Source organism: Mytilus edulis, chromosome 12, assembly GCF_963676685.1.
Source record: "Mytilus edulis chromosome 12, xbMytEdul2.2, whole genome shotgun sequence".
Lineage (NCBI taxonomy): Eukaryota > Metazoa > Mollusca > Bivalvia > Mytilida > Mytilidae > Mytilus > Mytilus edulis.
In genome coordinates, this window is record NC_092355.1 from 20,807,181 (window position 1) to 20,869,173 (window position 61,993).

Here is a 61,993-nt window from a genome sequence, read left to right on the forward strand (position 1 = left end):
AGAACATGCTTGGTTTAGACAGGTTTTCGGTTTATGCAGGATACGGTTAAGTCAGGTTTCACTGATCCTTGAGTTATGCTTACTGTTTTTTTATATGAACATGGTATTTTGGCGTTTCATTGATATTATACGTTATTAGAGTTATTTTTACTTAATTTACTGATTTGCTTATTCATTTTACCAACCTAAGCTAACGGTCGTCGGCTTTAATACTTGAAACTCCTAAAAAACATCTATTACTATAATACTAGAAGACAAATTTAAACACATTTTTATGAATAGCTTTTTTTGAAAGATATAATAATCAAATAGTCATAAAACATTTGCTATACTATCAACATTTTTATTTAGAGGCCAACTTAGGTCCACCGCCGGGAGCGGGAATTTCTCGCTGCGTTGAAGACCTATCAGTGGACCTCGGGTTTTGTCTTATTTTTGTCCTAGTAAATTGACTAATTTTACCTCAAACACACTTTTAATATCATTAGCTGTAATGGAAATAAGCTTTTTAGAAAAAGCGTTACAACCTAAACACCTTTATGTTGAATAATTATTTTGTAAGCTAAAATACCTGTTGTTTGGACCATTTCAGTTCCGTAGACCTCCACTTCACATAATACCAAATAATCATGTTTCTTATATACTGTCAAATATTTCCCTGATATGTGGTCAGAACAGTTAACATACAATTCAGTTGGTGCCTGTCCAATTTGCTTATAGCAAAGATTATACTGACTACTCCAATCAGATGTATTATGTATGCGTATTTCAAAGTCGCTGTGCAGTTCAACTGTAATATATACTTTTATCATATATTTAGTACAAAATACAGCTATTTTGTATATCTAATAAAGGTGCGTTTTTCCAGTCTGTATCCCCTTCCCTGTATCACATACCCCGTATCGCATAGCTAAACCCGTATCGCATACCCCGTATCGCATGGTGAAACCCGTATCGCATACCTTTTTTTTTTTTTTTTTTTTTTTTTACATAAAGTCAGTTTTTTTCGTTTTTTTTTGCTTAAGAAAAAATTTCCTCAAAATAGGTCAATTTTTAGAATGACGTCATTAATTGGTATGTAACGTCACGAACGTCAAGTTTTCATATTGTATGTGACGTTACGAACATCAAGTTTTCACAACATATTTTTTGGAACACTAAATGCAACTATAAAAATTACAAAACACTCAAATAAATACCATTATAAAACAAAAATATTTTTAAAACAACAGATTATAAGGTAACCCAGGTGCTTCCTATAAATAATTGAGCAGTTATTTTTTTAAAGGCTTTGAAACAAGACAAAAGCAGAACTGAAGGTAACCCAGTGCAGCTATGGATTAGAAAACATCTCATATAATATTATACTCTTCTGTTGAAATATATGATAAAGCGTATAATACATGGCAAAATCCGTATCACATGCCGTATCACCCTCGACCAATATCATCCCTCGGGCCTAAAGGCCCTTGGGCTGATATTGATGTCTCGGGATGATACGACATATGATACGGATTTTGCCATGTATTATTCTCTATTTACATGATTCACTATTTCCTTTTAATGTTGAAGAAAATTGTGGTATAGGAATATGTATGCTTAACATTACATATCAGTTGTTATCATAATTGTTTAACATTAAGATTGATTCCTATACTTTAGAAGCTTCGATGAATCAATTGATTCTGCTTTTTGATGAGATTGATATCAAATACCATCCCTTCTGGTCCACTTGTCGCGGTGTTAAAAAAATGAAAATACATTCCTTACTTGACCTCTTGCAACAGTTTTGGAGATTGACAATATATTTTCTTCCTTCCGAACTATTTCGTTTTTTCAACCAATTTGTTATTCAATTGGCAATGTTTAATGATAGACAATGATGTATAACCCTTCCAACGAACTTGTTATCGATATAGCCTATAGTGCTACATTGTTTATTATTACCTTGCACTTTACAGTTCATCGGTGTCAATGCAAATTTTCAAAGTAAACAAGCAAACAGACAGAGAATGTTCATGTTATGATATTGTCTCTGATTTTAAATAAGGTGTACTGTATGGTCATTGAATAATAGTTCTATAGTGTGTATCCATACTTTAAATTATTGTACAAGTTATAAGTGAATTTAAGTTACAATTTGTACAAAATCAAGTACAATTTGTTTATATAAATTACAATTTGTACAAAATGATAACTTGTACACAACATTATATAATAACTTTGGGTAAGAATAACGGAATATTATAAAACAAAACTCACGACAGCAATCTGTTGTTCCATAGATGTAAACACTTTCTATAGTATACATATTCCCAAAATCTATCGTCCACCATTTTTCAGGATCTGTATAACTAGTAAACGCACAATCATCATTACTCGAAAATTGATTTCTTTTCCCATCATTAGCATTGCTTGCTCCAAAAGATTTAAAATTATTCCACATTGTTGACACTTGTGTTACATTTTTATTCAATGCAATATTCGTATAACCATTTCCTAAAATTAAAATCAATGGCAAATTAAGCATCAATATAAACAACAATATATAGAATGATTACCAATGAGACAACTATCCACCATATGTCAACTGATGTAGAAATTGCCTTGCTTGGTGAGCTAATAATGATAATCATTGTTCTAAAACTAAGGATCCAACTTGCAACTTACTACATTTAGAATTTAATAAGAGCAGTTAGTGATAATATCTTTTCAGTAAATATGTTATTGAGAAAAAAGTAAAATCACAAAAATACTGAGCTCGGAGGGAAATTAAAAAACAGAACGTCCCTAATCAAATGGCAAAATCAAATGATAATAGTTATCAAAGGAACCAGTATTATAATTTAGTACGCCAGACGCGCGTTTCGTCTACATAAGACTCATCAGTGACGCTCATATCAAAATATTTATTAAGCCAAACAAGTAACAAGTTGAAGAGCATTGAGGATCCAAAATTCCAAAAAGTTGTGCCAAATACGGCTAAGGTAATCTATGCCTGGGATAAGAAAATCCTTAGTTTTCGAAAAATTCAAAGTTTTGTTAACAGAAAATTTGTAAAAATGACCACATTATTGATATTCATGTCAACACCGAAGTGTTGACTACTGGGCTGGTGATACCCTCGGGGACGAAACGTCCACCAGCAGTGGCATCAACCCAGTGGTGTAAATAGTTATCAAAGGAACCAGGATTATAATTTAGTACGCCAGACGCGCGTTTCGTCTACATAAGACTCATCAGTGACGCTCATATCAAAATATTTATTAAGCCAAACAAGTAAAAAGTTGAAGAGCATTGAGGATCCAAAATTCCAAAAAGTTGTGCCAAATACGGCTAAGGTAATCTATGCCTGGGATAAGAAAATCCTTAGTTTTCGAAAAATTCAAAGTTTTGTTAACAGGAAATTTGTAAAAATGACCACATTATTGATATTCATGTCAATACCGAAGTGTTGACTACTGGGCTGGTGATACCCTCGGGGACGAAACGTCCACCAGCAGTGGCATCGACCCAGTGGTGTAAATAGTTATCAAAGGAACCAGGATTATAATTTAGTAAGCCAGACGCGCGTTTCGTCTACATAAGACTCATCAGTGACGCTCATATCAAAATATTTATTAAGCCAAACAAGTAAAAAGTTGAAGAGCATTGAGGATCCAAAATTCCAAAAAGTTGTGCCAAATACGGCTAAGGTAATCTATGCCTGGGATAAGAAAATCCTTAGTTTTCGAAAAATTCAAAGTTTTGTTAACAGGAAATTTGTAAAAATGACCACATTATTGATATTCATGTCAATACCGAAGTGTTGACTACTGGGCTGGTGATACCCTCGGGGACGAAACGTCCACCAGCAGTGGCATCGACCCAGTGGTGTAAATAGTTATCAAAGGAACCAGGATTATAATTTAGTAAGCCAGACGCGCGTTTCGTCTACATAAGACTCATCAGTGACGCTCATATCAAAATATTTATTAAGCCAAACAAGTAAAAAGTTGAAGAGCATTGAGGATCCAAAATTCCAAAAAGTTGTGCCAAATACGGCTAAGGTAATCTATGCCTGGGATAAGAAAATCCTTAGTTTTCGAAAAATTCAAAGTTTTGTTAACAGGAAATTTGTAAAAATGACCACATTATTGATATTCATGTCAACACCGAAGTGTTGACTACTGGGCTGGTGATACCCTCGGGGACGAAACGTCCACCAGCAGTGGCATCGACCCAGTGGTGTAAATAGTTATCAAAGGAACCAGGATTATAATTTAGTACGCCAGACGCGCGTTTCGTCTACATAAGACTCATCAGTGACGCTCATATCAAAATATTTATTAAGCCAAACAAGTAAAAAGTTGAAGAGCATTGAGAATCCAAAATTCCAAAAAGTTGTGCCAAATACGGCTAAGGTAATCTATGCCTGGGATAAGAAAATCCTTAGTTTTCGAAAAATTCAAAGTTTTGTTAACAGAAAATTTGTAAAAATGACCACATTATTGATATTCATGTCAACACCGATGTGTTGACTACTGGGCTGGTGATACCCTCGGGGACGAAACGTCCACCAGCAGTGGCATCGACCCAGTGGTGTAAATAGTTATCAAAGGAACCAGGATTATAATTTAGTACGCCAGACGCGCGTTTCGTCTACATAAGACTCATCAGTGACGCTCATATCAAAATATTTATTAAGCCAAACAAGTAAAAAGTTGAAGAGCATTGAGGATCCAAAATTCCAAAAAGTTGTGCCAAATACGGCTCAGGTAATCTATGCCTGGGATAAGAAAATCCTTAGTTTTCGAAAAATTCAAAGTTTTGTTAACAGGAAATTTGTAAAAATGACCACATTATTGATATTCATGTCAACACCGAAGTGTTGACTACTGGGCTGGTGATACCCTCGGGGACGAAACGTCCACCAGCAGTGGCATCGACCCAGTGGTGTAAATGGTGTAAACACATCAAACGAATGGACAACAACTGTCATCTTCCCTGACTTGGTACAGTAATTTTTAAATGTAGAAAATGGTGGATTGGCCCTGGATTTATAGCGCTAAACCTCTCTTAGTATAGTATCCGTCATCAGAATATACGATGTTGTGATTGCTCATAAACATGTATAATTCATAAATTTCTATTTTGGTTTTTGTTAGATCATTTAGCTTGGTTTCAGCAACTTGACTTGAAAACACGAGAGAAAGAAACAAATAATTATTTAACCCTGGTTATAGAAACAGAGAGATTATTTATTTTTTAACAATTTAGTGTCTTGTTTTTTGTTTTTTTTTGTAATGGCAAATTTCTTTTAACCTGCATCCTTGTCAAACAACCACGTGGTAACACATAAAGGAAAAGCGTAACCCATCGATGGAATCAAAGTTTCATTTTGGTAAGCCTAACCAGGCTATAAAATCTAAGTTTTAAAGTGAGGCCTAAGCAAAGCAAACTGTCTATGGGATGTAAGGTTATAAATAAAGCAAACCGCCTATGGAATCTGGGGTTCTAAGTAAGTCAGTTGCCTATGGAATTTTAAGTTATAAGTAAAGTAAGCTGTCTATAAAATTTGAGGTTCTATGTAAAGTCAGCAGACTAGGATTCACAGTTGGAAAATAAATCAAATCGTGGTTATAATGTACTAATGCCAGTTTGATTAGAGTAAAATTGAGAATGGAAATGGGGAATGTGTCAAAGAGACAACAACCCGCCCAAATAAAAAACAACAGCAGAGGGTCACCAACAGGTCTTCAATGTAGCGAGAAATTCCCGCACCCGGAGGCGTCCTTCAGCTGGCCCCTAAACAAATATATACTAGTCCAGTGATAATGAACGCCATACTAAATATAAAATGTCAACCCTTTCATATCAATGCAAAACAGGATATTTCATCGGCATAATAAAGTTAAGTATATGGAATTAGGAATATGCAGTCAATTTAACTCTGCCCATGGAATCAGAGTTTAAGAAAAAAAAGTCGATCCAGACATGTATAACCAGTATAACATTAATATCAAAATAGATGCCTTCATTGGAATTACAAATTATGAAAAACGTCAAAATCACTTGGGAGTCATATACCAGTGTGGCCAAGCCCTGAGGCATACGTGAAAACCATAAAACAAATCCCATCTATCAAGGTGTATAAACAGTCAAGCAAACTTCGCTCATGTGGCCACAGAGTATTACTATACCGCAGATAAGGACACAATTGCAGCCATATGGAAAGTTTTAAAATAAAACCGAAAACTACACGATATCAGCATTAGAAAGTAAAATTCAATCGCGCATACATAATCAAAGTTATCAAGTATGCTATCTATGTCTATGTACGTATACTATGGAATCAAATTTATCATTTCAAACAAATCTCTACGTTTTCATAGTTACTTATTAAGTTTACATAGTCATATAAAAAAAATGCAATGGTAAAACTTCGGGGTTTTTTCTTCGTGATTAGGTTTATCACTTTGGAAGATATACATGTGTCGAAGATGAATGCCAATATGTTTTTTTCATGTTACAAAGAAGTTTTGTCTTCGACTGTGGTATAACGCAATTCGACACAATCAACACCGGATTTTTACCTGACATGAACACCATGACGCATGTCAGAAACGGACATGGAAATGGCTACCTCTCGACCGGCTATGATTAGAATTAATAAAATTCAAACCAGCCCTAGTTGGGAAAATAGAAGTACTAATGACAATAGTACATTAATAAAACCTTGATAAAATAGTATCATTTTGTAATTTTGTAATCGAGAGTTCAACAGAAATGCAATTATTTGAAATATTCAAGAGTTAAAACTTAGGACAGTACACAGCAGTTACGAGGTATAATAAAGAACGTGAAAACAATTAGTCACGGTATGAGTGCCAATGAGACAATCATCCGGCAGAAGATAAAAAAGACGTGGATGTAAGCAACGTTATGTCATCGTAATGAGGAAATCCAATACCAATTGTAAGGTATAACAGGCCGGACATGGCAAAAAAAAACCACAACCGACCGTGCGAGGCCTGTAAAGTCCTTCAAGGTCGTGAAACACTCCTATCCTCAAATAAAACAATTAAAAAAAAAATTACAGCTAATTTTTTAATGCATGCAAAGCAAGACTTTGGTAAGCTTGCTTGCTTTATTTGTATATTTTACCATTGTAATTGAGATAACATCCATTCAAATTCACAACCGATAAAATGACAATTTTTGTTTACCAATGACCGATTTAAGAATACTGGAAGTTACTGAGAGCTAACTAAAAGTCAATGTCAAAAACAAATGAATTACTAGTATGTCTTCCCATAATTAAAAGGAATCAGCACACATTCTAAAAGCTTAAGTGTCGACGTCGTAAATGGTGTGAGAAAAATATGACTTGGTTCAACACTAAAACAGAAGTATCGACAGGATGCTGGACAATACGAATGCATAACTGTGTAGAATATATATTTTAATCTAATTTTCATTTCAAATCATTATAAACAATAAACCATACTGGCCATAGTTTGATAAATTTGTATAATGAAACAAATGATGTTGATATATTTACTTACCTAAATGCGATTGTAATAATAGAGTGAGAAATATGTAACTGGTACCATAGAGTATATCCCTCATAACTGTTGGAGTAAAACAATACTTTTTAGTGATGTGATTGAGGTATAGAATATATATAACAGTTAGTTTGACTACGTCATCCGCGTTGTAGCCAATACACGATTTGTGTTATTCAATATTGCAACTTCAGGAAAGGAGTCAGGAAATGATCCGAATCTTGGCAGATGGTTCTAAATCCTCAAATAAGGAACATTCTTAGAGCATGTTTTAAATTCCACGGAATTAAAAACGTTTATTCGGATTTTCAATAGAGGTCAATAAACATTTGATTGTTTAAAAATATATTAATTAGAAAAAGCAATGCTCACAATCTAAAGATAAACATATATTACTTTTTGTCTAACTAGTTAGATTATATTTCATACTAGAAATGCACCAATCGAAAAAATTATATTGCTTAAAGATTATTATAATTAAAAGTTGTAAGTCCTGTTCAATAAATTTCTCTTTCCCTGATAAACTTAGCATAATCTAAAAATAAAGTTTCATTTCTGCAATAAGTACTTGCTACATTAAACATATAATTGTTTGTCATAAAGTAAAGGCTTATTTTGAATTCGATTATAAATTTTAAAAACAAGTTAAATATGATTTGGACTTGTCTTTAGTGGTTTTCTTTGAGCCTCAGAAAAACGACAAACCATAATCAATCATTTATTTATTGGTGTAAATCAAGCTCTTCTTTTTTAATACCGGTTTGATTTCATCAAACTAGCAGGCACATACGAGACATTAAATTTGATAACGAGTAGCCGGCGAAAATAATAAAACAATACATTGAAATTTCCATACGTCCGAAATACAGGGCGCCAAATGGGACTCTTGTGGTTTTGTACAAAATTCAATTCTGTCATAACAAAATCATCTTTGTCTTACAAAAGTATGTGATCATGTGTGTGATACAGACTTGTTTTATGAGAACTTCAATTTTGTGATGACAAAATTCATTTTTGTGATGACAAAATTCATTTTTGTAGACAAAATTCATTTTTGTAGACAAAATTCATTTTTGTCATGACAAAAGTCAATTTTGTCAAAAAGGTTTGCAAATATAAACTTATTTGCATACAAAATTGACTTTTGTTACCTGATATGGAAATTTAAACACAATTGTGTGAGACAAAATTGACTTTTGTGAGTCAAAACTGAATTTTGTGAATTGACTATTGTGAGACAAAATTGACTTTTGTGATACAAAATTCAATTTTGTCAATTTTATCACACAAAAGTCAATTTTGTCTCACAAATGTCAATTTTGTCTCACAAAAGTTATCACTTATGTTTGAGTGCCTGAAGTGATGGAACTTTTTTCAAACATCGATCGACTTGAATAAATATAATATTTAATACAGATCAATATCTTATTTTGTACAATAAAGTTTCTTACATCAACAATACCAAATACAAAAGTCTTACAATTATAGTTAAGTTTTATGTGTGCTGTAGATAAATTCCATGTATCAAACGTTTCTAAAAAAAAATGTACTTCTCCACATTCCCAAAATAAGTGTATAATGGTTTCTGTGTGTATATTAAAAAAAGTACAAAGAGTGCTTTGTACAAGTTTTATCTTTTCCAGGAAATAATAAAAACTCAGTGGAACCACTATGCTCTACTATTTGTAGTAGTTTTAAATGGAAGTGTATAAATGAGTTCCATTTCATCATTAGTGACACCAAACTTTTCCATAACTTTCTTTTTATTTGTTGGTTCCTATAGATTTTTCTCAATATGAAGTACATATCTTTAGAACCTTTCTTATGTTTAAAAAAATCTTGATACTATTAGGAATGGTTGGGTGACAATTCTTAATTGGAGATGCAGCATTTTTAACAAAATGTTGTAAATACTGTTTAACCATGTTAACACAATTTATTAAGCCATAATATTTCAGTAACTCTGTACGTATGGGATACACGTTCCGGAATTTAGTCAGAGAAAGTCTTCAGCTTCATCTAATAAATCATTTACAATGTGTACACCTTTGTCATACCAGTCTTTGTAGAAAACAACATCATTTTCTATTTTAATTTTCTCATTAAACCATAAAGGCATATTCAAAAATATTCCAATGCATATTCAATATTTAATGCAACAACTTTTTCCAGGCACCCTAAATATCTTTCCAAAATAGATTTGTGCTATATTCATACTTTTTTCTATGTTTTTGACACCTGTTTTTTCTAATAAATCAAAATCAATCCCATAGAAAAGCAAGAGTTTCCTGTATTTTTTTTTTTTAATTATTATTGATCAACCTTCTAACCTTGTACATTTCAGTGATTTTATGAAAGGTTTCAAACTAATTATTTTTAGATCCCCTTCAAAATAATCTTTCACAAATGTTTCTCTCTTAACTTTACAAACTGGTTTTATTCTAAATACTAAGGATTGTCTTATCCCAGGCATAGATAACTATAGCCGTAATTGGCACAACATTTTGGAATTTTGGGTCGTCATGGCTCTTTAACTTTATACTGATTTGTCTTTCTGACTATTTTGATCTGAGCATGACGTCTGGCGTATTAAATTATAAGCAGCATGGTACCTTTGATAACTATTAGACTGTCGAAATGTTTTATTGTATTGTTTATTTGAGTATTTCTCTGTTCCGAATGTTCTTGCATTTATTTATACTGTACTTCCTGTAATGTAATGTTGTCCTTTTAGTGTTATATTAAACATTGCCATACAAGCGCGAGGTTTGGCTACCCACAAAACAAGGTTCAATCCAACATTGTTTTCTTAAAATATCCTGTACCAAGTCAGGGCAGTTGTTATCTTAAAGCTCGTTTCTGTGTGTGTTACATTGTCGTTTATTTGTTTGCTGCACTTTAGTGTTTCTGTTTTTTCATTGTTAACCTGTTATAGTTGACGTGTTTCCCTTGGTTTAAGTTTGTAACCCGGATTTTTTTTCTCTCAATCGATTTATGAGTTCGAACAGCGGTATATTACTGTTGCTTTATGTATTGTTTGGGTGTTTATATCGAATTACTCGAACTACAGCGGTTGGCTGCGTATCCCTGTGAATTTGTCATTGAATACTCAGGAGAAATACCAAGTAAAGGCGGGATCGTCGGACACACTTTCATAATAATTGTGGATAAGTTTTTTTCTCATTGTCTCCGTAGTTTCAGTGGATAAGATTTGTGTAAAAGTTATCGGACGATGGAGGCCATATGATGACACAAGTGAGCTTATAAGGAGAACAAGACACACTAGTTATCTTAGGTTGGTGGACAAACGGGGTAAAGCATATACCCATGACCTTTGTTGGGGTAAAGTGAAGTGAAATCTAGAGATTTTTGCGCGATTCTAACTTCTTTGGTCGACGGTAAAAGCTTTTCGAACAATAAAAATACCAATTATGTTTTAGATTCTGAAACGGCCTATAATACATGTTCTTCAGCCAGATGTGTGACAGAGGGTTTTTAAATAAAGCATAGTGTACAAAATGTACTTGGGGACAAGTCAATTTTGATTGCCCTCCCACTTTTTTCCAAAATCCGTTATTTTTTTTTTATTTTCTAGTAATTTCAATAATTTGCGTGTTTCACCGTATGACATCACATAAATATACTAGAAATAACATGTATTTGCTATTTACTATCAACTCATGCTTGTGTATTTCCCGATGCAAGTTCTTTGTCATATGGTTCGTTCTTTCCATATGCTGCAGGTATGACCATGCTTATGTATTTCCCGATGCAAGTTCATTGTCGTTTTGTTAGTTGTTTCCCTGTGCTTCAGGTTTGACCATGCTTATGTATTTCCCGATGCAAGTTCATTGTCGTTTTGTTAGTTGTTTCCCTGTGCTTCAGGTTTGACCATGCTTTCTTATTTCCCTGTTCGTTGTCAACCCTTAAGTAGTTTAACTATGATGCAGGTTTTATATTGTGCGTTAATGTTTCACAACATATGATCTACATTTTCACAGGAAAACAATAAATGACAATTTAAGATAATTTTGTATACACAATAGAAACTTTATGCCAGTGTATAACTTGAATAAAGAATGTGAATAAAGAAGATGTTGACCTAACCTTTTCTGATTTTAACGACAAATTACGTATCAAAACGTAGCAGTTGATGATCAAAATAGTGTTTATTAAGCTTCTGCAAGTCATAATTATTTTCATGGCATGTCTAAAACTAAGAATTTCACACCATCTCTAAATCCGTAGCCATTGCATAGATTCATCATGGCTGAATCAACCAGATGCTCCGCAGGGCGCAGTTTTATACGACCGCAGAGGTTGAACTCTGAACGGTTGGGGCAAGTATAGACACAACATTCAAGCTGGATTCAGCTCTAATTTTGGATTGTGATTAAATAGTCGACACAGCATAGGTTTCTGACACATAATGAATGTGGTCTAATGAACTTAAATTTTTTTTTGCCTTTGAGCAATTCACTATGCTGTTGAATATTCATCCTCTCAAAAAAAATGTTTGAAGAAATTTTCTTTTTATTTATGAAATCTGAAATGAAAATAATTGAACCAAATTTTTTTTCACATCCCCCTTTCCCTTATTCCAAAACTGATCTCAATTCAAATTTCTAATGGAGTTTGCAACAATAACTACTCATTTAAATACATATTAAAATGTAAAAAAGTGCTTGTTATCACTGAATGGTAAAGATTGTTTTCATTTATCAGTTGGTAGTAAAAGTGAATATACATTGTATATTGTATAAAGCAATGATTTAAGTTGATTCAACTACTATTCTAGACAAAGAAAGATAACTACAATTGAAAATATGAAAATTTCTTGCTATTGCACAATATTGTGCAATTAGATATTTCTTGCTATTGCGCAATACTGTGCAATTGAAAATATTTGCTATTGCACAATACTGTGCAATTGAAGATTTCTTGCTATTGTGCAATACTGTGCAATTGAAAATTTCTTGCTATTGCACAATACTGTGCAATTGAAGATTTCTTGCTATTGCTGAATACTGTCCAATTGAAAATTTCTTGCTATTGCACAATACTTAATATAATAATTTTGGATCCTAATTAGGACCAACTTGAAAACTAGGCCCATAATAAAAAATCTAAGTACATGTTTAGATTCAGCATATCAAAGAAGCCCAAGAATTCAATTTTTGTTAAAATCAAACTTAGTTTATTTTTGGACCCTTTGGACTTTAATATAGACCAATTTGAAAACGGGACCAAAAATTAAGAATCTACATACACAGTTAGATTTGGCATATCAAAGAACCCCAAGGATTCAATTTTTGTTAAAATCAAACTAAGTTTAGTTTTGAACCCTTTGGACCTAAATGTAGAACAATTTGAAAACGGGACCAAAAATTAAGAATCTCTATACACAGTTAGATTGGACCCTTTGGGGCCCCTTATTCCTAAACTGTTGGGACCAAAACTTCCAAAATCAATCCCAACCTTCTTTTAATGGTCATAAACCTTGTGTTTAAATTTCATAGATTTCTATTTACTAATACTAAAGTTATAGTGCGAAAACCAAGAAAAATGCTTATTTTGGCCCCTTTTTGGTCCCTAATTCCTAAACTGTTCGGACCTCACCTCCCAAAATCAATTCCAACCTTCCTTTTGTGGTCATAAACCTTGTGTTTAAATTTCATTGATTTCTATTTACTTAAACTAAAGTTATAGTGCGAAAACCAAGAAAATGCTTATTTGGGCCCTTTTTGGCCCCTAATTCCTAAAATGTTGGGACCAAAACTTCCAAAATCAATCCCAACCTTCCTTTTATGGTAATAAACCTTGTGTTAAAATTTCATAGATTTCTATTCACATTTACTAAAGTTAGAGTGCGAAAACTAAAAGTATTCGGACGACGACGACGACGACGACGACAACATCATACCAATATACAACCAAACAATTTTCAGTTTTTGCGGTCGTATAAAAATTGATCAACCCAACAAGACCATGCCTGGTGAATAAAATGTGAAAATTATAGTCGACCAGATTAGGTGAACTGATGAGCCCTCGTTAACATGTTAAGCCCTGCATATCCTAGATCATATATACGCCTCTTCCAAGACTTTAGTCTTTAAATCAATGGTTACCATTGGTTGATGTAAGTCATCAATTAAACTCATCCCATAACTGCTTTGAAAAATTTTGTATATATTTATTTTTCTTTTGTTGTTTTGTCATAAATCAGCCTTTTAAAGCTTAGTAAAATGTATATTGTATGGTTTTTGCTCATTGTAAAAGGTGGTACAGTAAACTTTAGTTCTTAAAATCCACATCTTTGGGACTATCATAACTATGATCATGATGGTTGATAGTTGTTTCATTGGCAACACTACCATATCACCGCATTCATTTTATTATATTACTTGATTTATTTCTCTTGACTGGGCAGGGTTTAACTGGTTCTATTATTTAAGATTGATCCATCTATAGACAGGTGTTTCGGGATAAACTCAACAATAAAGTGTCCAGTTATTCGCCCCATCGCATACACTCTGTTCATTAGTACATGTATATCAGTTTGATGACACTTTAGGTGAATAGAAATCAGTTATAGTTATAACAGCATTCTTATCACACACACATCTTCAAATAGACTGTCATTATGCAAATTAAAACGTAAGCTTTTGGCCGATCAGTTGAAACGACATTGGTTGTATAATATTGTACGAAAATCACAGCCATGACCTGATGACAATACACTTTAGCACATCCATGATCTGATGACAATACACTTAACCACAGCCATGACCTGATGACAATACAATTAACCACAGCAATGACCTGATGCCAATACACTTAACAACAGCCATGACCTGATGACAATACACTTAACCACAGCCATGACCTGATGACAATACACTTAACCACAGCCATGACCTGATGACAATTCACTTAGCCACAATCATGTCTTGATGACAATTCACTTAACCACAGCCATGACCAGATAACAATACACTTAACCACGACCATGACCTGATGACAATACATTTAACCACAGCCATGACCTGATGACAATACACTTAACCACAGCCATGACCTGATGCCAATACACTTAACCACAGCCATGACCTGATGACAATACAATTAACCACAGCCATGACCTGATGCCAATACACTTAACCACAGCCATGACCTGATGCCAATACACTTAACCACAGCCATGACCTGATGACAATACACTTAACCACAGCCATGACCTGATGCCAATACACTTAACCACAGCCATGACCTGATGACAATTCCCTGAACCACAACCATGACTTGATGACAATTCACTTAACCACAGCCATGACCAGATAACAATACACTTAACCACGACCATGACCTGATGACAATACATTTAACCACAGCCATGACCTGATGACAATACACTTAACCACAGCCATGACCAGATGACAATACACTTAACCACGACCATGACCTGATGACAATACATTTAACCACAGCCATGACCTGATGACAATACACTTAACCACGACCATGACCTGATGACAATACATTTAACCACAGCCATGACCTGATGACAATTCACTTAACCACAGCCATGACCTGATGACAATACACTTAACCACAGCCATGACCTGATGCCAATACACTTAACCACAGCCATGACCTGATGACAATTCACTTAACCACAGCCATGACCTGATGACAATACACTTATTCACAGCCATGACCTGATGACAATACACTTAACCACAGCTATGACCTGATGACAACACACTTAACCACAACCATGACCTGATAACAATACACTTAACCAATCCATGACCTGATGACAATACACTTAACCACGACCTGATGACAATACATTTAACCACAGCCATGACCATGACCTGATGACAATACATTTAACCACAGCCATGACCTGATGACAATACACTTAACCACAGCCATGACCTGATAACTAGAGTCTCTTAAGAGCCTGTGTCGCTCACCTTGGTCTATGTGCATATTAAACAAAGGAAACAGATTGATTCATGACAAAATTGTGTTTTGGTGATGTGTTTGTAGATCATACTTTACGGATTATTCTTGCTACCTACAACAATTTTCTCTATCTGTAATGAACTCGGCCCTTTAGTTACAGAGGAGAAGATTTTGTAAAAACTTACCAAATTACCAAATTAATGAAAATGTTAAATGTTAATGTTAAAAATTGACTTTAAAGGGCACTTACTCCTCAAGGGGTCAACTGTCCATTTTGGTCATGTTGACTTATTTGTAGATCTTACTTTGCTGAACATTATTGCTGTTTACAGTTTATCTGTATCTATAATAGTATTCAAGACAATAACCAAAAACAACAAAATTTCCATAAAAGTTACCAATTCAGGGGCAGCAACCTAACAACCAATTGTCCAATTTATCTGAAAATTTCAGGGCAGATAGATTTATACATGTACTTGATAAACAAGTTGACCCCTTGTTAGATTTGCTTTAAATGCTTTGGTTTCAAAGTTATAAGCCAAAATCTACATTTTACCTCTATGTTCTTTTTTTAAATATGGCAGCCATCTTGGTTGGTTGGCTTTGTCACAGCACACATTTTTAAAACTAGATTTCCTAATAATTATTGTGGCTAAGTTTCATTAAATTTAGCTGATTAGTTTCAGAGGAGAAGATTTTTGTAAAAGTTACGTAAAAAAAAGTAATAAAATGCCTATAAAGGGCAATAACTCCTTAAGGGGTCAACTGACCATTTTGGTCATTGCGATTTATTTGTAGATCTTACTTTGCTGAACATTATTGTTGTTTAAAGTTTATCTCTATCTATAACAATATTTAAGAAAATAACCGAAAACTAAAAATTTTCCTTAAAATTATCATTTCAGAGGAAGCAACCCAACAATCGAATGTCCGATTCATCTGAAAATTTCAGGGCAGATAGATCTCGAATATACATTTTACCCCTATGTTCTATTTTTAGCCATGGCCGCCATCTTGGTTGGTTTTGCGGGTCACCGGACACAATTTTTTAATTAAATACCCGAATGATGATTGTGGCCAAGTTTGGTTAAATTTGGCCCAGTAGTTTCAGAGGAGAAGGTTTTTGTAAAAGTTAACCACTACGGACGACGACGGCGACAGACAACGACAATGTCGGACGCCAGATGCCAAGTGATGAGAAAAGCTCACTTGGCCCTTTGGGCCAGGTGAGCTAACAATACACTTAACCAAAGCCATGACCTGATGACAATACACTTAACCAAAACCATGACCTGATGACAATACACTTAACCAAAACCATGACCTGATGACAATACACTTATCTCAATGATGCTGGATCCTCTGTTTCATATATTAACAAAGCAGAAAAGATTACAGTTCTGTGTATGATTCATTGACAGTTTGGCTGAAAATGATCTTCTCTGGATTTTCAAGCATTTAACATTGGCACCCTTTTCTTTCAAAAAAATATGAAAAATTAACAAGGATTTTGAAGATTTCCAAAAATGGCTTTTAAAAGTCTATGAAGACATGATAAAAAATTAAAGGGGAAAAAGTAGGGGATGGCAGGCAAAATGTTATTGACACTTTATGGAAAAGACTAGAGGATTCTGAATATCTGACCAAAGTAAAAAAAAAAAAGAGAAGCATGCATCCGTTAAAAAAAAAGTCAAAATAATTTCTTAAGGTAGTTTGATCAGATTTTTTTCTTTATGTGCAACAGATAACACCAATCACTTACAACTGTCTCTCTTCAGAAAATAGAAAATAGAAGTTCAAAGAAAACCTAGAAATGGTAAAGACACTACATGTTGAGGGGCCAAACCAGTTTCATACTGTCCAATATTTGTAAGCTGAAACAGAGATCAATTATTAAATTCTGATATTTCAAAACCCTAAAAGAAAATAACTTGTAATGCACCAACAAAATTGAACATTATTTATAAACTCATATTTTTACTGACATTTTTTTTTTCTGCTTCATATAAGAAATATTGATTCTGATGTCAAATAAATGTCAGCTATGAATAATCCAAAAGATCTCAGTTTACAATCAATGGAATAATTGCACATGTATCCTATTGACAAATCAAACCAGATTTGCATCCTCTCTACTGTCAAACAAATTTATGTATTCCCATTTACTAAGAAATGCCATCTCAATACTCTCCGATTTGTCTTTGACATATTTAATCCGCTCTGGTTCCATTATATCAACCAACTATATAAATATTGCATATAAACAGACTGACATTTTCACTCTGGGTCCATTATATCCACTAAGTCCACAAATATTGCATAAGAAAGACGAACAATGTCCACGATTATATCATCACGACCAAGACAGGATAGAACACCACAAAATTTCTTCTTCAGATCTTCTTGATTATTTCCACCATCAAGAGGTCCCATGGCATCTTCTAATAAATTGTTTGTACAAGTCAGACGGAATTTCTGCATTGATTTAATGTGAGCTAAAGCTTTCGTAATGTCAGTTAAATTCTCTTCTGTCAATATATTCCCTGCAATGTCCAGAACTTTAAGGTATTTCAAATCATGGCGTAAAATATGACAAAATTCCGACACTGAAGCATCCGGTAAATGATTCTGTGCTAGGCTTAGAATTTTCACATTTGAAAAATGTTTTGTGATCTTTAACAAAAACATAGGCGATATCCTATCATTGTCATAGATGGAAAATTGGCACACTTTACTTAAATTTAGTTCCTTTAAGTGAATTGCATGTTGAGACTTTGTCAAACATGACAGGTCATTTTCATTTAAGTCACAGCCCCGTAAACTGAGAAATTCAAGGGGTTGTTTTAATGCTGTTAATATCTCACCAAGACAACCAAGAAGATAATTAAAGCTTAGATCCAATCGAATTAAGTTCGAGAAACAGTTCAAAGTTTCCACTATTTTATTCCGTAATGCTGTTCTACTTCTCGTTCGACCTTCCTGTAAATATATATTGCAGTCCTGAAGATCTAATGCACGAACGTTTTTAAATTTCTGAAGGTCTGATGCTACGAGAAAGAAAATTCCCTCTTCAAGTTGCTTCAGCTCAATTCCTTCAATGTTCTGAAAAACAAAATAATAATTGTTTCGTTATCTTATATAATTGGGTTAAGATTCTACCCTGGGTGATTTAGACTAAAAATAATGTATAGACATTTGCTTTTTGTTCATGACTGTTTCAAAGCCTTTAGAAGTCTTCTGTTTGTTTGTGCTTTTTAGTTGCTGCCTTAAAGCTGCTGACTTTATACTTTTCATTATTTACATAATGCTTTAATTAAATCTAATGGCTACTGTTGATTGATTTTTTTTCGCTTAATGTCCAGTGGCAATTTTTATATATCCATACAGAAGATTCACTTATTTCAGTTGCCTCCCAATTTCTTTGATTAAGGAAAAATTCAATTTTTGTGGATATTTGATTTCATGGTTTTGCTGAAGAATAAATAAAAGCAAATAGACATTAAACAATTCCTTATACTATTGAATTAGTGTTTACTTTTGACCCATAAAATAAAAAAAAATGGTATCCCACAAGTTATATGAAAACCTATGGATTCAAGCCACTGCAGATAACAAATGGGGCATTTGTTTTAAAGACAAATTGCAGAGTCTAAGCCTCTCAAAACAATTAAAGGAGTTATCATTCTATGACACAAAGGACAATAAACAGGACTATCTATTTGAGGTCAAACCTCCTGGATGAAGCTTTTCGATAAAATAAATTATAAAGATGTAAAAAGATGTGGTTTGAGTGCTAATGAGACAACTCTCCATCCAAGTCACAATTTGTAACAGTAAACCATTATAGGTAAAAGTACTTTAACACAGAGCATTGGCTCATAACCAACAGCATTTTAAGGCAAAATCTCTGGGTTGAAGTCTCTCAAGTCAAATTAAGATATCAAACTTAAGACAAACCTCTGGGTCTAAGCCCCTCAAGACAATAAAAGGGGCTAAGCAGTCCATTACATCATCTCCAATCATTAAATCAGACCTACAAAAGAAATGTATTAACATGTAGCAAAATTTAATTATCAGGACTACATTAGTCAACTCAATTCAATAAATTAAAAGGACACAAAAAACTTTTAAATCTATTCTGAAGCAATGTCAGAATTCATTACTGTCTGTTTTGTTTTGGCTTTTTCTTAATTTGGTATTTTTTATTTTCTCCCACAATTCTGTTTATCCTTACTTAATATAAATTCAAAAACGACGTAACTGTCAAAGTTTATCTTAGTGAAAGCATTATAAAAAGAAATTAACTTAATTCTCAAGAATATTGAATACTTTATCTACTGAAGAAATTTCAGACTCTTCAGAGCTTTAATCTTCCCCCCTCCCTCTATAAAAATAATATACCCTCTTTATTTTCTAATTTAAACTAAAAGAGGGACGAAAGATACCAAAGGGACAGTCAAACTCATAAATCCAAAATAAACTGACAACGCCATGGCTAAAAATGAAAAAGACAAACAGAAAAACAATATTACACACGATTAAATTGCAATCAGTTGTGTTTGCTTACCAGTAGTTCTTATCTAACAAAATAAGATAAGAGGGCTAAATGGTGGCCTTGGGCTCTTTGGTAAAGTTGTTGTCTCTTTGACACATTCCCATTCTCCATTTGATGATCCATTTAAATATTTAAGGTTCCCTGCAGGGAAGGTAAACGATCCATAGAAATAACTTTTCCTTATGATTATGGTTCAATACTTATGATTTTAAACCATAATTCAAAAGTTTTCCCCTGATATTTTGCTTTTTTTCATGCATCATACCAGATGTGTTTTGTACTATGGGCTTTGGGTATATGTCCCTGAAGGCAATATTAAAAGACAGTCACTCAGGCCATAAAATTGGGTCTTTCTCAATGACCCTAGAAAATAAAGTTTCGAAAAGTTTTTAGATCAACCACAAGAGTTGTCTTTCAAAAACCACTATCACACCATTAACAAGTGTTGTCCTAAATGTTTTTATCAAGCATCCAGGTAAATCAGGATTTTGAAATACCCTCTTCTTTCTAGAAATTATAGCATCACAATTTATAAGGATATCATATCAGAAAAGCATCACACGTTAATTGAGGGTCTTGCTGGGATTTACATTATAAAGAAAAATGGACCATAAAAATAATATAATAGAGAAAATTTAGGCAAAAAAATAAATAATAGAAAATAATTGTCAAAGAAATTAAGAATACAGAAATGAAAGACCCTCCCCCTTTCCAAGCAGACCCTCACCACAATTTCAATGATGCTTATAAGCTCTAAGGCAAGCACTGTGCTAACCAAAATATCACTTACTTGATACAAATATTAGACACAGAGATAGACAAAGGTGTAATTGACCGCAGTCCATTGCATATGAGGTAATCCATGAAGAATATCACTTACTTGATACAAATATTAGACACAGAGATAGACAAAGGTGTAATTGACCGCAGTCCATTGCATATGAGGTAATCCATGAAGAATGTCCTGTTTGTAGAAAACTGTAAGTTGTCCATCTTCACAGTCATTTTTTCTCCTGAAAATTGAAGATCAGAATTAAAATTTTAGTGGATTCATTTTTATTTGTAGAATACCAATTTTTGAGGTTTTGGTGGGTACAAATGTATGAACAACAAATTTAAAATGTTGAGCGATTAACAAGGTTTCTATAGGCTTGTAGGAAGACCTAGGCAAATCTATAAAGTCAAAGTTCTTGAAAACTGAATAATTTTAGACAGAAATATAATGAAATTTTATGCAGGATGGTGTAAAATAATAAGAGCTTTCCAACTCCCTATTATAGAAAAAAAAAATGGGCGGGTTTGGGAAGGCATTTTTTTATTTAATCATGTCATGCAAGAAATTACAATTGATTATTTCATATTATATGTTAAAAAATAACCACCACTAATCAAATTTTCATAAAAAGTGCATTTAGAACCCCCTTTTTCAATTCATTTTGGAAAAGCCCTGACATTTAACACTATGATTATCTACCTTTAGAAATATATAGAGAATGTGGAATTATCTCCCTTTAGGAATGTTTATAGAGAATGTGGAATTATCTACCTTTTGGAATGTATATAGAGAATGTGGAGTTGTCTACCTTTAGAAATGTATATAGAGAATGTGGAGTTATCTACCTTTATGAATGTGTAAAGAGAATGTGGAGTTATCTACCTTTATGAATGTGTAAAGAGAATGTGGAGTTGTCTACCTTTATGAATGTGTAAAGAGAATGTGGAGTTGTCTACCTTTAGAAATGTTTATAGAGAATGTGGAGTTATCTACCTTTATGAATGTGTAAAGAGAATGTGGAGTTGTCTACCTTTAGAAATGTATATAGAGAATGTGGAGTTATCTACCTTTATGAATGTGTAAAGAGAATGTGGAGTTATCTACCTTTAGGAATGTATATAGAGAATGTGGAGTCATCTACCTTTAGGAATGTATATAGAGAATGTGGAATTATCTACCTTTAGTAATGTATATAGAGAATGTGGAGTTATCTACCTTTAGGAATGTATATAGAGAATGTAGAATTTTTAACCATCTCGTGACACAGCAGATCTTCCAACATTTTTGGCAAAATTTCATCTGTTAAACGACTTCTTTTCACACCTAAAATATATTTCAAATTATAACATTTTTTGACACTGAAAATCAATAAATTTATTACTTCTTTTCATACTTAAAATACATTAAATTTCATATATCCAAATTGCTTTTCTTTAATAATGCAAAAACACTTAAAATCTTGATATTCTATTTTCGAAAGGTATTGATATTTTTCTAGTAAAATGAAACTTAATTTTTACAACTATGGTATCCAAAAGAAAAGCACTTACAAGTTACATACAAAATACTACCCTTTTACAACATTCTAAGTAAATCTTAGATGGAATACTATAGTGTTTTTTTGTAGGTCAAGTTTGGTATTTTGGTTAACGTAAATGTTCAAAAAAAAATTCTGATTTTGACATTTCCAGAGGACTTAAAATTGTGTGTAATTTCCATTTTGAACTTTCATTTTTTTTTGTACGCAAAAGGATAGATGTTTTCTGGTTTTTGGTGTACATGTAATTAAGTTACTGTTTTATTCAGGTCTACCCAAAATCTCCTTTCATTTGTATGCACAGAATTACATCAACAGTTGTCTGCCAAATTGACACACTTAAAAAATCATTTACCAGCATTTTTGACTATTGTTTTCACTAAATTCTTTGTTTTTTGTTGTGATTTCTTTAATGACAAAATAGGCCACATCTGTACAATCAACTTGCAGAATGTTCCATCTTCAAAATAAATACATACTATATACTACACATCTACACCATGTGTACACATCTATAAAACAAATAAATACTATATGTTACACATCTACACCATGTGTTCACATCTATAAAACAAATACATACTATATATTACACATCTACACCATGTGTACACACAAGGGGAAAGACTAACATTTTCCATCTAGGGCCACATTTGCCACAATATGAAAGATCAATATTAGCACTATGAACTTATTAGATTAAAAATTTAAGTCCTAGAGCAAATTTTAGTAGCCAAGGAGTTTGGACCTCTGCTAATCTTTTTCTCAGTAATATCTGATCTTTTAGGGGAAAAAAATCCAGTTTCATGGTCCTTTGCCTGCTACAAATTGTATTCAATTTTCCCTACCAAAAATACAGTGTTGCTGCCCCTGAAACAACTTACATCTATTACTTTTTTTTTTAAATCATTCTGATAATTCACTTCTATTTTGACTAAACTATACCGAATTGTTTTACATTGTCTTATCGGGGCCTTTTATAGCTGACTATGCGGTATGGGCTTTGCTCGTTGTTGAAGGCCGTTTGGTAACCTATAGTTGTTAATGTCTATATACCACATCTTCTTTTTTATACTTATTAATTCTTATTGCTATCAAATACAATAATGAATACTATAGCCTTTTTTCAATCTAATTAAAAACAAATCTTTTATCAACCCTGTTTTCTGATATATAGCGTGGAGGACTGGAGAGACGAAAGATCGGTTTTTAATTAAATTGTTTTTCTGTGAAACTGTCAATTGAACCATATGGGTCAGATTTTTTTCAATACTGTAAATTCAGAAGTTATTGGGTGCATTTATCATTGTGATTTTGTCTTTTTAGACTAAAATGTGATTTTAAATTATTGAGATTAGTACCCTGTTCAGCTGTTGCATTTTTCACAACAATAAAACCATCTCAATAATTTCTGAATTTACAGTATTTATTATTATTTCTTGAACATGTTGAAACTTACTCAATTTAAGTCCTCTGAAGTCAATAGATTTCAGTTTACAATATTTAGTTCTGTTGATCACTCCTCTGAACACTACCAAATCATGGCCCATTTCCTCTTCAAAAATATCATGGTGTTTGGGTGGTAATATATCTTTAAAACTAAAATAGAAGTAACTTCAATGTCATTTGCCTCTCACATAAGAATTCAAAGATAAATTCAAACAACTACATGTATATAGTAAAATGTGAACAGCTGAAGTACTGTGTGTGCACATGAACAACTATAGCACATTGTGTGTAGCTGTAGTAAGATGTGTACAACTGTACTTATATGTGTACAACTGTACTTATATGTGTACAACTGTACTTATATGTGTACATTATTAGTAATATGTGTGCAACTAGTACTGTATTAATATGTGTACAAATAGTACTGTATTTTTATGTGTACAACTGTAGTAATATGTGTACACATGTAGTAAATTTTGAACCAGTTCACAGAAGTAAAGGCTTTACAGTTGAATGCACTTATATTTACAATTGTAATAAAATGTGATCAGCAGTAATTAGTACATTAAAACCAAATGAAGCTGAATATTATTGATTGACTGATTGGTGTTTAAAGTCACTTACAGCAATATCATGAATATTGTGCTATTTTGTGGAAGTCAGTTTTTATTGGTGGAGGATGAGGAGAGAACCCAGACTTGCCAATCCATTTCGAATGTCATTTTTTTCTTCCTAATTTCTGTGCACATTCTTTAAAAAAGACTTTGACAAACTTACCATAATTCTGTATGTGGCCAGTTTGATATGATAGCACTGATAGCATTAGGTTGTGCCTTCTCTATTGCTGCCCTGAGTAAATCTTCTGCTAAGTGTATTGGTACACAACGTATTGCATGATTGGTCAATCCATCACATCTGTTGATCACACGGCAACTTATCTGAACCAATGAAATTGGTTTAATTATCTCTTTGACTGGTTCCTTAGGTTTGTTGAGGTTCAGTGTGTTATAGTTCACTTTATCTAATGCCTTAAACATTGTCAATATTCTGAAAGAAAAAAAATAAAACGATAAAGATAAAATTGAACAATTACAGCAACATCCTTTTATGCAGAAGATTCAACATGTTAGAACATTATTATCAGTCAGGGGAGTTACTTGTACAAGTGATTTTTAAAATCACTTATTTGAGTGATCTTTTATTTTCGCTTAGAAACATAGCTATAGGTATAAAAACTTGAAAATTTGAATTTCCCCCAATTTGTAGCTTGTTGTAATTTTGTGTGATTGTTCCTAAACTACATGGTTTTCCAAAGATATGGTGGGAAACACTGTAAACTTTGACAAAATAAAGGAATTTGCAAAAATTACTTGAAAATGACTAAAAATAGCCTTGAAATATTTATAGTCTGGGGATTTTATAAGATTTTTGCTGGTACTGTGAATATTTTTCCAATAAACTTCAACATTTAAACTACATTTTGACGTTGAAAAAAATATGTACTCTCGATAGAAATATAAGTACTTGCGTGGTTTGAAAATTGGACCTTCTGAAGATTTTAAATCACTTCAATGAGTGATATTTTTATTCAGATACAAAAGATCATTTCAGCAAGTGATTTTTGGGAATGAAATTAACTTAAAGGGGAATAACTCCGGACGACTTAAAATGTTTTAAACAAAATCATGTAAATCAGAATGTCAGAAATTTTTGGCACAATAATATAAATATGAAATCATTGTGTGCCTTCTTGATTTATTATAATTTCATAATTTCTTCACACTGCAAACAAAAATATTAAATCTTTATTTGATAAATTCAGACTTAATAAAGCAGATCTTTATTAACAAACTCCATTATCTCCATAACAACTTACATGCCAAGATAATGTTTTTTTATCAAAGATGGTAAACAAATAATTTACATGTTTTTCTGTGTATACTGTCCACATTCAACTTTCTATATATACTGGCAACTTGGTTCAATTTGGTTAATACAAAATAAAAACAAATGTTCATTTATATTTTGTGAGATTGGTCATTTGTGTTTTGAATGTCTCAAATGACCATAGGTGGATCCAGGGGAGGGCCTGATTTGCAAATGATTTGTGGGAAAAATTTGGTTGATTATATAGGGGATCACTGATGCATGACTGGAGCCCCCCCCCCTCCCCTCCCCCCTTTTATGAAAGTTCTGGATCCTCCACTGATGACTGTGCTGTGGCAACCTCCGGGGATGGGACCCCCCTTTTTGGCCAATCAATGCATTTGAATGGGGACATAGTTGGATCCCCAATTTAAAATGGCTAGATCCATCCCTGCTAGATACTCTAGTTGGTCTAATAGGAGGTACACTTCTTTGTTGTTGACGATCTTGTACATCAATGGGAGTCTGCATTTTTGTTTTTATTGATCTAACATCCTGATTTATGCATGTTATATCAAATTATTAAAAATCACTGTGCAGCAAGATCATTTGTACCATCACAGAAATCACTCTGTACAGTGATTTAAAATCATTTGTACAAGTGATTAACACTATTATTTATCCTGGTCTTATGGGTTTTCTTACTATTTTTAATGAATGTATTTTGACAGCACAATTTCCATAGCAAAAGCATGCATTGTACGAATTCATAAGTAAGAAAACTGTTAACATACATGTATGATCTGACCATAACTATTACTGAAAATCACTGTGCAGTGATTTGAAATCAGCTGTACAAGTGATTTATATTAATTCATGTAAATCACTCTGTGCAATGATTTAAAATCATTTGTACAAGTGATAATTTTTTTTTTATGCAATGATTTGAAATAATTTATACAAGTGATTTTCATTATTATTTATACTGGTCTCATGCATGGGTTTTCCTAACTATAAAAAATGCATTGTGATGTCAAACTTTTATTGAAAAAGCATGCATAGCAGTACAAAAACATAGGATTTGACCATAATGAAGGTCAAATACTGTGCAATGATTAAACCATTACGATTACAAGAGATTTTTATTATTCTTAACCCTAGCTATAGCGTTGAATCTTGCTTTAAAAACTTGGAGGGGGGGGGGGGGGGGGGGGGGGGGTAAACTGTTTTACCTCTGTCTGTCCATCCGTCAGTCCGTCTGTTCCTCCATTCGTCTTTGCATCCGTTCATCCCACTTCAGGTTAAAGTTTTTGGTCAAGGTAGTTTTTGATGAAGCTGAAGTCTAATCAACTTAAAACTTAGTACACATGTTCCTTACCATTTATAGCACACAAGGTATTTATAGCCAATTGACTTTGCCAGTGATAATGGTGATATATACCAACAAATCCAAACACTTTTACAGTGATGATAATGACTTCTTCTTTCCCTGAATTCATAATGATGAATTTGGAAAACACATCACTGGGTATACAAGTAGCTGACTTATATAAATCCTAACACCAAATTTTGAAATCCTTGGCAAGTAGTTCCTGACAAAAATGCAATGCATTTATTCATGGTACAGACAGACGGACGAATGCACAGATTAGAAAACATAATGCCCCTCTACTATCGTAAGTGGGGCATAAAAAATATAGATTTGATCTGATTTCCTTCATAAATGATCTTGTGCTGGACAGCAGGACCCCTTGCTGAACCAGATTACAACAAAAAAGTTATCTGAATTTGAATTTGTTGAAATAGTTATATTCTGACAAAAAGATTGAAATGATCAAGATCTGCAAAATTTGACAACCTGCAATGGAGTTGAATCAATGATTAGTCCTGGTCATTAAATAAAAAGATTAATATTCTGATATTGGATGTCTAACAGGGAGGGGTTTCCAATCAGAAATCACTTCTTAACCAGTGTTCTATTGAAATCACTCTGGAGGAACAGTAAATTAAAGTCACTCGATTCATCCCCCCTTTTTAGGTGACTGAAGTTTTGATCCATCAACAAACATGGCTACCAATTCATTAAAGAACATTTAAATGGTATTTTTAAGCCACTCATTATAAATATATATAGAAAAGCAAAAATAATCATTGAAGAAAGATTTAAGCAAAAAATAACAAGATTCAGTAGTCAAGAGCCTCTTTTTTACCAAGATTCAATTATTGTAATCCACACATTTTGTTTCAGCCCTCTGAACTTATACGATTTACAAACATTTGAAATGATTGATAAATATAAAGTTATTTTTTTTAAATTTGAATTAAAAAAAAAATTATATCTGTTTTTCACCATCTAGAAAGTAATTGAAAATACTGCTGGTATCAGAAATAAACACCAATTTTAATTCACTCTGTGCAGTGATTTTTAATCATTTGCTTAAGTGATTTTAAATCATTTGCACAAGTGATTTAAAATCATTTGCAAAAGTGATTTCAAATCATTTCCACAAGTGATTTACGTTCTAATTGAATGAAAAAACTCTGTGCTGTGATTTAAAATCATGTGTACCAGTGATATACATTATTTCAAAATGTATGTGATGAAAGACACCCTTTGAAGTGTTTTATTTTCATTTATAAGAGTGATCAATACTATGAATGATTATATTCCATAAATTTACTTCACTAGAAATTATAATTATGACCTGCAAAATCTTATTTATCACTGCTCAGGTCTTTAGTTTTCTACAAACATGACAAATGTATGTTAAAATGTTTGTGTTTGTTTTTGGTCAAAGCATTTTAAGTTTATTAATAATTATTGTTCTTACTGTTCCTTTTTATGCCCATTTGTAGTGTAGGGCCATTAAATTTCACCCTTGTCCATGCTGTCTGTTCGTCCAAAAATTGGTTTCTGTTCTCTGACTTAAATTTGCCTCAACCAAATGTTATCAACATATAGACAATGCTTATATTACCGCCAAACTCAGCAATAATTGTTTTTTATATTTTAAGTTTTGGTGTTTTGAAACCTCTGCTTTATGAAAACATGTAATTCATGTACTACTGCTAATGCTATTTTTTGCTCAGAAAATAAATTTTACTCAGGGCCTACAAGTTAGTTTTTTTATTTATTTTTACCTTTTTTATAGTTATCTTAATGTCAAGAAGACCCCTGTTGTGATGTTGTCCTCTGAAAGAGAGGGATAATCCTGGTTTCTTATTTAAGATTTTCCAAACAATAATAATCACTTGAATGAGTGATTTTAAAAAATATTTCTAATCACTGGTAGAAGTGATTTTTAAAAAGTAATGAAAGGGAATTAACTCTTATTATGTTGAAAATATCACTTGAGAAAGTGATTTTAAAAATCACTTGTACAAGTAACTTCCCTGACTGATTATAAAATGTACAATTAATGTCATTTGGTAGGGTTAATATTTCATTTCATTCACTTCAAAACTGAAAAATGAGACCAATGCAATGGAGGATCCAGGAGGGGGGTTCTGGGGGTTGGAACCCCCCCTTTTTTTAGTGGATCAATGCATATGAATGGACATGATGGAGACATATTGTTGGAACCCCCTTTGTTCTGGGTTGGGAACCCCCCTTTTAAAAATGGCTGGATCTGCCCCTGCAATGAATGCCTGGAGTTTATATTGATTACCTTTAAATAGTCAATAAATCCAACTGTCTACCCAAACAAACACAGTATTTGTTTTTTTTCTATATTAAAACATTTAACCATAATGCTACATGTAAAAGTATGCACAGTTTAACGCTTTTTGTCAGAGTACGGCATTTTCTCACTGCGTTGAAGACCCATAGGTGGCCTAGTAGCCTAAATTTTGCTGATGTCTTCTCTTTGGTTGGGTTTTTGTCTCAGACTCTTTTATACTTGTGCTGCTGTTGTCAATGGTAATACATGAATAGTACTTGGTATTGAATTCCAGACAGTTCCGCACACAAACAAATTGGCATCTGACAAATTGGAAACGAGAAAGGACACTTCGGCACCAAAACAAATCAGCAGTCATTAAGATAAAATCAATTATTAAATCCTTGATCAAGATATATTGAACCAAACAATAACATTGCTATGCACAAATGTAGGTATATGGGCATGAGCTAATGTAGGTATATGGGCATGAACTCAGCAATTTTAGTGTTAATCATGGTTAATATAGATATTATTTTTGTATGTTTTTTAAATTACCAATTCGATTCTTGCACTATTTATGACATTATTGTAAAGGGTATCTTATGAAGAAAAGTGGTTTATTCTTTTTGTTGTTAATTTATGAAGACTGTACTGTAGCTTAGTCATTTGGATAGCTGTCCTATTTCTGTGTATTCTTTTCCAGATGCCTAAATATTGATTTTATAGATTTCACCATTCATCATGTTCATGTTCTAGTTTTAGTGTAATAGAGCATACATGTACATTGTACATGTAGTTCTATTTCGATAGTATTCTAAAAAGTAAAACATATGTGTCATATCTATAATATCTATTTTATGTATTACATGTATTATAATACAATTCTCTTATTTTTCTAAATATATATATTATATATATATAATCAGAATACAATGTAAAAGAGAGAAGAAAAATAAGGTGCGAAATTGACTTGATCCCAAAATGTCCAAAAAGGATGCTGAAGTGTCTTGTTACCATTGGTACATGTATTTATGGAGAATCAAGTGATGTATATATATCCTTCTGTAAGGTGCATAGATAAGTTGCTGTACATCGTACACAAAAACAAAATTTTCATACTCGTTTACTGCCCAAAATGTTGAAAGGAATGAGTAATCACAGGTAGGTTTATGATTGGTAACTATTACTTTTGCCCTGTATTAGCTTTCTTTCAGATAAAACATGTAAAAGTCTCGACAATTGTATCGAAATTGAAAGTTGGTGTTGACATTCACAACCATTTGTACATTTATAAGTTAATTGTTCTTATTAGAATATAAAAGTTGTCTTATAAATAGGAAAAAATCGATGTAAAATTATTTTGGAGCAGGAATGTCAGATGTTGAGAAATAACACTGAATGTTGATAAAACAAAACAAAGATTTTCGTTACCGTGTCAGTTCAAAATCGATTATGCCCGCTTGGTTAGTACCTATATCTGCTGTACGATAATACACAGTGTATAAACTAAACAAGAAACACATGTACATCTTACAATCATTTAATACACTAAATATATATATTAAGTTGACCTATTGCTAAGAATAAACTTAATGAAGAAAACTAAACATTGAATAATAAACCATGAAAATTAGGTCAAGGTCAGATGAACCATGCCAGACAGACACGTACAGCCTACAATCCTTCCATACAACAAATAAAAAGTTGACCTAGTGCTTATAGTTTAAAAAAACCAGACCAAAACACAAAAAATCAAAGCGCTGTAAGCGCTGAAGGCAGTTAACCAAAAACCAAGGCAACCGTAATTTTGAAAACTGTGGCAATGTTGCCTCAACATTAAACATTCATATATAGTACATTCATGTTTATCTAATGATTTATTTATTAACCCTTTCCTCCATACTGACGCCTTTTGACGCCACCCCCTTTACTACATAATGACGCCTTTTGACGCCTGTGTAGTACCTCTGTTGAAACGCTTTGACTACAAAGTGTCTGCAGTAGACTTAATAAAATTTGTATCCAATATGAAAAGGAATATCATAGGAATATCTGACTTAAATTTATTTGATGAAATATTTGTTTTTCGCAATGCATTAATACTTTAAAGCACATTTTCAGGATTTTATTGAAAAATCCTATGCGAATCAAGTATGCAAAAACAAAAAAATTCAACGGAGGAAAGGGTTAAGGCAAATAATTTATATGTTATCAAGGTTTCAAAAGCAATGCATATACGGTATCAATGTATATTTTTTATGATGAGTCTGCAGTGGTACAAGTTCCCAATGATTGCAGTTGTTCTACTTGGTAGTTAACCTTGGTTTTATTTGACTGCTAGAAGTTCAATTTGACTTAGTATGAACATGTAATAGTATGAATGGACTGGTTTCCCTGGAAAGAAAACTGAGTTTGTGTTCTATAGTACAAAAGTTATGAGACACGAATCAGACAAATGTTCACTACAACATGGATCAAAGGTGAGGTCTGACTGACCTGCCCATAGTAAATGTAAATTATTTGTTATTTTGTCCCATACATATGAATATATATAATTTAGGGGTGGGGATCTCAACGGTTTTCAAGTTCTCAAACAGGTAGGGGTAGGCAGAGGATTTAGGGGGGCAGGGGGCCCAGCCCCCCCTTTTTTGGAAAAAATTTGGTTGCTTATATAGGAAATCACTGAAGCGTGACTGGAGCGGGCCCCTCTTAGGTCAGTAAGTGGGCCCCACTTATAAAAATTTCTGGATCCGCCACTGGGGGTAGGGTGACCCTAGGGACTTCCCCTACATTTCATTTTATTTGTTATATTGATCCATACATGAATATATATTGTTTTGGTGTGGGGATCTCCACCGTTTCCAAGTTCTCAAACAGGAGGGTTGGGATGACCACAGGGACTTCCCCTATATTTCATTTGATTTGTTATATTGTCCCATACATGAGTATATATGGTTTAGGGGTAAGGATCTTGACCATTTCCAAGTTCTCAAACAGGAGGGTGAACAGTGACCTCAGGGACTCCCCCTATCTTTCATCTGATTTGTTATATTGTCCAATACATGAATATATATGGTTTAGGGATGGGGATCTCGACCATTTTTAAATTCTAAAACAGGAGGGGTGGGGTGACCCCTAGCAACTCTTCCTATATTTCATTTGATTTTTCATATTGTCACAAACATGAATATATATATGGTTAAGGGGTGTGGATTTCGACCGTTTCCAAGTTCTCAAACAAGAGGGGGTGGGGTAACTCCAGGGACTCCCCCTATATTTCATTTTTTATTTAATATATTGTCCTATACTTAAGTTAAGTATATGCAGGGGCGAATTCAGACGGGGGAGGGTTGCGGGGTTGCACCCCCCTTAAATTTGCAAAGCATGGGTTGTTCTCAGCTTAATAAAGAATATTCCGAGAATTTTACCTCAAATTTTTTTAGCCTCGCTCTGCTCAGCGAAAATTTAAGTTTGCACCCCTCCTAACCTAAAATCCTGGATCTGCCCCCTCATATGGTTTAGGGGTGGGGAGCTCGACCGTTTCCAAGTTATCAAACAGGAGGGGGTAGAGTGGTCCAAAGAATGCCACCTATATATCATATGAATTACTTACATTAAGGTATATATAATAAAGTGGCATTATTAGTGAAAATAAAGAATGAAACTTTTAGCTACTTTAATAATTGACCCTTCAAAATTGAGAAAAAACAAATAACCCCTCGAAATTGCAGTAAACTTTACACTTTAAAAGCATCTCACATGCATAATCATCATTTATCATTTATAAAGAAAATTTAGACTGTGACCATGAACATGTATATTGTTAGATACACTGTTCCCAGCTGTCACGATGTATTGGATTTTTAAATTAAAATTTGTCAAAAAGTAATTTTGAGTTTCTGAATAAAATATTTTTCTGCTTTTTCTTTCTTTTACATATATCTTTTGGTTTACAATACTAGTGTTTATATTCATTTACCATGCATAGATGTATTTTTTCACCTTGTAAAGGATTGCCAAACCCGGAATTACCCTTATCCGCTTCCGGAAACGGATCCGATTTTGTAAAATTTTGTCTTCACGGCCGCCATTGTTATGTGTTTACAATGTTGTTTTTGTCAATCAGATACGATTTTACTCGAATTTATACATTATTTGTCGGCGATTTTCTGTATAAAGCTAGCGGTTGAACAAAATGAACATCGCCGTCATGAATAATAATGATAAAAATAAGTTTTTAGCTCGTTTCATTGGAGACTTTGGTGAACATGGTGAAAAGGTTTGCAAAGTAATTTCTTATTTTCTTTCAAATGTAAGGTGACTACGTCGGGCGTAGCTAGAAACCAACTATCCTAGTCGAAATTCCGCTTGCAAAAGTGGAAGGTCACGGACCTCGGACCACCGCTAATTTGCACACCTGCCTCCAAATTGAAAAGCTATGAAAATTTCTTTTTCTAATTTGAAATTGCCGCCAACAGCATGAACAGTTGAACTTATTATATAATAGACTACTGACGTAGTTGTACTACGTATTGATGACAAACAATATTCCTACGACTTTTGTCATTTGGGAAATCTAAACTACTTGTCTTAAGAGATTTTCGGCGATTAAATATTTCATACAATTGTTCTTTGACATCTTAGCTAAAAGCACAAGTCATAATGAACTACACAAGGATTCTTAATAAGCACTACTTCCTATGTGTAACTTTAAAACTTTTGGATAAATCGACGATCATTTAAGGTTTTTCTGGTCATTTTTTTTGTAATCCAGAATAAAAAGTATTAAAAAAGTGTTCAATTAGTTATAAATAACATAGTAGCAAGCTAGATAATAACAATGGCAAGTATTTCAGGATTTATTGGGTAGAACACAAATCTAGGGTGCTCGCATAATGCAGCTTAACTGCATAAAAACGCACATAAGAAATATCAAACATGAAGATTATGAAAAGAACATTATAGTAAAGTTGTTTAAGTTCAATCCCTTTGTTTGTTTTTACCTTTTAAAGCAAGACAATCATAAGAATCTGAGATGTTTAGAATAAAACGATTGACGTGAGGGCAATGCTCTGAGCCACTGGTTTAAGTCTACAGATTGCTTGAAAGCAATCGTATCCCAAAAATGACGATGTGTCTATATAATAAGGGATTTAATTTAGGTAAACGGACAGAAAGTCACAGGACAAAAAGTCACAGGACATAAAGTCACAAATTTGGTAGGACAGAAAGTCACAGGACAAAAAGTCATTCTTAATTTATACAATCAACTTCTGAAGGTAAGATCAACAACACCATACCTTACAATAATATCATTATGATGCGAGGATGATGACAAAACGATGAATAATCGTTTTTCATACGAAATGTTGTACTAAGAAGCAGTAACTACGAAATTATTTTCAAAGATTTTAATTTTGACCTGGCCAGTCTGAGAGCAAACCAGAGCCCTCCAGTACACAAGACTATCATGCACATACAAGTTGTTTTGAATCTATCACAACAACAACAAACATTATAGAAAGAAAGTAAACAATGTGAAAATTCAGTAATATAAATTTCTAGATAATTTGCAACTAGTTTAAATCAAAAGTGCGAGTGCAAATACACTAAAAATGACGGTCATAGTTGTTAGAAGTTTGATATTGAAACAGGAAACAGGAAGACATATTTCTTTTCGTAGAACAAAGCAGAAATTACAGGAAAATTAGTCTTTATCTGCTACATTGTCTTTCCAATCACTTGATAATTTCGTAAGATTAAGTTGCAAAACGAATTTTCTTTTTTAATAGGATGATTAGACTGAAATATGAAGAACCTTTACAATAAGTTCAAATTTAATGGTTATCTATATCTTAAAATTTCAAAGTGAGAATTAAAATTACAAACATAAAAGACTTATTAGATTCGTTTCTAAAAGTAGTCTGAAAAATCAGACATCGCCGAAGAGAGAGAAGTGGCTCGATGTGAGGAAAAAACAATGTTTTAACGCTATCTCTCAGTTAATATTTTAAATGAATCGACTGGCGATAAATCCACTCTCATGATCTCTTAAAATCCATCAGTTTTGAAAGACAGCTACCTGAAATGTATGCTAAACAGAAATCTCGTAAATTATATAGATAGTGCGCATGCTCATACTTACTTTCGGTTTCACTATTTCCCAGTAGCTGAGGATTTTCTCTAAGTTCGTTATGTAGGAATGCATCACATGCCTTTAATCACAGTTGTACTTACATGTAATTGAAATTTTCATAGAATTTATATAGGAAGTTAAAAAAGTATATATAACAACATGACATCTTTATAATAGGATTCCTAAAACTTCCCTTGCATATCAAACCTGTTGTTCTGTTGATGTTACAGGTTCAGTTTCCAAAAAGGTTTTGACACCATCAATTGTTACTTAAATAGTAGTTATTAGTTAAGTAGTCCCAGCGAATTCATATGTAGATTTTTTCGCACCAGCTTGGTTTTAATTTTCAGTGTTACTGATGACAGTCAGGAATATAACTCTATAGGCATAGGGTTAATACAGAAAAATAACATACATTTGTTATTGTAGACTAAAAAATCAAAGAACTGTGATAACATATGTATGTTACATGTTTCAAAGGGACAATATACATCATTAGTTTAGTTAAAATGTAAACAAGTTCTATTGGTATTACTATTGTCCTTATGTATACTTAACTATAGAAAGATATAACAGTTCATAGTTTGCCAATTTTGCATAGTACACCTATGTTATTACAGAAAAAATATGCCTGTAATAACTAAAGGTTGTTATCACAGTTTCTCTATATCACTCCAAAGCATTTGCTCAAACATACATCATGCTTAATTACAATGTACATGATGTATTTTAATTTATTGTAAGAAATAATGACCAGACGGCCTAGCCACAATCAGATGTGCATTTTGTGTTTCACATGAAGTCAAAAATGAGTATCACCTCAGGGAAAAACTCTTTTGATATTTTGGTTCAAAAATGGTTTAAATTATGAAAAATTGCCATGGTTAGGCTAACACTGGAAGCATGTATATAATTACATGCAGTTTTTGAAAGAAATATTTAATATTTTTATTAAATAAATGGTGTTTAAAAACTGTATGATTTTCTTTAATGGTTGCCTTCAAGACATGGTCACCAGTGACAGATTTTTGGTCAATGACAAAGACAACAAAAAATGTTTAGAACTATTGAATCTCTAACATTTTAATTGAAAAAAAAATAACAAGAACATGCTTGACTCACAGTTATTTCAAACAACAGTAGCTTTCTTTGATCATTAATCTTATCTGATAAAACGTTATCTAAAATTATCTATAAATAACAAAACTTCCAAAAGAATCCTTTCTTTTGGTGTATAGAACATTAAAATAACTTGATGCATATTCTAACAATAAACAATCAAACTTAGCAATACAATTTATATGTTTTGTCTACGGACAAGACATTGTATTCATATTTAATGAAATGCATTATTAAAACCTAATTTTGATATAGCTTAAAGTGTTATCTTGAAAAAAAAACCATACATTTTATCAGGTTTATCTACCAATGATGCTTAACTTCGAGGAAAATGGCAACAAATACATTTTGATAATGTCTACGTACAAGACATTTTATTGATATTCAATTAAATGCTTTCAAAGATGATTGTTAAAGTTAAGATTAAAAGTTACTAATTAAGTTTTAAGCGGTGTTTTTTAATTTTGGAAAATATAAAAATGTACCCATAATTCTTTATGTATCTCAATATTTTATTGATTAAGCCAAAATGAAGACACATTCTTTTAACTGAAATCCATATATCTGACTGTTTAAAACAATCAAACTATTATTAAAACTCAATTTTGACATAGTATAATGTGTTCTCTTGAAAAAATAACATACATTTTACCTATCAATTAGGCTGAACTCAAGGAAATTGGATACAAATATTGTGGTAATGTCTACGGACAAGACAATTTCAGTTAAAAAAAAATCTGTTAGAATTAATTGTGACTATATTAATGTTGAAAATACTGAGTTTTAATTTGAATAGATAACTTTCATCACCTATAAATAAGATTTAAGTTCCATAGCAGACAAATAATTGAATTTAATACTTGTTATGTACAAGTGTCTTGTCCGTAGACACTTCCTCATCTGCTGTTAATACTGAAATGCAAAGAATAAAGTTAGAGAGAGAGAAATACTTTTTCTTCATTTGATTTAGTTAATCTTTTAAGGTATGCAGCAACTGGAATAAACTATATTGAAGTAAAATAAGGTATGCTTTTTATGACTGATAATCTGACACTTTTTAAAATCCACTCCTGTAAAGTAATTATACAAAAATTGAGAACACTTAAATTACCATTTATTTATTAAAAATAAGATATTTCTAAGTTTAAACAACACATAGGACTAATTAAGACCCATAAAGCCAAGCAATATTGATAAAAAGACATGTCTACGGACAAGACATTCTGACATATTTTTGAATTTTTTCCTCTATTAATAGATGGTAGAAAAAAATGTAAGTAGTGTTTACATATCTACAAAAGAACAGGAACTTAGCAATGCAACATTAATGTAATTATGCTTCCAGTTTACTAGGGAATGCATGTCTACGGACAAGACATTTTTTCACTTTATTTGTATATCCAACTTTGATGGCATATATCTCCAGTTAGGGTACTGCAATCTTGATAAATGAGGTAGTTTTTGATAATGTATATACTAGAAGAGAAAACAAAACACAAAATAGCATAAATTTGATTTATTTTTCTCTTTTATCACTACACTGAGCAAGCTAAAAACAAAAGTACAAAATTTCATAACAAGCGCATAGTATACAACTTTTTATCATAACTTTGTAACCACTGAAGATTTTTTGTTGCAACAAACAGTAAAAGAAAGATGAATTAATTGTCTATAGCAATGAACCAATAATGTAGTTCAAATTAAGTTCACTTATTACCTATCAATTGATAAAAACAGAGAAATTTTAAATGAAACAACATAACGTGAAATTATACTCATTTTCGGCGTGTATTTTAGTGTTTTTTTTCAAAACGGTAACACCTATACATGATATTTGATATTCATTGTGAAGCCCTACATTCTCTTCTTCAGTTCAAAGATGTATTACTTATGTAAAGTTTATCTTCTTGTCTTTACAAGCCTATAACATAGACCCAATTTGAAATGCACATCTGATCTTGGCTAGGCCGAGAGCATGTAATGAGGTTCTGCGCAAGTTTCCCAGTAATTCCCAAGTGTCTCATATAATAAGTTACATTCCTTTAATAACTGAGCCTTGTTATTACAGCTAAGTTTATCCCTTAAAAGCCTCGTCTCATTGATTTATCATGGTTAATCAAAAATGTATTAATTTAATTAACAAATTTAATTTAATTAATCAAGGCTATGCATTTAGTTTCTGCGCAAAGTCTCAAGAGTTCCCTAGAACCCATTATAAATTAAAATATTTTACAAATAACAAACATATGTTATTACAGATTTAGAAAACTTAAGAAATAAAATAAACCCTATAGAGTTATATCTCTGACTGGATGAAAAACAGTAATAAGGATTGAATGTTTTCAAGTCGAGGGGTAGTGATTTTGTATCATAAATTAATACAACATGCTCTGTCACAGCACATTTGGAAATGTGGATTTAGGAACAAGGCAAACAACGGAAGTGTAAACTGGGCCCCTGTTGTGTTCACTTATTTCTACACTACAAGCATTACCTGTGGAAGGGGACGTCGACAAGCTCAGACATGAACATTTTCGACTTAAAGAAGTCAAAACATGTATTTATTATAAAAATGTGATTTCAATTTTAGACTTATCTAAGTCAGAAAATGACAGACTTGTTTAGGTCTATTTATGTTGACGAAAACATTTAATTTTACTTGGTGGCCAAAGTACACCACCTATGACAGCAAAAACCTGTCTGAGCATTCACAAGGACTTGAGCTATCTTTATTTAATTATCTAATTGAACATCCTCACTAAACACAGATGTTTTACCTCATTAAGTGTGGTTCCAGGGCAGGTGGTTGCATTGTAAGGTTAATTAACATTATCTCTGATTTTTTAGACTCTCATTCATATTTTTCTTTAGAAGACAAAGCATGGTATTTCAATGTTGTCATTATTTGATTTAGATGCATGACCTTTTTATAAATATGCGTGGGTCTTGAAGTTTACCAATTTTGATAACTTATCGACTTGTATGAGTCGATATTTGCAACTTTTCGATTCTGGTCAATTATTTTTTGATAAAAAATATTCATGATATTGGACCTATTAAAGTGTTTTATCTTGCATTACAGGGAGACAAATCCTAAAACTTACAAATTTAGACCTCTATGAGTTAAAAGCAGATTCAGAATTATTTATGTCTGAGCTCTGACTGATATTAAGCATGATAAGTAGAATGAAAATTTAGGGAAATTTTCCTGAAAATTTTTGATTTATTTCTTTTTTAAATTTTTCTATCATAATTGGGGACTACTTCCCCATTTGATAACACACTCGTGAGGCATTTATCTGTGCTACCACCATGGGGTTTATCGACAGCTACTTATTAATTTTGGCATCTCAGTATTAATATTAGAGATCACGTAACTGTCTATAATTGGTCAATTTCATTGAATTTGTAAGACTTGTCCAATTACTGTCAAGGTGACAATGGCTCAAACCTGTTCCCGAGATTTAGATGAATGGCTGTAGTCTTGATCTCCAACATTTCCAATGATTGTGGAGGGGATGGGGGGGGGGGGGGGGACAGGGCATATCATTTCTTCCTACTGTGATATCTTTGTTATATCATATATAACAACTTGCACATCTTTCAAAGCTAAGGGTTATTATCCATCCAATGGAACCCTTAAGCTTGTCTAGCAAAGATGGAACCCACTCTTAGGCAGTCCATGGGTCCAAACTCAAGTAAATTTCTAGATCTGCCACTGATTTAGATTTGCTCAAAAATATAAACTCATTTATTGAACTCAAGAAAGATTTCTATCAATAAAGCGCAATTGATTCATATACTGTTAACTCTTGTTACAAATATTTTAAATGTATGTAAAATCTGACTTATTTTTTCAGATAAATCAGATCTATAATTAACCGAAATGAGTAGTAGAGCAAGAGAAAGAAGAAGATGTTTGGAAGTTTTAGGAGTGCAAGAAGATGCTACAGATGGTAAATAGATTTATCATACATGTCATTGTAGATGCCAGGCTAAAAATTATGTACCCCAAACAGGCGTATTGTCAAAAAAGGACTCATCACACCTAAAAAGAACTTGGAATTAAAGTATGAAAAAGAAACTGTAATGTTTTACATTTTTAAAAATTATCTTGAAAATAAAGCATCTTGAATATGTCAAACTTGTATCTTTGATTATATAAAACATCATAAAATTTGTTGAAAACACTTTCATAATTCAAGTAAAATTTGCTATTTAAGGGCTAAACAGGGAAAAAGTATCAAACAAAAAACCAGTTTTAAACCGAACAAGGCAAATATTCTGGAAAATCCCTGCAAGCACAAAATCCAAGGTACAGAGAAGCTACTTCATAGTCATGCTTCATATCAATCATGTCAATACTAGATGAATATTTGTGTGAAGATTTTCATATTGCTGTGTAGGATTTATGGTCCTCTAATGCTTTATAGATTCCATTTTCAATGTATTCATTTTCAGATGACATCAAGAAAGCTTACAGGCGTATGGCATTAATATTTCATCCTGATAAGGTATGTTTAACTAAAGAGTAGATCCTAAAATATTCTACATGTCATGTGGATTATGCAGCCTGTCCAGTGTTCTCAAAAATTGATACAATTAAGGGGCATACGATACAGTTACAGGTGAGGTAATGACATTGCTAATGTAAATTGTTATTTTTCTTTAATGAAAAAGTCAATAATGCAACAGTGATATTGTTTGCCTCAAATTACAGCCGAAATTCAGCCTTTTCCCCTAGAGAAAATTCCCAATTACTATAAGAAATGGCTTAAAGTTCCTCCCAAAAAGTTTTACATTTTCCAAAAACAGTGATGGCATTGGAAGTAATGTTTGTAAATTTCGTATTCATGTTATCATTTTGATATTAGAAAGCACTTTTTAGATCCAGTTTTCTGATCAGAATCATCATAGTGTTTGTAACACATGTGGTTTTCAATGCATTAAGTACCATCATTGTTTTGATTTCTTTCCCCCCTCCGAAAAGTACCTTTCAGGTTGAAAATGTCTGACAACCAAAAATATACATGAAAAACAGTAACTCGGATAATTCAAGCCCTTTCCGTGTCCGATTTTCTCCCACACGAGGGCTTGAACTCCTTATTATCATTGGCCGCGTCGCCTGCTCTCTGTGAGAGAGAGCCAATCGGCAGCGATCAGGATAATGAATCTGCGCAACTGTCTTGTAATTGTCTTACCAAACATGTGTGTTCAATTAACACAAATCCGATAATAATTAATTAACATCAATCAACATCAGTTTACATCATTTAACATCAATTAACATCCAAAACTCCTCCTTCTTTAGCTGCCAACTTAGTAAAAAAATCCCATATTGCATAGCGGTGTGAATTTTCCGGTTGACGGTCTTTATCGAGGAAGACGTTCAGGCGTAAATGTAGCCTTCGTAGATCAGCGGAATATAACGACTGAATTATTCGGGTTAGAAAAACAGTGCAAAAAAGACAGCAAAGGTCAGCAAAAAATTGGAGATGTGTTAAGAATAAAAAATACAAATTTCCCAATTTCAATAAAAAATATGCATTTTTCCCAATAAAAAACGGTAGAGGTAGTTTTGAAAAAAGACAACAATATCACTGTGCAATATTTTTAAATTTGATACATATACAGCAAAAAAAGACATATTTTTTCTTCCAAAAGAAATGCTTACTTTTTTGTTTTAAAAGATAAACTTAAGCTGTTTTTTTGTTAAACATGTTAAATTATCTATAATTTCTCCTTTACATAAGTATTTTATAAATTTATGAGATTTTTTGTTTAGAAATAACTAGCATTTAGCAAATGTTCATGAACATAGAAAAAAACATCATTTTTTGCTGTATATGTATCATGAAATTTCAACCTCATTTTACTCAAAACAATGCAAAAAGTAGCACATGAAGGTATATTTTTTATTACATATTTGATTTAAGCCGGTAAAAAATAGCCTATTCTCAAATTTTCTTCAAAATAAATGCCAGATATAGGAAAAAATATGAGCCTGACAAATGTGGAATTGGCATTGGAAAATTGTGAACACTTGTCTTTAAGTTTTGTCAGACATTTTGAGAAGACTTATTTAACAAAATCAAAATATCAGGTTGTCAATCAGATTTCAAGACCACTGCTTTCCCTTTTAGGAGTAGCAAGAACCTGTATATAAACCCCTATGCCCATCTTTGGCAATGGGCATGCTATGTCATTAGTTACCTTGAAAAAAATTAAAAAACTATTGAAATTCATGGCCTGATTTAATCCAACAGTTTACAAAATACAAGAATGACAGAAAGCAACCTACGACATATAAAAAAGAAGATGTGGTATGATTGCCAATGAGACAACTATCCACAAAAAAAACAAAATGACACAGACATTAACAACAATAGGTCACTGTACGGCCTTCAACAATGAGCAAAGCCCATACCACAACCATTCAACTTCTAACTTCCATGTCTTCTAGTTTTGGATAGGCATATAAAGATTGTCTTGTGCTAAATTTTATTTGTCTTGTATTACCAGAATCAAAGTGAGGATGCCAAAGAAAAGTTTCAGGAGATAGGTTATGCACACAAATACCTTATTGAGGGTAAGTTATTAAACCTGGCAGAAGTTGACGAAAACCTTTGATGTTTTTAATTTAATTTTGATTAATACAGCCAATATAGGTACAATCAATCAATCAATCAATCGCCTTGTAACCTAGGTATATATAATTTATAAGAAGTAAACAAACTTTAGGAATTCTATTTTTCATTTGAAATTGTTTGTTTTATAACGGCCTATTATTCAGCAGTAAATGGTAACTTCAGCAGAATTATCATTGACTAAAAATTCCTGCTAATAAGAGATATTTTCTTAATTGATTGAATTGGTATAAAGTAAATGAAAGATAATCGGCCATTTGCTTTGAATGATTTTTTAATCAATGTCAAATTTTCCAGTTTCAAAACTCGTAATTTTTTCCATGATTGCATTGATTTGAATTGTCTGTTGGTGTCAATTGAATTGATGGAAAAAATTGAAACCAATCTTCTTGATATATTAGATTTGTCAGGAGATCCTCAAAATTTGTTAAACTATATGAAATGTTTTGCACTCGAAATCAAACTTTTGTTAACTCCTCTGAAATGAATACTAATGATACATTATTTATAAAAAAAAATATTAACCATTTTGAAGTGAACAAAGCAGTTTAAGGTGAAATAAATAGAGAAATATATTACAACTATATCATATAATTTTTATAAAGTTTTGGTGCAAATTCTATGCTTTTCAGGACCAAGTGCAGTTGGATTTCAAGAAGATGGACAATTTACTGGTCAAGCTGGTGGACATGATGTCCCAGTAAGTTATACATGTATAATGATATACTGGACAAATATCTCATAGTCCTGTATTCAGAATAGTCAAATCAACCAAATGTCAATTTTTACTCAATCCACAGGGGGTCTCATTGGGGTGGGGGTTCCGATCCCGGATCCCGCTTACTGTTTTGTCAGATTCCCGTATCCCACTTACACTATGTATGTAAGCGATTCTCATTTTTTTGTAATTTCTCGTGTCCCGCTAAACTTCATTTCCCATTTTCACGGCACAATAATTTGACTTACACATGTCACGCTTACAAAAAATAGGCAATCCACGTCACGCTTAGACCCCAATGAGACCCACTCCACAAGATAAATGAATCTACAGTAGCTTGGAACATATTGTATTGTTATTAGTATCCACACACATACACACAGTTAGATTATTGGAAGGCTAATAATTATATCGATAGCAGTATGATCAGTCTAGGTTGACATTTTAGTGGCCATTGTGATGGGAATGCAACACACTCAGATAGATTGAAGTTTCTATGACTAAGATTCCATTAAACAATCATGTACACAGTTAAAAGTGTATTTGATTCTTGAAGGGGACTGAGGATTCATTGCTACATTTTGTAATAAATAAATTTGGTGTATTTACTGTCTTCTGATTGGTTAAAAGTATTAGTTTTATTTTCAATGTTGTCAATTTTTATGGCAACATGCCCACTCTGATGTTGTGTATTCATACGCCAACATGTGTGTACGTTGTTATTGTTAATATATATATATAAATAATATAAAAAGTTCTTTGAGCCTTATTTTTGATAGAAATTTATTTATAATGAATGGCAATAATTTATTTTGAATTTATTGACCCATAAAATTAATTTTTGACTTGACATTTTACATAATCAGCTTTGCGTATTATTCAATGTGAAGAGTCAAAAATTAATTTTATGGTTCAATAAATTCAAAATAAATTATTGCTATTCATTAAATAGTAGACTACCAATTTTCATTTATTTCCTAGGTTTAAATGAACCAATTGAATTGTTCAATGAAGTTTTAAAATTTTCATAGCATTTAGAATGCAAACTTCAGCAAAACCACAAAATCTGGTATCGACTAAAATAAAGAATTTCTTCAATCCACGAAAATATATAAATCACAGTTATGTAGTAAAATTGACCTGCTGTAGTTATTCATGTGTCTGATACATTTGATATCTAAGCAATGTAAAGTTATGACTGTATTACATTATTTCTATTTATAGATTAATATTTTGACTAGACTGTTTCCATGGATGATGGGTGGTGAGTATAAAGTTAATGTTAGAAGTGTTATATAAGGCTCCTTGTTTTCAAAATTCCAATAGGGAACATACCTTTTATAATTGTATAAATAAACCATTTTTCAAGACGTTTCGGCCATTGGCCTTCTTCAGTTGTTTATTTTTCCTCTAAACTACATGGCTGACATTTCTTTTTGAAATTTTCAATCATAAATATGTTATTTAAGGGACATTTTTTTTCATTATGTCTAGAAGTTCCAAGTTATAATATGTTCCTGACTAGTATTTGTATTTTCCTTATCCCACTTAGGGACGACATCAAAAGATCGATGTATGATGTATGATAAAAAACTTAAATCAAATAGTTTGGGGGTTGGGGGGTGGGTCAACATTGCTGCAAGTTTTGTTAATCTAAAATCGATTTTACATATATCCCTATTGGTCAATCAATTTTCCCAAATAAAGTTAAGGGGGGGGGGGGGGGGGGGTCAGTGAAAAAACTATGTGAATTAAGTTTTTTATCCTTCATTGAACTTTTGATGTTGTCCCTTATTAACAAGATCTTTTTGGCTGTATCAAAGATGTTATTTTTTTTTTATAAATCATCATAGATACAAGGATTAAAACCTTGTGCTCTAGACAAGAGACTTATCAGTAACACTTGAAATGAAACAGTTTTAAATGAAGCCAATGTCTTACTGGAATTGAAGTATAGTACATGAATGAAAAGTTTGAAGTCAGATTTCTGATGCAACTTAATATTTGAAAGTGTACAGCATTGCTTTAAAAATATTTTGTCATGTTTATTGATCATTTGGAAATAAATGTACACTACAATTAAACAAGATTATTTCAAACTTTAACATTTTAAAGTCAAAACTTGTAGATATAAAAGTCTGATAATCATAGAACAAATCAAAAACGATATGATATTCAATGAAAAAATTAAGGATTAAAATGTTCCTGTAAAAGACTTGCCTTCATCTATCAATACATTTTTGTTACGATTTACAAAAGGGGGTCTCTTAACTGCACAACTCTGTCTGTCAGTTTGTCTATCTGTCATGAAATAAAAAGGTAGAAAACTGTTGTTTACATTTTCTTGGCTTTATACATGTTATAAGAATGATTTAATATTTAGCTTGATAATGTGGAGTAGTAGCCAGTAGGCTATGTTTACATTTTTCATACAACCAGTTAGCTGATAATTAGAAATTTTACAACATTTATTGTACAAGGAAAATTTTCATCAAACATTTATTAGCTTTTATAATTTAAGTTTTACTTCAGAAAATATGTATCCTTAATCATGTTAAATAATTGCATGCAGGGACACAGGTCCAGACCTGGTAATGGTCTTGTTAATGATACTTTATAAAATATTTTTGTTTATATTAAAGACTTTGGAGTAGCCAGACCTTCACCTTCACCATTTGGCGGACTTTTTGGTCATCCCTTTTCCAGTCCTTTCCACCAGAGTCCTTTCCAGCAATTCTTTATGGACCCATTCAGTGGTATGCATGGTGGCTTTGACGATTACGATGATAGTGACGATGGAGAAGAAATAGTCATTATGCAAAATGGAAGAATAACTGTGATAAAAACAGGAAATAAGGGACATTCTAGAAGAAGGAGGACCACCCGGAGACCGCAACAACATCAGGATCCTTTTCTGTCTAGATCAGCACATTTCAACAATAGACAAAGTCAATTCCACTCAGATAATAGTCACATACATCATCCTACATCAGATAATGTACATAGGTTTAACCCAAGGAAATCCTCTGACTCAAGTGATTTTCACCACAGGAGATCATCAAATTCCCAGAATTCCTCAGACACAAGTGGTTTTCATGAAAGGCGACCAACAAATTCCCAGAATTCCTCCACAAATACTCCAAATAGAACATCTTATAGCTCAGGAAATTTTAATGATCAATTTTCTACTGGTAACCAAAGTTCTGGTACCTCTAAGGTTCATTCTACTTCTACACAAAATAATGACAGTAAAGAAGGGAAATCTAAAACTAAACCTCAGACTGTGATCACTTCCAGGAAAGAAAGAAAAAAGCAGAAGAAAGCAAAAAAACCAGGTAAGATGGTAGTAATAATGGATATTGACCTCTAATCTTAAACTTGGCTTACTAATACATTTTTGTAATACAGAAGTATAACATGTGACTATAATTATGGTCAATATCATTGCTGAAACTTAAACATGTTAAAGATTTAGTAATGCAGCTTTAACTATCACCTACAAGTAAGCTACATGTTTTACTGTTACCATGGCAATAACAAGCATGATTAATAGGGATTTCCTGTTATCATGGTTATATTTTATTTAATTTGTACTCCTATTAGTTTGTCTGTCACACCTCTATTTTCATGTTCAAAGGAAAATCATAAGTATGAAAAATTTCTTAGAATTTCAAACTCTGTCATTGTTTATCAAATATGAAATGAGATTGGTTCAGGAGCCTGTAATACAGTGGTTGTCGTTTGTTTATGTGTTACATATTTGATATTCGTTCATTTTTTATATGAATCATTGTAAATAAAGCTGTTCGTTTTCTCGTTTGAATTGTATTACATTGTATTTTTGGTTATTTTACAGCTCACAATGAGGTATGGGCTTTGCTCATTGTTGAAGGCCGTACGGTGACCTATAGTTCTAAATTTCTGTGTCATTTTGACCTCTTGTGGTCAGTTGTCTCATTGACAATCATACCACATCTTCTTTTTAGCTCTCCTGGCCTAAAAGGCCAAGTGAGCTTTTCTCATCACTTGGCGTCCGGCGTCCATCGTCGTCGTCCGTCGTCTGTCGTCGTCGTTAACTTTTAATAGAACATAGGGTTAACTTTTACAAAAATCTTCTCCTCTGAAACTACTGGGCCAAATTAAAGCAAACTTGGCCACAATCATCATTGGGGTATCTAGTTTAAAAAATGTGTCCGGTGACCCGGCCAACCATCCAAGATGGCCGCCATGGCTAAAAATAGAACATAGGGGTAAAATGCAGTTTTTGGTTTATAACTCAAAAACCAAAGCATTTAGAGCAAATCTGACATGGGGTAGAATTGTTAAACAGGTGAAGATCTATCTGCCCTGAAATTTTCAGATTAATCGGATAACCCGTTGTTGGGTTGCTGCCCCTGAATTAGTCATTTTAAGGAAATTTTGCTGTTTTTGGTTATTATCTTGAATATTATTATAGATAGAGATAAACAGTAAACAGCAATAATGTTCAGCAAAGTAAGATTTACAAATAAGTCAAGATGACTGAAATGGTCAGTTGACCCCTTTAGGAGTTATTGCCCTTTATAGTCAATTTTTAACCATTTTTCGTAAATCTTAGTAATATTTTACAAAAATCTTCTCCTCTGAAACTACTGGGCCAAATTAATCAAACTTGGCCACAATCATCTTTTGGGCTAGTAGTTTGAAAAATGTGTCCGGTGACCCGGCCATCAAACCAAGATGGCCGCCATGGCTAAAAATAGAACATGGGGTAAAATGCAGTTTTTGGCTTATAACTCAAGACCCAAAGCATTTAGAGCAAATCTGACATTTGGTAAAATTGTTTATCAGTTCAAGATCTATCTGCCCTGAAATTTTCAGATGAATCGGACAACCTGCACATAGACCAAGGTGAGCGACACAGGCTCTTTAGAGCCTCTAGTTTATATTTGCTGGAATTAAATGAGCCTGTTCAAGTTTTATGGTATTTTCCCTGCATTCAAAATTGAATGTGAGTTCAGGGGGTGTTAACAGTAGTTAAAAAAATCACATTATCATGATTATGTCTGTTTGTTCTTATAAGTTAAAGCAATTTAGATGCAACTGCTTTTATATCCACTAATAAAAAAGTGTAGGATTTAAGAATTCAAAATCTAAGTGCCTTCTGAGTGTTGAAATTTTAATTTAAAATCAACATTTGATTTTTTTTTTCAGTCATTCAAACTAAACCTGCCACAGGAGATGCCACACCAGAGATGGTAGAATCAGAGTCAGAAGATAATGATAGTATCTATGACAACATTGATGATATCGAAACTAGTCAGGTATTTGTAATAATAAACTGTATATTATGTAGTATCCATGACAACCATAAAGTTATATGGTTCGCTACTGACCCCCCTACGGATCCATAGAGGGTAAGTAAAATCCATAGGATCAGTAGTTAACTGTATAACAAATTTATCGCATGCTAGACTTTTTATGCCCCACCTACGATAGTAGAGGGGCATTATGTTTTCTGGTCTGTGCGTCCGTTCGTCCGTCTGTCTGTTCGTTCGTTCGTCCGTTCGTCCGTCTGTCTGTTCGTTCGTTCGTCCGTTCGTTCGTCCGTCTGTCTTGCTTCAGGTTAAAGTTTTTGGTCAAGGTAGTTTTTGATAAAGTTGAAGTCCAATCAACTTGAAACTTAGTATACATGTGCCCTATTATATGATCTTTCTAATTTAAATGCCAAATTATAGTTTTGACCCCAATTTTACGGTTCACTGAACATAGAAAATGATAGTGCAAATTTCAGGTTAAATGTTTTGGTCAAGGTAGTTTTTGATAAAGTACAAGTCCAATCAACTTGAAACTTAGTATACATGTTCCCTTTGATAAGATCATTCTAATTTTAATGCCAAATTAGAGAATTTATTCCAATTTCACGGTCCACTAAACATAGACACATTCTTGTTTCTGCTGCGTTTTGTTAAAAAATAACAATGAAACACAACAACATTAACAGATGACGTCACCATTAAAGGGTCATGAACCCCTATGAAATTTACTTACCCCTATGGATGCATAGGGTCACCACATGAATTTCACCAGCGTTGTGATAAATAAATCTAGATCATAGCCCAAAAAGGTCATGCTATCTAGGGATTATAAAATGGCATCAGGAAGAATATTACTATGACGTTATTTGGATAGCCTAGCTAAGTAGTATATCGTTCAACATAGATAGATATCTAAGACACAGCGCCTATACTGGCTGCTACAATGTTGAACACAACCCTGGTATCCTATGCAGTATCTATGACAACCTTGTATAATATTGAAATCAGTTTTTAGCAATTTAGTCTAACACATGTATGATGTTATTAATCAATTGTGTGTAAATCAACTCATTATTGGGTAAGCATATATATATTTGACATTAAAAACTATATTATATTGTGCACATTGTATAAATTTTTATAACATTAAATGATTATATCCTGACTTTAGTGTTACTCAGCTAACAGGAACTAAGGAAATAAAACAGTAAGAAAAAAAAACCTTAAAGAATATTTGTATAAGCAGTACATGCATGTGTCAGTAACAAGTCATTGCAATACAACCCAATAATATTTAAAGGGAGACAGAACATTAAAAATATTCAACTTTTTATTAGTTAGTTCAAATTTAAAAGAAGACAAAAATTCCACATGTATAATATTGGCATGATACAAGTAAATTCTCTGTTGCAGGTACCATTGAAATTGAACAAGAAACAAAGAAGAAAACTGAAGAGAGAAAGAGAAAGACTGGAGAAGGTAAAATACAATTTAAAATAGCTTTTAAGAAAGAGTCAAATTGAGCAACATTTTTTAGCTCACCTGGCCATAAGGGCCAAGTGAGCTTTTCTCATCACTTGGCGTCCATCGTCCGTCGGCGTTAACTTTTTACATTTTGAACTTCTTCTAGAGAACCACTGAATGGAATGTAACCAAACATGGAATGAATGTCTCTTATGAGGTGCTGACCAAGTGTTGTTACTTTGTAGCCGATCCATCATTCAAGATGGCCGTCAGCGGGGACTTAGTTTAACATAGGACCCTATGGGAAATGCATACAACTGACTTCTTTTAGAGAACCACTGAATGGAATAAAACCAAACATAGCATGAATGTTCCTTATGGGGTGTTGACAAAGTGTTGTTACTTTGTAGCTGATCCATCATCCAAGATGGCCACCAGCAGGGGACTTAGTTTAACATAGGACCCTAAGGGGTCATCCATAATTGTCAACCATTTTCCAAAGTGTACAAAACGTACACTTGGGGGGAGGGGGTTAAAAAATCAACATTTTTACCGTACGCTTTTTTTTTTTATTTCCAGAATTTATTTCGTTTCCGTAGGGAAGGTCGATGTATAAAATCGAGAATTGGCTTGGGTGTGTTTCTCTTCTTATTTCTTCTTTATTATTTTCACTTGATGATATTTATTTCGATATCATAATTCTCCTCAATCCGGATTGAACGATTAAAAGATCAAATCATATGAAAACTAAATCTTTGATGAAATGTAAACTTGTAAAAATTTTTAAACAAAAAGTTTGCAAGCATTTCTCAGTACCCCCAATTGTCAATTTCACCTGCTTTATTATAAATCGTTATCGTTTCACTCTGTTAAATAAAAAAAAAAAACTGATGGAAACACTAAATTCTTTGAATGTTTTGATTTTGACAATTAAGACGCCATTTTGTGAAAAGATTTTAAACTGGTCCTTCGATTAATTTCCTTGTAATGTATAACCCGAATAATGTCAGTCGTTATATTCCGCTGATCTCCGTTTAATCTCCGATTGCTATTAATATCGATAATCTATAGGCCGCTAGAGGGCGCAGAATTATTCGAGTTATGTAATGTATTCCAAAACAATAAACCAATAAAACGGAAGTAAACTTATTTTTCTTAGTATAAGCCTCCTTTAATTAGGAGCACCTCCATATGAAGTTTAACCTTAACCTTAAAAATTATCCAATATATGTACACGTTACAGTATATATACATAAACGATAATAGTGCCATGAATGGCACATTTACAGGGACCTTTTAAATAGAAATACAGGCGGGAAATTTAAAAACTTAAAATGTTTTAAAACATTACACTTTTATTGATTGCTGTCTTGAGCTCTGATTCCATCAACAACTGTCAGTCCATACTTTACCAATGCAATATAACCATCCATTTCCCTTTCTTTGATTCTTAGCATAGTTTATGTGCCCTTTTGTTAATCTTTTGCATGCTCTAGGTGCCCTTTTTCATTGGAGTTCCCACTGTGTGATAGGGGAAACACTTATCTTTGAACTCTTACTTCTAACAAAACACAAGCATCACAGATAAATGTCATCAAATAAAACAGTCAGATATGTTTTAGTTTATGTTCAATGCAAATTTCTATATTAAACTAAAATATAATAGACAGGATCTTCTTCTTATGAAGAATGATTGATTCCTCTCTTGAAATTTGAAAATGGTTGATGTACACTTTTTGAGGGAGGGTGGGGGGTCTGAAAAAGTGTACGTTTTGTACACTTTGGAAAATGGTTGACAATTATGGATGACCCCTAAGGGAAATGCATACAAATGACTTCTTTTAGAGAATCACTGAATTGAATGAAACCAAACGTAGCATAAATGTTCCTTTCTTAATGAGGTGCTGGCCAAGTGTTGTAACTTTGTATCCAAATGTTATCTTTTTTTATATGATTTCAAAAACCCAAGTAGATTCAGGTGAGCGATACAGGCTCTTGAGAGCCTTTAGTTTTAATTCTAAGGAGAAATCCAATTTTTATTTTATTAGACATTGAATATTTCTTTTTTTGTTGTTGTGTTTATCTCATATTATAAATGTTATAAAAACCTTCTTCCCTTCTGTAAGTCATTGACTATTTCTTTTTAGAGTTTTTATCTTGGTTAATAACTTAGAATTTTATAAAATATGTACACTGAAATAAGAACCATAAAAATAACATATATCCTCCATTTTGTCCTCAATTTATATTGTAAAACACTTGTTTAACTTTGAAAAAATACAAATGTCACTTGATTTTCTGTTTTAAAAATTCCAATAGGGAACTTACTTTATATTCTTGTAGCAGTAAACCAATTTTTGTACTTTCTGTCAAATCTATGTCAATTTGTGTTAGTAGTTACCTCCCTTAGGCTCTGTATAGCAACAAAAAAAAACCACACCTGAAGACTAAATCTCTTTGATTTAATAAAAAACCAACCTGTTTAGACAGTTGGTTGGTTTTCTTTGCCAAGATGTCAAGTTTTGCTCCCCTAATAGTAAACAGGGATCAAGCTTTGTAAATTTGTCAAAGAATTGGTTATGTTAACCTATGGAATCAAAGGTAATTAACTTATGTGCATAGAAAACATGAGAAAAGGGGGTTTAAATACCATTTAGCTTATAATTTGTAGTTCATCCAGTAAATCAGGTCTATTTTAAATTAACTCTTGATTCTAGTGGCAAATGGCAATATGAAGCTTTCTTTTCTTTATCTTATACTCTTAGATCATCAAATCTTGATATAAAAAAAGTATTAATTATCTCATGAATTACAGGAAATGGCGGAGACAAGCAGTGGAAATGTTAAAATGTCTGGAAAACCAGTTCCACACGAAGTTGAAGATGATGATGAGACATCCTCCAATTCATCTGCTACAAACAACACAGAAGGTAGTCTTTATAATTATTATTTTATTTTTTGGCGTTTTAAAGCCACTTTTAGCACCACTTTTGTGCTTTTTCATGGCTATCAGTTTTTATGGGTGGAGGAAGCGGGTGTCCCCACAGAAAACCATCAACCTTTTATAGGAAAACTGACAATCCTAGTAAATTAAAATTCAAGTTGAGTGGGTAGTCTTTATGATAATTACATATGTGGAAATTATTTACACTTTCATATACCTATTTCACTAAGATAGTGTTATCGTCATATTTGTTAAATTTAGCAAAAACTACTGTAAAAGATAGATAGAAGCTTAAAGCAAGAAACGTTATAGGCAAAACAATATCTGCAAAAAAGGAAGTACCAGTAATTCATGAAATGTGTGATTATAGAAAAAGTTCCGCTTCATTCTTATAAAAAAAATCTGAAATGCAAGTTTTAATTATTGAGATATCAACCCTGTCACATTTTTAGCTCACCTGACCTGAAAGGTCAAGTGAGCTTTTCTCATCACTTGGCGTCTGTCGTCCGTCCTCCGTCGTCCATCGTCCGTAAACTTTTACAAAAATCTTCTCCTCTGAAACTACCGGGCCAAATTTAACCAAACTTGGCCAGAATCATAATTGTGGTATATAGTTTAAACAAGAGGCTGTCACAACGACAGCAAACCGGATTTATTAATATTTATTTGTGTCCTGGCAATATCACAAGAACCATTACTGATGAATGGTGAAAGTGAAAATTGTCAATATCAAATTTGACCTCCATTTTGTCATCAGTATCAACATCTTAAAATTGGAAAAGCTTAGATTGAATGGTTCATGAGTAAATGCAACAACCTGAATTCAAATGGCATTTCACAATCTTTCAAGAACCATATAACTCCTGAACGGTAAAAGTCAAAATCATCATTATTGAACTTGACCTCTAATTTGCCATCAGTAACAACATATAAAAATTTCAAAAGCTTTGGTTGAATGGTTCATGAGAAAATGCACGGACACGACTGGAAACACCATTTTTCAATCTTTCAAGAACCATAACTCCTGAACAGTAAAAGTCAAAATCGTCATTATTGAACTTGACCTCTATTTTGTCATCAGTAACAACATATTAAAATTTGGGAAGCTTTGGTAAAACAGTTCATGCATAAATGCACGGACACGACTGGAAACACCATTTTTCAATCTTTCAAGAACCACAACTCCTGAACGGTAAAAGTCAAAATCGTCATAATTGAACTTGACCTCCATTTTGTCATCAGTAACAACATATTAAAATTTGGGAAGCTTAGGTAGAACAGTTCATGCGTAAATGCACGGACACGACTGGAAACTCCATTTTTCAATCTTTCAAGAACCATAACTCCTGAATGGTAAAAGTCAAAATCGCCATTATTGAACTTGACCTCCATTTTGTCATCAGTAACAACATATTAAAATTTGGGAAGCTTAGGTAGAACAGTTCATGCATAAATGCACGGACACGACTGGAAACTCCATTTTTAGCTCACCTGGCCCAAAGGGCCAAGTGAGCTTTTCTCAGCACTTGGCGTCCGGCGTCCGGCGTCCGTCGTCTGTCGTCCGTCGTCGTCTGGCGTCGTTAACTTTTACAAAAATCTTCTCCTCTGAAACTACTGGGCCAAATTTAACCAAACTTGGCCACAATCATCATTGGGGTATCTAGTTTAAAAAATGTGTCTGGTGACCCGGTCAACCAACCAAGATGGCCGCCATGGCTAAAAATAGAACATAGGGGTAAAATGCAGTTTTTGGCTTATAACTCAAAAACCAAAGCATTTAGAGCAAATCTGACATGGGGTAAAATTGTTCATCAGGTCAAGATCTATCTGCCCTGAAATTTTCAGATGAATCGGACAACCTGTTGTTGGGTTGCTGCCCCTGAATTGGTCATTTTAAGGAAATTTTACTGTTTTTGGTTATTATCTTGAATATTATTATAGATAGAGATAAACTGTAAACAGCAATAATGTTCGGCAAAGTTAGATTTACAAATAAGTCAACATGACCGAAATGGTCAGTTGACCCCTTTAGGAGTTATTGCCCTTTATAGTCAATTTTTAACCATTTTTCATAAATATAAGTAATCTTTTACAAAAATCTTCTCCTCTGAAACTACTGAGCCAAATTAATCCAAACTTGGCCATAATCATCTTTGGGGTATCTAGTTTAAAAAATGTGTGGCGTGACCCGGTCAACCAACCAAGATGGCCGCCACGGCTAAAAATAGAACATAGGGGTAAAATGCAGTTTTTGGCTTATAACTCAAAAACCAAAGCATTTAGAGGAAATCTGATGTGGGGTAAAAATGTTTATCAGGTCAAGATCTATCTGCCCTGAAATTTTCAGATGAATCGGTCAACCTGTTGTTGGATTGCTGCCCCTGAATTGGTAATTTTGAGGAAATTTTTGCCGTTTTTGGGTATTATCTTGAATATTATTATAGATAGAGATAAACTGTAAATAAGAATAATGTTCAGCAAAGTTAGATTTACAAATAAGTCAACATGACCGAAATGGTCAGTTGACCCCTTAAGGAGTTATTGCCCTTTATAGTCAATTTTTAACCATTTTTCATAAATCTAAGTAATCTTTTACAAAAATCTTCTCTTCTGAAACTACTGGGCCAAATTAATCCAAAGTTGGCCACAATCATCTTTGGGGTATCTAGTTTAAAAAATGTGTGGCGTGACCCGGTCAACCAACCAAGATGGCCGCCACGGCTAAAAATAGAACATAGGGGTAAAATGCAGTTTTTGGCTTATAACTCAAAAACCAAAACATTTAGAGGAAATCAGACTGGAGTAAAAATGTTTATCAGGTCAAGATCTATCTGCCCTGAAATTTTCAGATGAATCGGTCAACCTGTTGTTGGGTTGCTGCCCCTGAATTGGTAATTTTGAGGAAATTTTGCTGTTTTTGGTTATTATCTTGAATATTATTATAGATAGAGATAAACTGTAAACAGCAATAATGTTCATCAAAGTAAGATTTACAAATAAGTCAACATGACCGAAATGGTCAGTTGACCCCTTTAGGAGTTATTGCCCTTTATAGTCAATTTTTAACCATTTTTCGTAAATCTTAGTTATCTTTTACAAAAATCTTCTCCTCTGAAACTACTGGGCCAAATTAATTCAAACTTGGCCACAATCATCTTTGAGGTACCTTGTTTGAAAAATGTGTCCGATGACCTGGCCATCCAACCAAGATGGCCACCACGGCTAAAAATAGAACAGGGGTAACATGTAGTTTTTTGCTTATAACTCTGAAACCCAAATCATTTAGAGGAAATCTGACAAGGAGTTAAATTGTTAATCAAGTCAATATATATCTGCCCTGAAATATTCAAATGAATTGGACAACCGGTTGTTGGGTTGCTGCCCTCCAATTGGTAATTTTTAAAGAAATTTTGCTGTTTTTGGTTATTATCTTGAATACTATTATAGATAGCGATAAACTGTAAACAGCGATAATGTTCATCAAAGTAAGATCTACAAATAAGTCCGCATGACCTAAATGGTCAATTGACCCCTTAAGGAGTTATTGCCCTTTATAGTCAATTTTTAACAATTTTCATTAATTTGGTAAATTTATGTAAATTTTTACCAAATATTTTTCTCTGTTACTAATTGGCAAAGTTCATTATAGATATAATTGTAAGAAGCAAGAATGTTCAGTAAAGTAAGAACTTCAAACACATCACCATCACCAAAATACAATTTTGTCATGAATCCATTTGTGTCCTTTGTTTAATATGCACATAGACCAAGGTGAGCGACACAGGCTCTTTAGAGCCTCTAGTTCAATCTTTCAAGAACCATAACTCCTGAACAGTAAAAGTCAAAATCGCCATTATTGAACTTGACCTTCATTTAGTTGTCAGTAACAACATATTAAAATTTTAAAAGCTTTGGTTGAACGGTTCATGAGTTAATGCACGGACAACATTTGATTGCCACCCGCCCGCCCGACCGACCGACCGACCGCCCGCCCGCCGTACATCCCCAAATCAATAACCGACATTTTTGTCACAAAAATCCGGTTAAAAATGTGTCCAATGACCCCACCTACCAAACAAAATGGCCGACATGGCTAAAATTAGAATATAGTGGTAAAATGCAGTTTTTGCTTTATATCTTTGAAACTAAGACATTTAGGGGAAATCTTTCAAGATTTAAATGTCCATCAGAATAAGATCTATCCCCTCACAAATTTTCAGATGATTCCTACAACCTGTTGTTGGGTTGCTGCCCTAAAATTGATAATTTTAAGGAAATTTTGCAGTTTTTGGTTATTATCTTGAATACTATTATATATAGAGATAAACTGTAAACAGCAATAATGTTCAGCAAAGTAAGATCTACAAATAAGTCAACATGACCAAAATTGTCAGAGAACCCTTTAAGGAGTTATTGTCCTTTATAGTCAATATTGAACAACTTTTCATCATTTTTGTAACTTGTACAAAAATCTTCCTTTCTTAAACTATGGGCCAAATTTAACCAGCTTGGCCACTATAATTACTAGGGTATCTATTTAAAAAAAGTGTCTAATGACCTCGTCTACCAACCAAAATGGCTGACATCAGTAAATACAGTAACAGGTGAGCGACACAGGCTCTTGAGAGCCTCTAGATTGCTAAACATGTGTTATTTCTGAATTTACAGTACACACAGTATGCTCACCTTAACTTGACTTTGATTCACTGTACATTGATTTGTTAATTCTTTTTATAGAAAAAAGGAAGCATGCAGACGACAACATTCACCTTTTTGATCACCTTGCTCCACAGTCATACCAGGATGAAGAAGAAATGATTCGAGTTGCCATGGAGATGAGCAAAATGGAAGTGAATAACATAGACGATGACACATTTTCACAAGATGATACAAACTCTAACTATGATAATCTTACTGATGAAGGTCAAAGTTCAAAAGGTCATGATAACACTTCGTGGTACGATGATATAGGCAAAAGTCCATTTGCCAAAACTCCAATGGAAAACATGAAAAAGACTTATTACAAAGATATGTCATCCACAAACTTTGACCCTGCATCTTATTATAAGTCAAGTCAACCTCAAGAGCCAAGGTCACAAAATAATTATTCCAAATCTAACAAAGAAAACTTTGCAAGTGGGCATTCCACTGGTGTGGATTCTTCTACAAGCAGAAATTATGGAGCTACATCTCAAGGTCATGAACCTAGTTCTAAAGGTCAAAGCACTAGATACTTCTACTCAAAGGACTATAAGGGACCAGAAAATGTTGGTTCATATCAACAAAAACCAGTTGAACAACATCATCAGAAACACTTTAAAGCTTCCAGCAAACCATACAATTCTCATAAAGAAAAGCATTCATTTGATTTAGATGAACCAGATGATGTTCCCTTGAATTTGAATGATGTTAGAACTAGAGGTGCTCCTATTGGGAGTTTTCATACTCAGGAGGTGCTGAACGGTTCATTGAATGTGCCGAAAGGAATTCATGTGACTCAAATAAATCATGTATATAGAAAAAAGTGATGACACATTCATAGTTTAGCTATATGACTTGTTTTTAGGGTCTGATGCAATTATAACATTATTGATATCAAATTGTCAATTCTCTGAAGGGGAAGATATCCCCATGAATTATTTATTAGGGGTGATTAAATCAAAACTATTATGTTTGTTATTTGCTGGGTTTTTTTACAATTAAATTAATAATATTTCATTAGCATTAATTCAAATAAGTCCAACTATTCATGATTTTATTAGTTGGGACAAACCATTTGAATAGGTTGGATTCTTTATATTTTGTAACAAAACATTTTGCTGTTTTAGGTGGGAGGAGACTCTGTTTTATTTTGCTTTTCAAATTTTGAAACTGGTTACTTACTTGTTAAAATCTCCGTCTGACAAAAAAAATCATCCTATTTTTCTCCAACTTCATTGAGATTTTGTTGATAGTATTTCTGTGCTTTATTTTTATTTTAATGAAAAGTAATGCTTCTTGGAAAGTAAATAAAGTATCCTATGTCTTCTAGAATGTTGTTAAAGCTAATTTATAATCCAATGTTATCAATTAGTGCTGAAATGTTAGTACTACATATGTTATTCCAAAATTTTGGACAAATCAGTTTTCAACACTTTTTCTTCATGCTTAAAGATATTGGTTTGCTATTTGTAATATTGTTTTATCTTGACAAGTTACAAATCAAGTTCAAATATTGTTCTGATCTGATTATTTTGTGCAGAGTTATGGGCCGTGGACTTAGAAAATTCACTCAAATATTCAGTTTTCTGAACTTTTTTTCATCTTGCTTAAAGATATTGATTTAATAATTGGTGTATTGTTTTATCATGACAAGTTACAGATCAAGTTCGAATTTGGTTTTGTGTTGGTCAGAGGATTTAGTGCAGAGTTATGGTCCTTGGACTTGGAAAACTCACTTAAATAATCAGTTTTCCAAACTTTTTTTCATCATGCTTGAAGATATTAACTTGATATTTGTAATATAGTTTACACCATGACAAGTTATAGGTCAGGTTAGCATTTTGTTTCAGTACAATTAACCTTTAATCGGTAGGGGAATGTGTATTGCCATGCTTATTATTATTCAAATGCATGTTACTATTTTGACTTAAAAATTTATGGATGAATGTTTTTTTTTCTATCAAATTAAATATTTATTGTTTAAGAAATTCAATATTGAGATACTTTTTCTCTGTGAGTTGCTCTTATAGTAGTATACCTGTGATAATTTACCGCTTGATTATTACTTTTTGGTCAGAATGACCAAAATTAAATGAGCAAGTCGCTCTTGCTTACAGGTATAAGGCTTTGAGATTATAAATAAGGGTCAATGCCTGGCCTGGGTCATTGAAGACAAATAGTTATGGTTCTTCTTGATTCTAACATATTTATATCAGAGTATTGCCATAATATGGTATGCAACATTTTTTTACTTGAAGGAAATTTATTGTTTACAATTTTGTTTATAATAAATTTATTATGTTGACATAAGTTGTTATAAATCTTACAATATTTTAGTTCAGTTTTCATGTGAACCACTGAAAGTCAAGAATATTTTCGTATGCAGTTGTGGTTATTATTATTGGAACTCTTATTTCTATTGAAATTATTGGGTTCCAATTACACAGTCCTAGTCCATTATTACACGGAAACATTTTTAATTTACACATAGGAAACATATCTCTGCATAAACAGTTCATTTAATTCATTAATAGCATGAAAAACCATTCAACATATTAGTTACAATTTATATTTTACGATAAAATTGAGAATGAAAATGGGGAATGTGTCAAAGAAACAACAATCCCAACATAGAGCAGAAAAAAGCTAAAGGCCACCAATGGATCTTCTACACAGTTAGAAAATCCTGCACTGAAGGTGGGCTTAAAAAATGTGTACCATACTAAATCAGTGAAAATGGATATCTTTAATATTAACTCATAAACTTATATAAATGAACTTAAAAAAAATCCTACAAGAATAACAAAGGGCAGAGGCTCCTGACTTGGGACAAGCACAAAAATGTGCTGTGGTTAAACATGTTTAGTGAGATCTTAATCCTCCCCCTATACCTCTAACTAATGTAGAAAAAATAAACACTGTAATATGCTCAGTATAACTCACTTTGAAAGATCGGAGAGTACACTTACATGTCAGGTCAACAGCAAGAAAAGCACTATGATAAAACTAAATTTTGTATGTAACATTAATTGTCCTAATGAGGTCTTTTTATGTGTAAAAATTGTCGAAAACCGTTTCAATGCGGTAAAATCATTTAAGAGTTGTCTATTGTGACAACATTTTTTAGAGTAACTGGTCATTACGTGATGTTCCACATGGTGCAGTGTTAAGATTTTTCAAGGGCAATACATTTTTATGACTCATTTATGGGCATTATGTTATTGGGTCTGTTCGTCTGTTTGTCTGTCTGCCCCCTTCAGGTTAAAGTTTTTGATGAAGTTGAAGTCCAATAAACTAAACTTCAAACTTAGTACACATGTTCCCTATAGTATAAACTTTTTAAATTTTAATGCCAAATGAACGTCAGGGTCAATTCACTTGTACCACACAGATACCAGTTGAACTTAGTCAAGGTCTCTTCACATGTACCACACAGATACCAGGGTTGTTGAACTTAGTCAAGGTCACTTCACATGTACCACACTGGTACCAGGACTGTTGAACTTGGTCAAGGTCAGATCACATGTACCACACTGATACCAAGGCTGTTGAACTTGGTAAGGTCATTTCACATGTACTACACTGATACCAGGGTTCTTTAACTA

General features: G+C 32.8%; 2 protein-coding genes across 5 annotated transcripts; one reads left to right on the top strand and one right to left on the bottom strand.

Moving 5' to 3' along the window:
- Positions 1 to 17,475: 17,475 nt before the first annotated feature.
- Positions 17,476 to 35,135, bottom strand: LOC139497985 (uncharacterized). 2 transcript variants are annotated; one of them, XM_071286244.1, is made up of 8 exons: positions 35,063 to 35,135; positions 24,612 to 24,881; positions 23,845 to 23,984; positions 22,741 to 22,845; positions 22,064 to 22,171; positions 20,954 to 21,086; positions 19,476 to 19,551; positions 17,476 to 18,620 (listed from the first exon to the last, which is right to left on the bottom strand). In XM_071286244.1, the coding sequence occupies exons 2-8, from the start codon at positions 24,869 to 24,871 to the stop codon at positions 17,796 to 17,798; spliced, it is 1,647 nt and encodes a 548-aa protein (XP_071142345.1). In that variant the 5' UTR covers positions 24,872 to 24,881; positions 35,063 to 35,135; the 3' UTR covers positions 17,476 to 17,795. The 2 variants fall into 2 exon arrangements, with proteins under 2 accessions (XP_071142345.1, XP_071142346.1); XM_071286245.1 differs by lacking the exon at positions 35,063 to 35,135 and adding an exon at positions 29,918 to 30,176.
- Positions 35,136 to 35,283: 148 nt separating this feature from the next.
- LOC139497997 (uncharacterized) lies at positions 35,284 to 60,695 on the top strand. Of its 3 annotated transcripts, none has more exons than XM_071286261.1 (11): positions 35,284 to 35,451; positions 40,478 to 40,573; positions 41,079 to 41,131; positions 43,140 to 43,206; positions 43,897 to 43,964; positions 45,207 to 45,246; positions 46,625 to 47,317; positions 49,176 to 49,285; positions 50,693 to 50,758; positions 53,559 to 53,673; positions 58,425 to 60,695. In XM_071286261.1, exons 2-11 carry the CDS (start codon positions 40,504 to 40,506, stop codon positions 59,213 to 59,215), a joined length of 2,073 nt encoding a protein of 690 aa, XP_071142362.1. In that variant the 5' UTR covers positions 35,284 to 35,451; positions 40,478 to 40,503; the 3' UTR covers positions 59,216 to 60,695. The 3 variants fall into 3 exon arrangements, with proteins under 3 accessions (XP_071142362.1, XP_071142364.1, XP_071142363.1); XM_071286263.1 differs by having other exon boundaries at positions 35,396 to 35,471; XM_071286262.1 differs by lacking the exon at positions 35,284 to 35,451 and adding an exon at positions 35,472 to 35,601.
- Positions 60,696 to 61,993: the final 1,298 nt, after the last annotated feature.

What these genes read in the sequence shown, in the direction of transcription:
- LOC139497985 (XM_071286244.1), bottom strand. Translation starts at nt 24,871, where the DNA reads ATGTTTAAGGCATTAGATAAAGTGAACTATAACACACTGAACCTCAAC. An exon ending in CTCTATATACATTCCTAAAG is followed by an intron (nt 21,087 to 22,063) that starts GTAGATAACTCC and finishes TTCAATTTTCAG; the next exon opens with GAGAAAAAATGACTGTGAAG. An exon ending in TGAGGGGCTTAGACCCAGAG is followed by an intron (nt 18,621 to 19,475) that starts GTTTGTCTTAAG and finishes TTTGTTTTTCAG; the next exon opens with AACATTGAAGGAATTGAGCT.
- LOC139497997 (XM_071286261.1), top strand. Translation starts at nt 40,504, where the DNA reads ATGAGTAGTAGAGCAAGAGAAAGAAGAAGATGTTTGGAAGTTTTAGGA. An exon ending in GAAGAAAGCAAAAAAACCAG is followed by an intron (nt 47,318 to 49,175) that starts GTAAGATGGTAG and finishes TTTTTTTTTCAG; the next exon opens with TCATTCAAACTAAACCTGCC. An exon ending in AAAGAGAAAGACTGGAGAAG is followed by an intron (nt 50,759 to 53,558) that starts GTAAAATACAAT and finishes CATGAATTACAG; the next exon opens with GAAATGGCGGAGACAAGCAG.